Source organism: Helianthus annuus, chromosome 11 (genome assembly GCF_002127325.2).
Source record: "Helianthus annuus cultivar XRQ/B chromosome 11, HanXRQr2.0-SUNRISE, whole genome shotgun sequence".
Taxonomy (NCBI): domain Eukaryota; kingdom Viridiplantae; phylum Streptophyta; class Magnoliopsida; order Asterales; family Asteraceae; genus Helianthus; species Helianthus annuus.
Genome location: NC_035443.2, coordinates 88,763,270 through 88,835,358, shown reverse-complemented (window position 1 = coordinate 88,835,358; position 72,089 = coordinate 88,763,270). Strand labels below are relative to the sequence as shown.

Genomic DNA, 72,089 nt, shown 5'->3' with positions numbered 1-72,089 from the left:
GAGAAATCTTTAATGAATCGTCTGTAATAACCTGCCAAACCCAAGAATTGGCGTATTTCCGTTGGTGTACGTGGTGCAGGCCAGTTCCTGATCGAATCTACCTTGGATGGATCAACATGGATCCCATCCTTGTTTACCACGTGGCCTAGAAAATGGACTTCACGAAGCCAGAAGTCGCATTTTGAAAACTTGGCGTACAGCTGTTCCGATCGAAGAAGTTCTAAGATAATTCGTAAATGCTGCTCGTGTACCTCCTGACTCTTAGAGTAGATCAGGATGTCGTCAATGAATACAATCACAAACTTGTCTAAGTAGGGTTTGCACACCCTGTTCATAAGGTCCATAAAGACTGCCGGTGCGTTTGTCAACCCGAATGGCATAACTAGAAACTCGTAGTGGCCGTAGCGAGTTCTGAATGCGGTTTTGGAGACGTCCTCATCCCGGACTCTCAGCTGATGATAACCTGACCTCAGGTCTATCTTGGAGTAGTAGCTCGACCCTTGCAACTGGTCGAATAAGCCATCAATACGTGGAAGAGGATAGCGGTTCTTCACTGTCACCTTGTTCAGTTCACGGTAGTCAATGCACATGCGGAAGGTACCATCCTTCTTTTTCACAAATAATACTGGAGCTCCCCAGGGCGAAGAGCTAGGTCGGATAAATCCCTTATCCAAGAGTTCTTGTAGCTGTGTCGATAGTACTTCCAATTCTGATAGAGCTAAGCGATACGGTGCACGTGCTATCGGTGCTGCTCCTGGTGCTAGCTCGATTTGAAACTCGACCTGGCGATGAGACGGTAGACCAGGTAAATCTTCAAGGAACACCTGAGGAAAGTCGCGTATCACTGGAATATCTTCCAATCTCTTCTCTTTCGTTGACGCGTCAGTAACAAGTGCCAAGATGGCAGTGTGGCCCTTTCATAAACACTTTTGAGCCTTCAGGAAGGAGATGATGCCAACCACTGCACCACTCTTGTTGCCTTGAACTTCAAGAGGTTCTCGACCGAAACGAGGGATACGAACAATCTTCTCTTAGCACAAGATCTCTGCTTTCTGTTGGGATAACCAGTCCATACCAATGACGATGTCGAAACTACCCAGAACTATAGGGATAAGATCGATAGAGAAAGTCTGACCAGCGAGGATAAGATTACAACCCTGAACTATGTGCATGGCCTCTAGACTCTTACCATTAGCTAATTCTACAACATTCTTGGTGTTTAAGGGAGTTGGTGCACGCTTTAACATTCGACTAACTTTCAAAGACATATAACTGGTGTCCGCACCCGAATCAAACAAAACAGTAACGTAAAAGTCGTCAAGAAGAAACTTATCCATAACTACGTTGGGATCATTCCTTGCTTCTCCCTGCCCCAGCACAAATGCACGTCCCCTAGCTTCGTTGCCATTGTTGTTTCCACCGCTGTTGTTTCCGTTGCCCTAATTGTTATTGTTGTTGCGATTCTGGTTCAACTGGGGGCAATCTCGCTTGAAATGACCTTCAGCACCACACTGAAAGCATCCCCTGTTGCCTCGCTGTTGCTGCTGCTGGTTTTGAGGAGCTAGTGGTTGTTGTTGGTTCTGATTCGCAGGTTGTGAGCTCCTGCAATCTTTAGCTTCGTGCCCTATCTTGAGACATCTCTGACGGCGGCCCTTGCGCCACTGACCACCGTGGTGTCTGTTGCACCTGTTACATAGTGGTTGAATTCCCCGATATCCACCCTGCCCCTGACCACCAGAAGTTTGCTGACCCGGGCTCTGGTAATCATTATTCCTACGCTGCTGCTGTGCTTGAGACTGAACGGTAGCTGAACCTTTGCTGGAATCCCCATCCCATTTCCGCTTGTTGTTACTAGGAGTAGCAGGAGTAGCAGAAGTGGTAGCGGTAGCAGTAGTGCTGATACGTTTTGGCAGCCTGTTCTGTTCCACCGCCTGATCCGTGAGGCGATGAGCAAGACGCTGAATGTCTTGGATATTGTCGAGGTTAGCCGATGTCACATGGCTCTGAATTTCTGATGCTAGACCCTTGAGGTACAACTCAATGCGCTTGATTGGAGGGTTCACCATGGTTGGACACAAGATGGCCAGTTCGTTTGACCGTTTCGTATAAGCCTCAATTTCTGGTCGTGTCATTTTCAGATGGTAAAGCTCCACTTCCAACTTGTGGATGTCATCACGCGTGCAGTATTATCGCTTGATCAGTTCCTTAAAATCGTTCCAAGGGATGGCGTTAGCAGCTGCCAGCCCTAGAATCTGAACTTGCGCGTTCCACCAAGTCAGCGCAATTCCTTCTAAAGTACCAGTGGTGTATTTCACCCTGCGAGCCTCAGGGCATTCACACATTTCAAACACCGACTCAAGCTTCTCAAACCAATGGAGGAGTCCCACTGCTCCTTCAGTGCCACTAAACGTGCTTGGACGACAGTCCATGAAGTTCTTGAAAGTGCAAACAGGTTGCTGTGCGTGTGGACCTATTGTGTATAAGAATAGGACAAGGTTAAACACAAGAGTTGGTCTAGTAATGTAGGATCTAGAGATCCTAGTGTGAGTTACAGCTGCAGGGTATACCTCCTACTTGGGCGGCTGCAAGTGCCGCAGCAACTAGTTCATTAATGAGAGCCGTCAACTGGGCTTGAGTCATGTTAATACGTCCAGACATGATCTTCATAGCAAAGATAACATAGGTTAGAGAGAGGTTCGCGAAAAGTGCGATGACAGAAGAGAGTAAGCACACAAGTGTTCTCAAGCAATAGTGGTTATGTGTATCTAAGCATACCCTGAGCAAAGTTCTATGTCTAGCAAGTAGGCAATATAAACATAAACCATATTACCTAGGATGTTGAGTCTTGCACGTGGAGCGAAGCGTCGTTGTGGATCGTTGAGAGCACTATTCTGGTTATAGTCTGGTTTTAATAAAAATGTTTTCCCCTTATTAAAACCAAGTTCTCTATAACCAATGGCTCTGATACCAATCTGTCACACCCCCAAAAATCCACACGCAGAGTACCACCGCATGGGGGCGTGACATGACCAGGATCAAGCCACCAATCATATCGAACATAATAAGTAATAATAAACGTAAGTGTATATCAACCCACAATATGAAAGGTGTTCAAATAACATAGTTTAAGTAGCGGAAGCATAGTATAAAAATCCAACGGAATTATTAAGTTTTCAACTATCATAAGTGTTTAGCAAAACATCCACGATCCGTGTCCACAACGACTGCGCCTCCCGTGCAAGCTCCATGTAAACCTAAGGTCCTGCAAGGCATGTAACAGAGAGTCAACAACTAGTTGAGCGAGTTCACAGTGTTTTGTTCAGTTATAGTAATCGTATTGTAAATCGTATGTTCGTTTAGTAATCCATGTATCGTATGCTTTTGTATCGCAGCCCTCTAGGCATGTGTGCGAAGATTAGTGGGAGTTTCCCAAGTATTCTAGACTAGGTATATTTGTATCGCAGCCCACCCGGCATGTGTGCGAAGTTTAGTGTATGGTTCGCAGCCATTCCAGGCATGTGTGCGAAGATTAGTTCTATTATCGCAGCCATTCCCGGCGTGTGTGCGAAGAGAAGTATTTGTATCACTAGTCTAGCAGTATTTATCAATAACCTTCCTCTCCCGAGGCCTAAAGTACGAAATCCCGATAATGCCTTAAGTATAAGAAATCTTCCAAACCCATTCCCGACCCTGGGAGCCCCATGCCTTGGTAAGAGTGTGAACTCACCTTGGTTTGCTCGGCAGATACACAAAAGGTTACTTGAACTAAGAGTGGTCAACCTCGTCCTAACAGGGTTACCATACAAGTCAGGTCTAGGTTCAAGTAATGCACGTATGCTCACACATAAGTTAACAGGTTACGAACATGGCAAACACATAACAGTCATGTAACAACTTCAACTTGTGCGATTTATCAAAGAAGTCCAATTAGTACCCAGCCCAACATGTTGTGCGATCCATAACATGTTGTGCGATCCAACATAAACCCGGCCCAAATATCATAAACAGTCCAACAGTATACTCGGTCCAAATAACAAGTAGGGATCTTGTGCGATCCGGGTAGCTTGTGCGATTGACCAATCCTTGTGCGATTGGGATTGGGCTGTGAGGCCCAATCAGTATAACAGTTTTAAGTAGTTTGTGTGTGGCCCAAGACTTGTGCGATCGGCCCCACCTTGTGCGATCCACTTGTCTTGTGCGATCATGCATAGCTGATTTGTACACTGCACTTAACGTGATGTACCTAACTTGTGCGACTGCACTTGTGCGTCTGGCACTTGTGCGATCAGTCACTTGAACGATCGGTTATATATCTCCTTAAATCATGCAAGCAATTACTCTATTATTGATAATTTCCATATTTGTAGTTTATCAATCAACAGTTTCTAACTAAACCGTATCGATCAAAACAAGGTTTTTCCCACAAAATTCATATGAACCCTAATCATAACCAAATCATGAACAATACTCATAACACTTAAACATATTAACATGATTCATATCCTTGATTACTAGCATACATACTAACCTAACAATTATACATATCATCCGCATATGAACACATATCAGCCGATTAACAAACATTGGGTTTTAGATCCGTAATATGTACACCCGATTAGTATGAACATACTCGATGCACATATGTGAGCCGATTATTATGAACATCAACATTAACAATTTACCTCTCCAACAATCATATATCATCCTAAATCCTCATGTAAAGCATACATGCCACAACATCATGCAACAAACAATCAATAATCATAACGCTAACCGGTTAGAGATGAGGGCAAGGATTGATATGAACACAAAAGCTTCGAGAGAGAGAGGTGTGTTGCCGTCGGCTTCGAGAGAAGAGAAGGAGGGAATAGAGTTTTGTTTGTGTCCTTGCTTTGCAACGAATGAGAAACAAAACCCTAAGGGTGGTTGCTTGTATGCGTATAAGAAGGGAGTGGGCCGAACCCATACATGGGCTGCCCTTATGGTCCGATTACAAGAGTGTGTGAGCCGTGAGTGATAAGGAGCCGAAGCCTAAAGGCTTGTGCGATTGGCCAAGTGTTGTGCGTTTACATAATACATACACTCACATAACATATAACACATATCACCTCATTAAATTAACATATCAAATAATTACACCAATTTCACATACGTTGCATTAAGCACATGTATAAGTTCGGAAATACGAGTTGTCACAGCTATCCCATTTAAAAATAGAAAATATCTAAGCTAACAAACATTCCGCAAATGGTGCAAGTCCTCCACGATCTCCATAACGTCTATTTCAGTCATGCACGTGCGGAATAAACATGGAATATGCTCCAGGAATATCGCCAAGACCAAGTCCAAGCTCGTACTCCTGCAAAACAACATCATATTCAAAGTAGACAATCGTTAGAATAAGGATCCTTACTATGATCCATGATCCTGGTCCTGCAACACTTCTGAGGATCACTAGCTGAAACAGAAGCAAGGATCACTAAACCCAACAGTAACTGAGGATCACTGATCATTGGTAAATCCACCCCTAACAGCTTCTACTACAAGAAAACTGACTATTAAACAACTTAACTAAATGAGCGAATGATGTAATTGAATGAGGTGGAACATTTAGAAGCCATTTCAAGGCTGATCCTGTTAAAGTAGAGTCGAAGCCCTTGCACAAGCATGCTTCCTTAAGATCTGGCGGGATAGGGTTAATCTCCATCCTCTCCCTATACTGGGCAATATGCTCCCCAGGATCCGTCGTCCCATCATACAACTTCATGTTAGGAGTCTGGAATCTCTTTGGGATTTCTGCATCACAAATGGGGTGAGCAAAGCGGGATATGTTGTGACTATCCCGGGATACTTCCGGTATAGGCTGCACTATCCCAGGCACACTTGATATCATATCCTTCAGCTTTTGAAGCTCTCTAGTTATAGCTGATGTCACACCTGCATCCTGCAATGATCCAAGATTATTAGTAACAGGGATACCGGTGTTAACAGACAAGTTACTAGCTTGGTGATTCTGGCCATATCCTGGAACGCATCCTGGAGCATATCCTGGATTTCTCACATTTGACACCCTAATCGAAGAGGGTATCTCAGGAATATGACTCTGGGAATGGCTAGGCACAATATTCCCCCTGTTATCCTCAGTATATACTGTCGAACTGAAGTTCAAAGATCTAGGCTGCAAGGGAGTGACAGTATCCTCAGTGGGCCTGCTTGAACTAGATTTCAAGAGTTGTATCTTTCTCATCAGCATTTGGTTGGTCTCCTGTTGTTGCCTCATCTGTTCCTGTACACTACCAAACAAAGTTAGAATTTCTTCATTAGAGGCCAAAACAGGACCGGATCCCTGAATATTGCGAGCGGGGATAACATCCCGAGCCACATGAATTTCAGTTCCTTGAGAAGAGGCTTGCGATCTCGGAGGAGGTGGTGGAAGCACCGAACCAATTGTTGCAGAGGTTATAGCAGACATGGTGGAAGAGCTCATGTTTGATCTCGAGGCCATTGAAAATAGTGTAACAAAAAGTTTTGAAAATAGAAAACCAAGTAATGATTTTGCAATGTATAGTTCTTCTCGTGGATTTCGAGCTGTCGAGAAGCGTAAGCTATAACCTTGTCTCGTTGCATGAGAACACAGCCAAGACCAAGGTTGGAAGCTTCACAGTAGACAATGAAGTCCTTGAAAAGAGGCTTGCGATCTCGGAGGAGGTGGTGGAAGCACCGAACCAATTGTTGCAGAGGTTGTAGCAGACACGGTGGAAGAGCTCATGTTTGATCTCGAGGCCATTGAAAATAGTGTAGCAAAAAGTTTTGAAAATAGAAAACTAAGTAATGGTCATGGGTTGTATAGTTCTTCTCGTGGATTTTGAGCTGTCGAGAAGCATAGGCTATAACCTTGTCTCGTTGCATGAGAACACAGCCAAAACCAAGGTTGGAAGCTTCATAGTAGACAATGAAGTCGTTGTTCCCGTCGGGCAATGAGAGAACAGGAGCATTGCAAAGCTTATGCTTGAGGGTTTGGAAAGCAGACTCTTGTTCAGTTCCCCAAACAAAAGACCTGTCTTTATAAGTAAGAGCGGTAAGCGGCACAGCCATCTTGGAGAATCCTTTGATAAATCGTCGGTAATAGCCCGCTAATCCGAGAAAAGAACGGACTTCTGACGAGTTCTTTGGCGTAATCCAGCTCTTAACTGCTTCAATCTTCGCAGGATCGACATGGATACCTTGACTATTCACGATGTGACCCAGAAACTGAACCTCTTCTAACCAGAATTCGCACTTGGAGAACTTGGCATAGAGTTGGTTCCCCTGGAGTAACTCGAGAACCAAACGTAGATGTTACGCGTGTTCGGCCTTCGACTTGGAATAGATCAAGACATCGTCGATGAACACGATGATGAAACGGTCCAGATAGGGCTTACACACGCGATTCATCAGATCCATAAAAACCGCGGGTGCGTTGGTTAAACCAAAAGGCATAACAACGAACTCATAGTGCCCGTAAGAGTGCGAAAAGCGGTTTTGGGTATACCTTCTTCCTGAATGCGTAGCTGGTGATAGCTTGAGCGTAGATCGATCTTCGAGAAACACGTAGCACCTTGCAGTTGGTCAAACAAATCGTCAATGCGGGGTAGCGGATAGCGGTTCTTGATGGTTAACTTATTCAATTCCCGGTAGTCGATGCACATCCTGAACGACCCATTCTTCTTTTTAACGAAGAGGACTGGTGTGCCCCAAGGAGAGGTGCTCGGGCGAATAAAACTTTTTTCAAGTAATTCCTGGAGTTGGTTCGAGAGTTCCTGCATTTCGGATGGCGCGAGTCGATAAGGGGCTTTGGCTACGGGGTTAGCTCCAGGAGTGAGATCGATACGGAAGTCGATATCACGACTTGACGGTAGTCCAGGAAGATCATCAGGGAACACCTGAGGAAATTCACGGACCACGGGTACGTCTTTAACTTCTGTCTTCCTTTTCTTTTCCTTCTCCGCTACTACAATGTTGGCCAAGAAAGCTCTGTATTCCTTGCGGAGATACTTGCTAGTTTGGACACATGACATGAGCTTGAGGCCTTTCGAAGCAGTTTCGCCATAGACACATAATAAATCACCATTCGCGAGCGAGAATCGAATCATCTTGTCAAAGCACACAACTTCAGCATGGTTTTCGCGAAGAAAGTCCATGCCTACTATGACGTCAAAACTTCCGAGCTGCATCGGAATAAGGTCGATTGGGAAGATGTGATTGTTGAGCTCGAGAGTACAATCACGAAGAACAGAATTAACGGCGACAGTTCTTCCAGTAGCGACTTCAACTTCGAATGACGACGGGAGATAAGAGCGTTTACGACTAAGGAGCTTCTCGAATTCAAACGACACAAAGTAGTTATCGGCTCCAGTATCAAAAAGACACGATGCATAAATACCATTTACAAGGAACATACCATTAACCACGTTGTTGTCAGCCTGGGCTTGACGAGCATTGATGTTGAAGGTTTTGGCGCGTGCTGCTTGTTGTTGCTGCTGCTGCTAGGCCTCTTGCTTCACAACCCTGTTCGGGCACAGGTTTGCAAAGTGGTTAGGGTCACCACATGCAAAGCAGACTCGAGCATTGATCGCGGGTGCCTGAGCCGCTTGTTGGCCTTGCGGGGCTGGGAGTAGAGCTTGATGAGCAGTGGCAGGAGCTGCGGTGTTACGGGGACCATAGCGACAGTTGGCAGTGAAATGACCGTATAAGTTGCAATGAGCGCAGAAACGACATGCAAGACCCACCGGATGATGATATGAGCATGTCGGGCAGAGCCGGTATGGCTTGCAGAGGGGCAGCAGTGGTAGTGACAGCATAGTTCTTGTTGCTGGAGCTGTGGTTGTTGTTGTGCTTCTTCTTGCGGTGTGATGACTTGGATGGTTGAGCAGTGTCGGTTTCGGCGGTCGGTGCAGTGGTGGCTTGATGAAGAGACTTGGAGGGCTTATCCCAGAAACCAGCTTTTACTCGCTTATCGTTGATCTCGGCGGCAAGCAAGTAAGTCTCTTCAATTGATGATGTCTTCGCGGTGTGAACAAAATCGGCAATACAATCGGGTAGAGGTCGAATGTACTTCTTGATGGCCATGCCTGACGTCTTGACTTGATCGGGAAAGATGATGCTGAGTTGTTTAAAGCGAGCAGTCAGGGCAGCGTTGTCTCCATCCTTCTGCTTAATGTTCCAAAACTCGTCCTCCAGCTTTTGGCGTTCATGGGGAGGGCAGAATTCGTCCATCATAATGGCTTTCAGCTCTTTCCAAGTCAGCTCATAAGCTGCATCATTTCCGCGCGTGTTTCGCTCGGCCGTCCACCAGTCTAGAGCTCGGGACTGGAAGACGCCGGTTGCGTTTAGGGTATGGAGATTTTCTGGACAGCCGCTTTGGCGCAGAGTGACTTCGATGGAATCAAACCATTGAAACATAGCTGTTGGGCCATCTTCTCCGGTGAATTCCTTTGGTCCGTGTGACAACCCTCAATTTACATGTATTCCGTACAATTCATTGATGATAATTAAAGTGCTTGACAACTGTGTGGAAATATTTAACTGCTCTCTGATTTCTGTGTTATATTCACATGTGCGTGTTAACATACTAGTAGTATGCAGAAAACCTGACTAAATGATCCTGAATATTTTCCTATATGTTAGAAATTTATTTCATTACAAAAATATATAAATAAGACACTTTACGGTACAATTAAACACTTTAACGGAACAGTATCCGACCGAACAACCGGACATTACCCGGGACACCAAATTTTTGTCAAACACAATGTGTAATTATTTTTAGCTAGTCGTGGTCCCCGTTTGACATAATACCCACTATAAATCAAATAACCGACATATATTATTAAGTTACTTACATGATAACTTACAATTCCATTCTAGTTACAATTTTTGCAAACATACCCCCCCCCCAACGATTTTAGTTTTCTTGTGGACCCACCAAATGATCTTCACCATGCTTCATATATTCTACTTGATTTTATTTCATTTCTATAATGGATCCTTGCTTGTAGACATCACCATAAAATATGAAGCAATCTTATATGTAAGGAACTCTAAGATTCATCATCATTCACTTAGATCACTCTCTCTCATCACACCTCCCTCTCTCTCATTCGGTCACCCCCACAACCGAATCCACTCCCCACCCTTTTCATCTTCATCTTCTTCCATTACAAATCCATTCAAAGCTTACAAGGTGAATCTATGGAGGTGGCAACTTGAAGGACGTTCTAAGGAGCTTGTTCTAGTCTTTTTCACCATCATATTCCCAATAGATTCTACCCTAGCTATAAGCTAGTAGTAAGTCTCTTGTTACACTCTTGTTAATCTTGTTTCATCTCGTTTCTATGATCAAAAGGTGTAGTATGTTTTAAATCACTAAAGTGACAAGAACTAGTAGATGAACATAAAAGTTTATATGAAATTTTACATATAAAAAGTTTACTTATGATTGATGCATAAAGATGAAAACTTGTTGGTTTAAGGTTGGTAATACATATATGATGTTTGTTAGTCAAGCTTTTGATAAACCCGTTGTTCGGACACTTGTTAATACGTTTAGTAACATTTAAACCACAAAACAGCAAGCTGAGTAATGATTTCCAGCCGACGTCATCAGGCTGTAAACAGGTCATAAACTCAACGAAGAACTAATATTTCGAGTCTAAAATGTGATATTAGGAAATACGGTTCTAATGGCACCGGAATCATAATTTTTGGACTCCGTTTACTATTTTTAAAGTGTCATTTCGTAACAGCAGCTAGAGCTGCATTTTTACTGCAGAAAATGGGCGATATGTATTCAGTCATAACTTGAGTTCTGTGTCGAATCAACCTATGAAATCTGTACAGTAGATGGACACTGATGTCGTAGTAATTGTCCCACTGGAATTTCGTCAATCCGACTTACAACGAATTTTTAAAGAAATATTCCGTAGACTGCAGTTAGAAGAAGATAAATCTGATTGCAGTCCGGAAAATGATTTCTAATAAAATATTGGTGATGAATTAGATCCCGAGATTTTTACACAATAATATTTGGGTCATTTAGCATCTTCTGTAAAAATTTGGGAATTTTTGGAACAAGTTAACTATTTTATTAAAATCCCCGAAAACAGCCCGCTTTTGAATATTTAAGCTGAAACTACATAAGTAGTGATTTGCGTGTCTAAATGTCGAATATGTTATCTGTGAATGATCTAACATGTTATGTGTCGATAAAAGTGTTATGTGCAATATCATATGTTTAATTGTGAATGGGAATAGATGGGGAGGTTACATGGGCATAAACCGTCAAAGTAATGCATGTTATGTGATAGATACGTGTAGGAACTTTGTGATCTATTTGAAAACCACTAAATGATTAACTGGTAATTATATTAGGACGTGATTGACCGACCTCGACTGTTAGCTATATTTGAGAATCTAACCGAGCAAACCGTGGTGAGTTCACACACTTTCTAAGGCATGGGATTCCCGGTGATTTGGGAATGGGTTAAAGAACTTAAAATTGAATCTACATATCCTCCTTGGGTAGGATATGTACGGCCATCCTCCTTGGGTAGGATGCCAATATTATTCCTGCGTATTCTCCTTGGGTAGAACTATGTACGTACGTCCTCCTTGGGTAGGACAACAACTTTAAAACTTACTAGACAAAACCCTATCATAAGTCCCTCATTTTATATCGACTTAATCGCTGAGGCTAATGGCGAGCGGGTCATTAGTTAATAGCGCTATTAGGTTTAACAAACCTCACACCGTGCCAGTCGGACGGGCGTGTACTTATGGACTATGGCAAACCATCAGTGATGATAGACACTGATGTAGGGCACAACTTACTTGCGTAGTAGTCGATATCATACGGTCTAGTGGTTCACATGGGGAAGCCCCCACTAATCATGGAAATGGTTTGGGTAATAAAGAATGAACTGGTTAATCTTACTTTCAACTACGGGGTAACCCCCACGGCAATTACGCCAACGAAAGACAAACCACGTTTTCAGAAACAACTTAAAACTAAACAACTAAACGTGAACTCACTCAACTTTGTTGTTGACTCGTTGTTACATGCCTTACAGGTCGTTAAATGCTTGGAGCTTGCACGAGGAAGGAGTCGTTGTGGGATACGGACTGTCATGTTCCGTAATAAACACTTAATCCTTATGAACTTATTAAATCTACGTTTTGGATTTTAAACTTATGGACAATGAACTTATATTTGGTATCACGTATTATGCTTCCGCTGTTTAATTTAAAACTTGGTTAACTGGCTTTTGGTCACCAATTGTATTGTGGTTGGTTTTATTTACTTAAATATGTTGTTCAATATGATTGGTGGCTCGATCCTGGTCACGTCACGCCTCCAAGCGGTGGTACTCCGCATGGTGGATTTTGGGGGTGTGACAGTCCGCATGCCTTTAACTGTTTGAAGCTAAAAACAGTCTTGGTAGCATCTTTGGGAGCTTCTGTTCTCGACTCCTCGGATGATTTACTGACGTTTTCATAGACATCGCTCACAGCTTTTGCTACTTGTTTGGCGATGATAGCAGCAAGACACCTGTCTCTCTTTTCTTGGCGAGTAAGTGGGGTTCGGTGTCCAGATGACGACATGGTCTGCAACAGACATCATCGTAGGTCTCAGACACAACGAAATCGAATCTCACCTCACACGTCTACTACTTACTAAAGCTCAGGAACACGTTGAAGCACGTATCACATAAACACATAGGCACATAACTACAGATTCACGTAGTCAAAGAAGCACATAAACATGTAAGCACGTAGGGCACAGAAACACAGAAACACATACGTATTCAATCACAGAGGCCGTCAGAATACAGAAACCTATCATTCAAAGCTCGCGAGTTGTTCGAGTATAGCGATCGCGTATAATATATCGAACAGTATAGCATATCATATGGCATGTCGAGTATAGTATAAGCATATATCGTAGCATAATGTCGTCCATGTTGCAGCGACTTGTTAGCGTTTTGAGATAGAAGAGCAATGCGGGTTGTGTGTGTCGATCGGAATGAGAGCAAAAATCTAGTAAATATCAAAATTAAACACATAAACAGTCAAACTCATATAAACACATAAACGAGTCATCAGAGTCAGCAGTTGCAGGCTCAGAATCGAAACACGTAAAAATCGAGAAATAGATTGTCTGCGGCTATTAGACATTGACTACCCAAAGTGATTCGACTATTTTCAAGAACTTGTCGTCACATTCCGATTTTCGGAATCGGCCTCTGCCTCGATTCTTGGGCATTCGGCGCGTATCCCTCGAGTTATACTCATGAGTTCAGGTCGTTGGAGTCCGTCAAGGCTTTGGTGAGAGTTTAGGTAAAGTCACGGGCAAGCCGGCAAGGTTAGGGTTTCACCCCTGGCTTGACAACTTTCCCCTGATTTTAGTAAAATAGAGGAGATTATTCATCAAAATATGGATTTCACTCCTGATTTGGCATAATCTCTCGTTGAACAAGCGTTCGTTATTGAAAAACAAAATGAAGAGATCATTGATAAGTTGATAAAACAACATTTATCAAGCGATTTAGTCCAGAGTTTGCGGTTTTCACACCTAATCTTGGCTAAATCGCTTTCTCATCATTGAAAATTCGAGTGCGATGATAGTGTAGTGTAGGCGAGAAATAGCAGGATATACAGCACATAAGCTTGGTCTGTTGGTTCCTAACTATAGTCTAGGTCTCTAAGACATCGACCGGACTAGGTCGAGTCTTGCCTAATTCCCTATAGTTATGGCTCTGATACCAATCTGTCACACCCCAACCGATGGCGGAATCATCGGGGCATGGCACTGAGCGAAACAGATTGTCCAGAAGTTTCCATAACAATTATCATTACTATTTAATTTATATAATACGTCCCATACCGTACCTCAAATAGCAAACAAATTATTACAGACAAAATCCAGGCAAATATTCTGTTCCGACAACTCAGATTTAAATATAAATATTGTTTATCTATGTCTAGAGACTCAAGCTGCAAGATCTACAGACAACTATGCTCTAAACTTTTATTCTAGCCTCGCCTTCCTAGCAGATAAGCATCTTAAACACCTGTCACATACGTTAAAATAAACTCAATACATAAAATGTAAAGGTGAGTATACAAGTTTGATAATAGCATATAGAGTTCGAATTAGTTTACGCATAACCAGCACGTACACAGAGGAAAACGAAGCATGTTAATTATCGACATGGATCTATCGATACCAATGACTGCGGGTTGACTGCCCGAGGCAGTTCGCAATACATGATTACCACCGTAATCCATGCAAGTAATTGTCCTTAACAACCCCCGTGTGAACGGGTGCTGAGTCCAAACTATAGTACTATCGTCGTTAAGGCAGGTAGACAGCATTCCACGTGTAAACATAACAACAAGCATTCATTTAGTCACGTAATACATGCGGTAACGGTTAGTATTTAAAGTAATTGAGTAGTGTGTTCGATTGTGATTTAGAATAAGTAACGTATGTAACACCCAAAAGTGCTAAAGCAAAAAGGGTTCGAGTATACTCATAGCGATTGATGGATTGAAGGGAGTGCTTGAGAGTAGGGTTAGCCTGAATAGTTTGATAGCATAACGATAAGCAACGCGTAAAACGGAAAACAAGTGTTGGAGGGTCGGACAGCTGGTCGATCGGACGGTAGTCCGATCGGACGGCTGACCATTCGGTTTGCAGTCCGTTCGGACAGCTGTCCGGTCAGTCGGTAGGCTGATCGGATGGCTGTTCGAGTGGATTGTTTCTTCCTTTGAGAATGATGTGTTTGTGTATGATGGTTTGACTTTTGAAGTTTTCGTTGTAGCATTTGAAAACATTAAAGTATCTTTACCTTTCAGGTTGGTCGATCAGACAGGTGTTCGATCGGTCGGCAGCCCGATCGGTTAGGTACTTTTAACAAGACAATTTCTCAACAGGGTGTCATCTGATCGGACGGCTGTTCGATCGGGTGGCACTCCTAGTGCATTGAACATGTTGAAAATTGACTAAGGGTTGAAGTATAGTATCTCATGATCCGAAGAGTAATCCGATCGGATGGTAGTCCGATCGAATAGCAGTTCGTTCAATACTCTACTTCAAAAGAATAAATTGATTAAGTGTGGAACCATGTGCTAGCCGATCGGCTGGCCAGTCGATCGGCTGACTGTCTGTTCGGCTGGCTGTCCGTTCGGACAGCAGTCCGATCAGTCAGTCATCCTGACCTGATCAGCCTGTTCGTCTAACACTTGGCTGTTCTGATTGTTTTGTCGTTATATCGAGGTGTTTTGACAACGAGTCGAACCATAGAACCCTTGTTCTTACTTGTTTCTCCTGATCGGACAGGAATCACCCAAATCCGGATGGTGAACTGTTCGGAACGGAGTTTAACGTTTAACCCGAAATCGATGAACCTCGTGGATAGAATCCGGATCTTGAGTCATGCAACCACCGGAATGATTAGCAAATTGGTACAAGCTCCGTTTCTATCGGTTTGAAGGCATTGAGTGTAAAAGAGTTGAAAGAAAGTTGGAAACCATCTTTCAATCCTTTTTACCGTGTAAAAGTTTAGATCTATAACAGATCTTTGTTTGTTTCTGTGGAAATCGGCTAGATCTAAGTTATTCTTGGTGGATTGAGGCAAAAACATGAAGTTCTTCAAGAACACCATGATGACATCATCCTAGAACACTTGAATCTTGATGATTTCACGGTTAGAAATCAAGATTTGAAAGATAGAAAGGTGTAGGAGTGCGTGTAGATCAAGAAAGTACAAGGTTTACGATGAAATCTTACCGGAATCGAGAGGAATCTGAGAGAAAGAGGGGAGCACGAGCTGGTCGGTCAGAGGTTTCCAAAAGTAGAAAGTTTAAGAGTGACAAGGGGTATTTATAGGATGCCAAATGAGGAAAGGGTTGGCCGATCGGTCAGGCAGCTCGATCGGACAACCTGTCTGATGGAACAGCAGTCCGATCGGCTGACTGTTCGATCGGCTGGTAGCCTGATCGTTCAGCTGCACGATTCGAGTGTTCGGTGCGATGATTTTTGATATTTCGATCTCGATTGCGATTGATGAGAATACGATAGAGTTTCCTATTCAATTTACTTTTAATCCCAACCACTATATCTAACATACAATCATCTATATCTCGCGCTATCTCTTCTCCACCAATTATCATGATTCGATTTCGATTGAGTTTCGATTGCGATTCGATTGATTACCATACATAACATAAAGTAGACATGCACAAGTAACACATAAGGCACACGCACACGTATATTAATCCAAAATTCACGTAATTCGAGTCTCGAGTTCGATGATGATTAGATTAGTTCGATTACTGATTAATTGACTTTATCGCATTGTTACTTCCTATCATTCAAAGTCGTAAAGCGGTTCACATCGATAAATAAACTTCGATTAATTCGATTGTAATTAATTACTCCACATAATACAACTAACGTAAACATAAAATAGACTAACTACCGTCAAAGAAGTCAAACAGGGACTGAGCAAGGAGAGACAGATCACAATTAGCGATCTTTTCTTCCTTTGACTTCAATCTTGACTTTGACTTTGACTTTCGAAAACACGGGGTGTTACACTCTATGGCTGCCACATAAGCTTTTCTTTTGTCATTGAGGTTTCTCCTTTTATTGAAAGTATAGATAGAAGATTACTATATGCATATCTGCGTGAGATTTTATTTGTATTCATATTCATATATACTTTATGATAATTATCATTATAGAATATTAATTATTGTGAGAAAAAAAGAATAATTCTAAATTACTAAATTTTGGAATTTAAGATTTATAATTTTTAAGTTTTATGTTTCTTATATTCATATGTGTATTATCTATACATAAAAAAATCATATATTTACACTTACACATAGCCTACATACATATAGGTAAATTTACCTACACATAACCTACAATGTGTAGGTTATACAAAAACTAAAATTTTTCATATTTTTTTTGAATTCTGATGTAAGAAACCGTAAATCATACATTTTAAACATTTTCATTTATTTTTTACCTTTTTAGGATTGAGAAAATAGATGATTCATTTTGTTCTGCGTATTCTCTGTATATAACATTCCTCCTATACTTCATAAGCATCTATATTCACATATGTGTTATTTTTTGCACGTGTATGAATTTGTTAAGTAGAACAAGAAAAGAAGAGAAACTGTGAAACTGATCAACGGAAAAAACAAATCATTTATGGTTTAAGAAAAGTATTTAATTCCTTATAGTCATTACTTCTCATTAAGTTTTAACAATAAATAAATAAATGATTCTAATTGGTTCCTATAGTTGAAATACTTATAAAGAACTCTTTCATATAAGAGTTTGCGCCTTCAAGTACATGTTTAGAATTAAAAAACTTACGTATTACACGTACTTATATACATATACACAGGCGCGGCGCGGTTCTTAGAAGGCCAATGGCAAGGCCATGGCCCGGGCAAGTTTTTCGGCCGTAGTGTTAATTTTCCGTATTTCGATCGAAATTTTCTATATAAACTATGTTTGGCCCGGGCTTACCCAGTCTTTTTTTAGTGTCCGTGTCTTTCGGTCCTGACACGTTCACAGGCAAGATCCGCCACTGCATATACATACACATACAATATAATACACATACAATGTCTATAAAATATGTTCAAATATAAACGTTCGGTATATAACGAAATAAATGGTGTCATTTCGAATCATCGACTCACTGAACCCAATATAATAAAATTTTTTGAAAGGCAAACCCAATATAATAATACATGTTTCATGTTATCAATTATATAATATACATATATGATTGATGGTTGGTTTTGTTGTCGAATAGTTAATTAAGGGCGGTGCACCGACAGTTATATAATGTCGAGCCTACTTCGTACGGTACACCAGCCAAGACACCATATCAACCATAACATGTGATGTCGCTCGTTTCAATTAATGCTACAACCAGATTTTGTTCATACTATTACAATATTCACCTACTTATGATATTTTATAACTATTTCAAGTAACTTCAATATAATAATTGAGATCGTATAGATGAAGTTATAGGGGAGGGGTGCTCCACTTTCCATCACTCATCACATCCAATCATGTTCTGTCACGTCATCAAACTTGATTCCATCACTAGTGATGGATTTTAGTGGGGGTGCCCATCACTCACCACATGTGAAGGAGAAGGATGCAATGAGTGTTTGGGAAGAAATCTTCACGCTTTATGGCCAGCACGCATTATGACCATCACGCGTGGTCAGTCTTAGCGGCGGCGGTGTTCCACTGGTTTCCACGCCTGGTCACCCAACCACAACGTAGCGCCCCGTCTCCCCTTAGTTTAGTGTTATATAGGTAAGAGGGCAGATCTAGGGTTGTTTATGATACTCCTCAACTTTCTAGACGAGTTGCACAAATTTCTTTTTTCTTTTGTAGATCCGCCATTGTACACTGATTTTTTTTTCTAAATCAGTCATAGTAAACAATGAAATTTTGTGGAATACCTTTGAATGTTTGTTTTAAATCCGCCACTGACACCTACATATAGTTCATTAATAATACACAATACTATTCAGTTATTACTTTCTTCTTTTCTCTCTACTTTTGTCACTTTCCCATTACCATCACTAGATCTTGAGCGTTCTCTATCGTTTATCTTTATTTCTCTTATTCTTTATCTTTTCATGCATCGAGGACGCCACCACCAAAGTCGTAGCTAGAAACTCGCCAGCACGTTTGACACCACGGAGTTCTTGTTATCTAAGCTTTTTTTACACGACCATGTTGTTTAAATTTTCCTCTTGTCCACTAAATTCCGGTCTCTTCGTCGTAAAAGTAGTTGATATAAATCTTCTCACTCGTATTTCCTTTTGATTTGCATCCGTGAAGAATATATATGTGTTCATCACGGAATAACATTGACTTTTAGGAAGGATTTAATGAACCTTTTTGTTACAATCTTTAAGGCAAACTAGGCAACACAAATTTTTGTTCTCTCTTTTAAAAGAAGTTTTTTTTTTAATTGTTGCATGTAAAGCCCATTCATTTATTTTTCGAGTGCTAAAACTACAAATCATAGTTATAAAGCCAAAAGTCATTTGAATACGTATTCAAGTTTGATGCATGAGTAAATTACGTTTTTGGCCCCTGTGGTTATATCACTTTTACTATATTAGCCTAAAAAAAGAATTTTTAACATATCTGCCCCTATGGTCTATATAACTAACCATTTTGGCCCCTAAGTCTAACCATTTTAGCCCTCATGGTCTCTATAACTAACCATTTTGGCCCCAATGATCTCTAGACTTAGGGCCAAAATGGTTAGTTATAGAAACTATGGGAATAGATATGTTAAAAATTCTTATTTTTTGCTAATATGGTAAAAGTGATATAACCACAGGGGCCAAAAACGTAATTTACTCTTGATGCAATGTTACATTGTCTTCGATCGGAAACTATTATAAACATGTACATTAGAACTCATTATATCACTTACTATTACTTATAACTGATTAAAATACATTTCATTATCTATATGCTTCTAACCACATTATTACTTTTGAATAATAAAAAAAGGTATCAAAATCATATAATCATGAAAACAAGAATGGGGCCATTAACACACTACACATATCCCATCAAAACTCTAATTATTCAAGAAGAAACAGGATTAGAGGTAGTTGAGGAAGATGAAGAAGAAGAGTTAATGAAATCTATACAATCCTTAACAGCTTCTGCTCTTTGAGAATCCAACGGTGAAACCGGAAGCCGTTTCGGTGTTCCCGAGGAAGATACCTTAGTGGAACCCCATTTTCTTGGAGAAACATTACAAAAAACAGCCACCATCCAATTGCCCACATGTTTAAGGTATTTCACAGGCAACAAAAGACCTGCAATCTTTGTTCCACCATTAACCCTTTTACTCGAACTCAGTTTGCTGGACACGGTAGCTCTCATGTTAACTGTGTGTGTGTGTGTGTTTACACCGCTACTGTGTGTGCCTTGATGGGGAGAGAAAGTATGAAGATTAGATATACATACAAATGTAGAATGTTATAGAATGGTCGCAGCCAGCAGGAGGAGGTATTTATTTATGTGTAAAACAACAATAGGATCGATAGTAATATGCATGATTGAGTTGTACGGTACAAGGGTTACTTGTATGACAACGAAACCAGTTCTTGAATTGGGCCCACTACGAAACCAGTTCTTGAATTGGGCCCACTAGCAGGCTTAATAGGATTAGTGCATCTACAATGAGATCTATTGAGTTTTACGGACTCCGACGTGGACCGGCAAAGGCTGATGTGAATGAGGTAGGTTGAAAAACGTCTTTGGTTTTTTGAGGTCAAGGTTCGTGTGCAAGCAGTGGCGGACCCAGGAATTTTTCCTTGGGGGTGCGGAACATTTATAAAAATTTTAGGCCCCTAGGTATATGAGTAAAAAATCGGTTTGTATCGGGTCGGGTCGGGTCATGTATAACAAACGAGCATCAAACTAAATTTATATAATAATCAAAAAACATGTAAACTTTGTTACAAACATAATTAAAACGTCGACGCCCTACGGGTTTTCATTTTTTGAAATCTATCCAAAAACATCATTTAAAACTAAATTTTTAAACAATTCTTTCTCTATATAACATAAGTTCATCGCTCCATAACATAATGTTTCAATTTTAATTTTCAACTATTCAAGCCTAGAAATCATAACGTTAGTTGTAATCACCCTAAAAATATATAAACAACATAATCACCCTAAAAATCATCTAAAAAACCATAAACAACGTCAAAACACACAAAATTTCAAGCCTATTTAACAACTTTATTACCTTTTTTTCTCCTATAATATCAACCAAAATCATCAAAATAACAAAGAAACTTACCCGTGTTCGGATTGCGGTTAGATTTGGTGTCAAACGACGGTGGTATGGTGGTTGATTACGGTGGTCGCCGGCTGCTGGACTGTTGTCGCTGGGTGATGTTGTTCGTTGGCAGTGCAGGGACGCAAGAGAGGGAGAGAGCGGGAGAGAATTTCTAAAGGTTTTGGGCTTTAATTATTTTATTATAGTTTGAAATATTGTTGGGTTTGGTTAATGGGCTAAGGCTTAGTGGGCTAGCTAGTTAGGAACTATAAGTGGGTAAATGTATGGGTATTTGGGTTTAGTTAGTTAGGTATTAAAAGTTATATAATTTAGGTAGTATTTTTTTTAAATAAGAGTTTAGCAAAAAAATTAAAATATAAATTGATAACACTTTTTACCTAAGGGGTGCGTTCAAGGGTGCGGTCGAAAAATCCAAGGGGTGCGGACGAAAAATTCCAAGGGATGCGGACGGGATTTTCGACGTAATTTAACACTAAATTTTTTTTTCCTCGGGGATGCGCCCGCCCACCTTGAAGTGGGCTTGGGTCCGCCCTTGTGTGCAAGGGCGTTGACGAACGCTTTCTTTAAGAGGAGGGATGAGAAAGAGGACCAGTTTGTCTTGGTTTTTTGCCGGAAAGATTCGAAACAAGGTTCTTGATCTTTTGATGCGTTGTTGATGCTCTAATTTACAGTTCAAATAATACGATAACAAATCAAGATTAACGATTTCTACTTTTCCAATTATGCATGATAGAAAAGAGAGAATCATGTATGCCACTAGTTACCAAAGGGCTTGTTGTCTAGTGTTGGTATCAATATGTACGCAAAAGAATTTAACCAACCTTTTTTTGTAACATATTATTCAGATAAAGAGAATACTGAAGAGATCACTAACCAAATCCATCTCCATGAGGTTAAGGGTTCAAGCCCTTAAGTGGAAAATTTGAGTAAGCTTAGAGAGTGTGAGTTGATTGGTAAAAAAAAATTGAATGTCATTATTTATAACATTAATTATATTTGTTTTATAGTATGGTATTATATGATGCACGTTAGATTACCCTAAATTGATCTCAGATTTGTCTTAATATATTAATATATTATGTTATCTTATAATTATTTATTACTAGGGTTGTTAAATATCTTAACGCATGGTCATTTTGTCACAAACTAGATTTGAATAAACCATAAATGATATTTTGATAACATTGATTGTTTTGTATTGTTTACAAAAGTGCAAAATTATACAACCAACATCTTAAACTACTAATACATCTAAGCCTAATTTTTAAATCAACATCATTAGCCCTAGCATAACGCGCGATAAGCGCATCTATTGCAAGTTACAACTTGGCATGGGTTTCACGTATTACTCTCTCATTTAGCCCCTTAAGTTTCTCAAAGATCAAGTATGAGTTATATACGCATAGAACCTATAAAGAGGGCTCGTAAAACAAGTAATTTTTGCTAGGCTATTATCCTTTTTTTAGGTTTATTAGGATTCTTGTTGGTTGGAACCCCGAGTTATCTTGGTAGACATTTGATATCTTTATCTCCGTAAGGAATTTTTTTTTTTTCACTAGGAATTGTGATGTTTTTCTATGGATGTAACCATGTTGGTAGTGGTTATGATCGATTTGATATAAAAGATGGAATAGTGTGTATCTTTCGTTGGGGATTTCATGGAAAAAATCATCGGTTCTTCCTCCGATTTCTTCTAAACGATATTCAATTCATCACAATAAAAGTTAAAGAGGGTATATATGCTCGCCATATATGGATATTAGAAGCTAGCCAACCCATTCCATTGACTCATATTGATGAAAATTTTATGAGTTTACAACATCTTTAAGAATCCCAGCAAGCCATTCAAAGACGTCCACGTCATCGTTAGAAGTTGACATGCTAATGCAAAAAAATTGCATATTAGTTACGCTATACTACAATCAAGTAACAACAATAATATAAACAAATGGGAAGTTATTAGTATGTTGTTACAAAGAGGCTCGAACACATAATTTTACCCGTTTGTTTTGTTAATGCCACTGATGTGTGCGAATGGTATATACAAAATATATCAATTACACAAGTTTTAAATTTATAAAAATGGAAATTACCTAACACCAAACTACACACATAACAGGCCAGTGTACCTATTGTATACGTTGTATAGTAGTGGTAAGAACCAAGTAACGATCCTAAGGACAAAGTGGCTCCTAATAATCTATCGTTTGTCAATATCTAATCGATGTAAGAGTGATTTGTGAATAAACTAATGATTGCAAGAAAACACAAGTTGTGGGTTTAGAGAATTCAAATTAGAGAATTAACCATTTAGACTTTGACTCATCTTGACTGGAATGACTATTGGTCTTAATTGGTTATGAAGACTATTTTACTATAGCTCAAATAACGTGTGAAGTGCTAAAATTGATTAGGGCCAACAAAGGTTAATCACACAAAACTAGGGAATCAACGATATAGACACACACCAAGACCTAATCTTGTGAAACAAGTTTTAGTTACCATCCTTTATGATTTAAGAGTTTCTTATATTTTTCTAGTAACAGTAGATTAACGAACTGAGCGAATTACTATCTATGTTACTCATTTTAAAGCAAACCCTTAACTAGTTTCCAGATCCTTTTATATAGACCATTCTCGTAGGTAGCTCTCTAATTTTACCGGTTATATCACTAATTTGTCTATTACCGGTTAAGGATTCAAGCCTCAGATTATAAGTGCACTTTTATAACCTAAAGATAATACATACTGAATCAAGCAGGCAAAACTTCATAGAAAGATTAACAAGACCACATAAATCAGATCTAAAGTCATTACTAACAAGTAATTATACACATCAAAAGATCAAAATAACCAACTTTACTAAAATCACACAATCATATGTAAAAACCAATGTATCAATCAAACCAGAACAAGAATCATCTTAGCCTAAATGGCTTATAGAAGTTTAGCCTAGCATAGTAATGCAAAATAAACAAAAGTAGATCTAAAAGAAGTCATGGTTGTAATAGAAATTGAAAGCGAAAGCAAACCAAATCGATATACGCAATTAGATGTGAACCGAATGGTAGGATCTTGAATTCTCCCCCTTGGATGTTGTCGTAGTCTCGACCGGTATTCAAAATCTTCAAAACTTCAAAAACGTTAACGCCCGATGAAATACTTTCTAACACATTCACGTTTTAGCTCAAATTATGTTTTACGTCCAAAAACCCATAAATCATGAACGTAGGTGATTCAATCAACTGTTAGATCGATTGAATCGGTATCGTAGCTCTGATACCAATTGAAAGTTTCGGATCCGGCGGGTTTAGACGGAAGTTTGGATAGGATAGAACTAATTCGGTAGAAATCTCGTCATAATAGTCATAAGTCGAATGATTCCATTCATACCGAAAGAGTATACATCATTTACAAGCTGTATTTCTCCATCATTTCCCCTCTGAAATCTCCAAAACTTAACAACTATGAAAACATGAACCTACTTATACATGACATGTTGGTGAGGATGAACACATCCGTGCGAATATGTTACATCCGTGTGGATGTGTTACATCCGTACGAATGTGCTCTCGTCCTGTCCAAGGTCTCATGTGTTCGTTTCTAACTCGTAATTATACAATATTCAACACACGCTCTATCTAGTCTATTCGCACAGTGGCGGACATACATATGTGCACTGACATTTTTAAGTGGGCAGGTCCCTCAAGGCCTAAAAAATAGGGTGTTTATGTATAGAAGGATTCAGGTATTATTAGCATCTACATCAATAGTTCTCATCTACTCATGTATATTAATTATATTAATTAGCACGCTATATCTTTTAGATTTCACTAAATCCTTTCAAGTTAATGAATTGTTTTATTTTCTCATATATATTTATGTCAAATCGAAATAAAAATCAAAAGAGTGAATTTGGACATTTAAAAATGTTAAACTTTTTTTTTTTTGGAAAAGGCCTCATTTTTATTTTATTTTTTGCTTTGGGCCTCTAAATAGGTTGGGTCGGCCCTGAAAAGCATCATCATCGCCACTTTATAGACGCGTTGCAACCTTGTGTATTATTATAATAAGGTTCGATCCTGTACAAGACCTTATTCACAAACGAAGTATACGCGAGAAGGAGAGGAGGACAAGTGTCATTGGATTAAAGGGTAATTTAGTCCATGCTCACTTAAACAACTCCCCCCATTGATTTTCAAACGGCTATAACTTTTTCATACGTTAATTTTTTTTAAAGGGTTGTAATAGTAACAAAACTTATTTACACATGGTGTATACGGGCCGTATACTGTTATACGGCCCGTATAGAATTAAAAAAACTAACAAAGTTTGTGCCAGCAGACTTTGTCAGTTTTTTAATTCCATACGGGTCGTATAACAGTATACGAAATATTTTTCCTGATCGTATATAATGTATAGGAACGCGTATACGGGCCGTATACTGTTATACGGCTCGTATTCTTCGAAAATTGGATTTTTCTCAAAGTATTTAAGGGATTTAAGGTGTCAATCACATGAGATATTTGACAGTCGTGAGGTGCTTAAACCTTTCTAAAAGTAGAAAAAAATAAAACATTAACAAGTAACAAAGATTGAAGAACAAAAAAACATGTCGTATGACTGTAATAAAACGGAAGCTATCAAGGCGGGATTACGGGCATGGTGTTATTCTTTATTTAATATTTACAGAATAAAAGGAAGGGTGAGACATTTGATGAGAGTTGTAAGGAGTCTGAGTCTTCGGTTTCATCGGCCTGTACCGAAGAAACCAAATTCGCAACAATGAGTCTGAGTCCATTGTTGTTCGTGAATGTTTCGAATCATCATAGAAGACGTGTCGGGTTCTTCTGCTAGTGGTCGGGCTTCCAATGCTCACACAGGGTGATAAACAACGCTGATATGAACACAAACCAACTGCTTTATCTTGAGTCATCGGGAAAACTTTTCCTCAGGGGAGGGTGAGTAGTATAAGTTTGAGTCCATTGTGGTTCGTGAATGTTTCGAATCACCATAGAAGACTATCAGGATTTTGTTGGTTTGTTTCCAACTCTTCTGAAAGACAAGAATACAACGTTCATGTATCACAAGGAATGACCGATCTAAGGCAGAGAACCTGATTCAGATACACAAATTCATCACCGGTTTCTACAGCACAAGCACATACACAGTTAGGGTTTAGAATGTTTGAACTATTCGGATTTTGTTGGTTTGTCGGGTTCTATAACTACAATCCTTCCAACATTATTGAAAATTAACGTAAACAAATCTTTCAAGGTCTTAAGTGATGGGCAATTGGTTAAAAGATGTAGAAGAGTTTGTGTAGAGATCTTTACGTAAATCAAGCATGGTTTCTCAATAAATGAAGTATTATCTGACAAAACTCAAAACAATTGTAATCTTTCCAGTAATCATCCACTTGTACCTCCATTCCCTAGAGAGAATACTTGTCCTTACTGCCTCTTCGATTGGTAAAAGACATAGGATAGTTTCTAATACAGGATCTTTTAGAGAAGCGTTAGGATTCAAGGGTTTATGAGTCAAAGTTAACATTCAGATTCAGATTCAGAAAGCAGATGATTCTAAACTTGGTTTATTCTCTTTACTCTATTAGAACGATCCTTGCTTTGTCACGTACATGCGTTTAATTCCCAACATCCTTGTTTTGTCACGTACATTTCGTAAGAAACTTTTCGTGCACTGAACCGTCAGTTGTGTACGCAATTTCACCACCGGTTTCTATAGCACAAGCACATACACCGGTTTCCAAGTAGGGTTTAGAATGTTTGAAGGAAATGTTGGTTCAATATCAACTCATCTTTAGTAATGTTTGTTTGAGAACCTGATTCAGATAAACAACGGTTCTCCAATTCCAGAGTAAGCAAATACACAACGGTTCTCCAATTCCAGAACAGTAATGAACGTTCAGTTGTGTATACAAATTCATCACCGGTTTCTACAACACAAGCACATACACAGGGAGAATGTTCTCGAAATTGAAGGAAAAGAAAAAATGGTTGCTGATGTTTTTCACTATCAGGATTTTGTTGGTTTGTTTCCAGGTAGGGTTTAGAATGTTTGAAGTATTTGTGGATTAACAGAAATAACTGAAATAACAGCTTTGGAATCTATTAACCCACAATTGGTTTGAATCTGTAGATCAACAAATGATTGGTTTAATACCAACTGCTCGAAACCCCTTTCGCTTTTTGGATCGTTCTAATAGATTAAAGAGAATAAACCATTATCACTTCTAGATTTGCTAATTTCACTGTTGATCTATTAGAACGATCCTTGCATTGGGTACAATTTGTTGGAATTTGTGGATCAACAGAAATAACTGAAATAACTCGCCATTCTCTTGCACCTTCAACTATGTTGGTTCGGTTGAGTTATTTTTCGACTGTTTCAGTTATGATTCAATAAATAATATCTGATTGAGAAGCACTAAAACGGTTGATGTTGTCCAATTGAGGGTTACTCTGTTATATACATCAACAAATCATTGGTTTAACACCAACTGCTCGAAATCCCTTTCGTTTTTTGGATCGTTCTAATAGATTAAAGAGAATAAACCAATTTTTACCATTTTTTACCATAAGAATACGGGCCGTATACAATTATACAGCCCGTATACACAAAGTTAAAAAAAATTACCGGATCGTATACAATGTATCGATTTGTGTATACGGGCCGTAGTAAAAAACGGTTGCGATTTGCACATTCAATCTTCAATACTTCATTAAAATACCACTAGTAGAAGAACCCGACACGTCTTCATGTTACGAAGAATGTTCTAGAAATTGAAGGAAAAGGAAAAGATTTGTTGAAATCGAATTTGACAACTATGACAGCTTATTAAAAGTAGCAATCACCTCCAATCATTTCCTGGTCAAATCACACACTATAAAGTTTAAAGTTATCGTGTGTTGTAGTTTGGAAAGATGACCGAATAGAGATCTGAATAACAAACTGTGGAGAACTTGTTTGTGTCAGGTTCTTCTGCTAGTTATTCGGAATCGATAAATAACCAACACGAAGATCTCTGCGATCGCTAAGGTTTCCATCAACGGACTGACCGGTAACGTTACTCCACCTGTGCTCCGATTTAAGCGGCGTGTTCCGATCAACGTTTATCGACATTGTTAAAGTTGATGAAGAGTTTAGAAACCCTAGAATGATTGTGTTTTTACCGGAAAAAACGTGATACTTGAAAAAAAACACCATTATATACGGCTCGTATACAGTTATACGGCCCGTATAAATGTGGTAACATCACAAACCTCCCAAAATAAATCCATTGAGTTGTATACGTTTTACAAATCGTATATCGATGTATACGGCTCGTATAACTATATACGGGCCGTATAAATAAATTCAAAAAAACATTCTCTGCGCATTTTCCTATTCAAAAACATTCTATACGGGCCGTATAAGTTTATACGGCCCGTATACACTAAGGGATGTGAAAATAAGATATAGGGGTGTGGGAACAAGACACCCCTTTTTAAATTACACCGTATTAACAAACATTTTATTTTTTTTAATTCTAGCAGGCTTTTGCTATAGTTTTCTTAAAAAAATTAATGGATTTTGAATACCAATTAGTCCATTATATGATTACGTGATTTTGAATACCCAACACATGACTACGCGATTTTGAATACCCAACCATTACGTGATTAAACATTCAATATAAATTCGTTACTTTGATTACACATTCAATATGATATGTTATAATTGATGTTATTACAATTATGCTTATTATGTCACACACATCAATAATAAAACTTGATTGTTTATGCTTTATGATGTGATTAAATCTCTAATATATGACATTATATGGTTATTATAGGTTGATTTGGCTAATGTTTTGTATATAATTTATCCTTAATACGTGATTAGACCTAAAATTTTAGGTATTCCATATGAAATATTATGTATTACATGTTTTTGTTTTTACATAATTACGTAATCACTCAGTGTGGTTTCATATAAAATACTATAATAAAATCAAGTAATCACAAAATGTGTATTCAAACTCACGTAGTCACGTAATAATAAATATTCATCTATTGTTACTTAATTATGTATTCACTTATTGTGGTTTCACATACTATAATGAAATCACGTAATGGGTATTCAAAATCACGTAATCATGTGCTGGGTATTTGAAATCACATAATCACGTAATGGGTAATCAAAATCATGTAATTTTTTTAAAGAAACTATAGCAATAAGCTGAAGAGAATGAAATGCTCGTTAATACCGTGTAACTTTTTTTAAAGTACTAATGTATGAAAAAGTTATTGTCATTTGAAAATCAGGGGGGAGAAGTTCAAGTGAGAAAAGACTAGAATACCCTTTCTCTATTTGTTTCTTCAATTGTTTTAACTTGAGATTTACAAAAAATGTCATCGCCTAGTTTTAAACCATTGATCTTGGGAGATCAATGTGAGTGTCACGTATCCTTCATACAAGTAAAATCTCTTATACGTGATCTGTGATCATCATAATAATAGTCTATAGCACCTTTCTTCACACATAAGCATGTTGTTACTGGCGTATTACGCCTAAGAACTCCATTCACACATATAACATAGTTGTTTACTCACAGAGTCGAATAAGACATTATATATATCAATTGAAAGTGATTATGAACAGTGTTTCAATATTTTATTTTAGATTGTTGATTTATTTTTTTAATTCTATTTTCAAGTATTTATTTATTTATTTTATTCAATCATTTAGTTTAATTTTCTTTTAATAACTTGCGTTTATTAATTCAAAAAAAAAAAATTCCGCAACAATGTTCTTTTAACATTGGAGTATAACTTTTATTGAAAATGGATCTTGTGCTGCAGGTGTACAAACCGAACTGAAAGCGACTATGAATGGTAATTATTATTTTGAAGTATTTATTTATTTTTTTAAAAATTATTATTTATCATTTATTTCAATTTTTTTTCTAATAAACTGTGTTTATTTTTTCCAATGTTGTGATAAAGGTTTTTTTTTTTTTTTTTTGAAATAGATAATGTGCCGCTAACGTACCAAAACGTACCGAATCGATTGAACAACATGTATATCAATACCGCTATTAATTATTATTGTTTTTACTTTTGATAAACTTGCACCATATCGTTATTATACCATAACAAACCAAACGAACAACATTGGTACAGGCACTTATATTCTTTTTTATGGTTTTCGGTTTCGATAATTTTTAGTTTATACCACTTTGTCTGCAACGATATAAGAATAATGATATCAATACTGTGACGATCTGAATCAATCAATACCGTTTGAACATTGGTGTCCGTACCCATGTTCATTTTTGTCGTTTTCAGTCGATTGATTTCTATACGGAGTGCATGTATCATACTAGTATTGTAATGAACCAAACCGATACAAATCCAATGCTCGCTATAATGTACCGCCGCAACGCGCGATCAAATCACCTAGTTTTATAAGAAACTTGGTGTATTACACCTAAGAACTCCATTCACGCATGTAACAGTTGTTTATTGTCAAAGTCGAATAAGACATTTTATATAAAGTTTAAAATAGTGTAAATTAACATCAACCCCAATTTGAGTTGTTGTTGTTGTTTTTTTTTTTTTTTTGATGATTTTCTATTTGTCTCCATTGTACAATCCAAAACTAATTCATTCATGTTCAGATAAAGTTAGTATAACTGATTTGATGAACAAACTAAAAGTTGTTATTTGATAGACAAAATTATTATTGTGTTTACATTTTCATAAATCTACAAAAAGACAATGCTAAAAGTAAATAGAAAATTAAAGTAGATTCATAATATATTAGCTAAAATGTATTATTCCCATCAGAAATGATAAATTTACCCCTGAACATGGATCATATTTAACACCAGTTAATATAGGAACAAAAAAAAACACCCTTATTTACACTTGATAGAATTGAACCAAGAATAACTCATACAATGCATCTACGATTCACCTATACAATGCTAGATCATAATCTATATGTACAACTATTCAAGCACCATTGCATTCCCATGTGTGCATTTTCTAACTGTTTACAACTTTCTGAAGATAATCTAAAGTTTAGAGTTGTCTATCAGGCGCCAGCTCATCCAATGACTCGACTACAATGATGCGATCACCTGACCACTGAACCTTATCGACAACTTCCTGAACCCCATATCCTGACGACCCAAGCTCTAAAACAGATATGACAGAAGTTGAGTGAGTGGAAATAACATATAATTTAATTTCTTGGTTCATGAATAAGTTGGAAAAAATGTATATCTTATGCATAAAACATTCATTTTATTCAAAAATAAGAATATCATTGAATTAACGTAGGGGTGTAAACTAGTCGAGCGGAGCCTAAATGAAATCGGCTCGCTAAAAGCTGATAACGAGCTGAGCTTAAACAAGCTCGAGTTGGAGCTTGAGCCTTGTTTAATAAATGAGTCCAACCTTCATTTATCAAGCTCGAGCTGGCTAGCATACCTAATGGAGCTTATTATTTAAATATTTTTTTTATCTAATATACTATATGTATAGAGAGAGATATAAAATAATTATTATTATTATTGTACATAAAATTATGATAAATACAATTAAAAAACTATGCTATATATAAAAAGTATTATTAATATATGTATAAAAAGCAATTATAAATATATACAAACTAATTAAGAAATAATATACGAGTCGAGCAGGTAGCTGAAAAACTACCCATGAGCCAATCTTGGGCATTAGAAATAGAATTTGAATCGAGGGGGACTGAGCCCGAGCTCAAGCTCTTGTAAGTTAAATGAGCGTAGTCCAGCTTGGGCTCGACTCGGCTCATTTACACCCCTAAAATAATATAATTTTTGTAATGATATCTAACATGTTAAATTTAATAAAAAATAACATTCTTGATAGAAAGCGTCTCTTGTCAACCCACCCGATTTCCAATTCTTAAATGAAACCAACCTCAAGATTTGAGTAACTATCCTTGTGAGTTTATCTATCTTCTGTAAGATAATGTGCATCTTGTTCTTTGCTTTTTTCTGGCTTCATGGTTGATTCAAAACGGTCTGGATCAAGTGCTCGTTGTGAAAACTCGGGTTGCGTTGAAGAATCTTGCTCACTCACCTCATCTATATCTCTCAATATTGCTTCATTCAAATCCAATTCAGATGGGTTTGTCGAATTTACCAAACTACGCTTACAATCTTCATCTATAGATGACATGTTTGTTGATCGTGGTGAATCAACTTCCACCTGCATATCGGAAGCAACTGAGCTTGTTGAACCATAATGAATCCGTTTAATGGAACCGTCGGTTTTCGACTTGTCAAACAGTGCAGAGGGGCCACAGTCGAATGATTCAGCATTTCTACGGAAACTATTACCTTGTGAGAGTACTCTCATCCGAGACATACTTAAACAATGCAAGATCGCTTCTTTGTTTGGCCTTAAAATAGGTTCGTCTTCACTTGAAGAAGTTGATTGATCACTTGAGACTACATCATGGTTAACCTCAGGTTCTTTTGTGTGGTCAACCTCGTGTTCTTTCGTATGGTCAACCACATTAACCACTTTCTCAGAGGATTCACCTTCTATGGCACGGCTATCATCAGTGACGACGTTCGGTACCAAACGTTTCACTTGCGGCTGTCTGTTGTCATCCTCCTTGTTTGCTTTGAAAAATAAAATTAACCATCAGACACCCGTATTCGGTTTATGTTTTATCTCTAACAGGCCAAAAGTTGCCCAAAATACATCTCCTAAATCATTTATTTTTCAAAAACTAAATTATTATTGAAATAATACAGTCGTTAACTTGTTGTAACCATATTTGACACGCCAATTGATCATGATTGGACAAAAGTGTTTCTAAACAACCAGAGCCTGCTTCAACCCATAAAAAAGCTGCAGGTGTAAACGAGCCAAGCCAAGCTAAGCTCGACTTGCTTCGAGTTCTATTTTTCAAAGCTCAAGCTTGGCTCGTTTATTATTTATTAACTAATTTATATACATTTTCAATTATTTTTGTAACATATATTTATAATTAAAGATCTTATATATAACATATTAGATATTAGAGTAAACTGCAATTTTACCCCCTGTGGTTTGGGGTGATTGGCACCCTTACCGCTCCCTCCTAACGAAATAATTGCAATTTTACCCCCCAACGTTTGCTGTTATGTCGCACCCTTACCCCCCGGCCTCAAATTTGTTGACTGATCTGTTGACTTGGTGGTGAAATGACTATTTTACCCTTTTTATTTTACCCCCCAACATTCCTGTTATGTTGCATAATTACCCCCCACAGGTAAATTACTATAATGCTCTTTCATATTACCCCCTATGTTTTGTTCTACTCTGTAATATTACCCCCTGCCACCACTGCCACCGCCATTCACCACCACTGCCACCTCCAACCACCACCTCCAGCCACCACCCTCCAACACTTCTCTCTCCCTCCGCTATCCATTTAACTCAAATCACACCCAACCCTCTGCATGCAGACCCAAAACCAAAACAAAAAAGGAAATTGACATGCTAAAAAGAAACGTAGTGATCAGATAGGTAAGGGAGATTGCCATGACAGAAAATAAAGATTGCTTGAAAAGTTGCAGGCTCTGATGGTTTTGCATCAACTTTGGTCTCAAATCTCAATCACATACTTATTCTACTGAGCCAACTATAACTTTAAAAGAAAAGTAATGGATTTTAGTCAATTGAAAAAGCAGCCATATTTGATTTTTATTCTGCAGATTTTTAGAATTCAAAACGTGTTATTATAAAGTTAAATTCACCTATAAGAGGTCTTGACGTAATGTGTGTTAGCATTTGAATTTTCTTCAGGAGATTTTTAGAATTCAAAACTTGATATTGAGAAACACAAGGCACTGAAAGACCCAATTCATTTTCAGCAGCAAATTGCTTCCAACCATTAAAAGACCCAAGGCACTATGTAAGCCTATTAATTCGACATTCAAGATAGATTTCTTCAGTCTCTGTACCAACTTTTAACCTTTTCTTGTTACCAAACAGAAGTATGTCTCCGATTCATACTGATTCAACAATACATGTCCACCGTGCACAAATCAATTGTTATATCAACAAGCACAATCGATCGGATCTCTGATGATGACCACTCCACTGCTGCTGACTTTTGGTGAATCAAAAGTGACTACGGTTCTCCGACGCCGCCGATGGTTAACTTCTCCGGAGACCAATCGGAGTGTTAATATTTCTCCGGCTAGCGATTTGGTTAAGTAACGCCGATGGAGGTTCAGATCTGTTCTTGTGGGTTGAAGGAAGAAGGGGGTGGGTGGTTGCGGTGGGGGAGGAGCGGTAAAACGCAGATGGAGGTTCAGATCTGTTACTTGAAGATGATGATGATGGAGGATCAGATCTCTCATTTGAAGATGATGATGATGATAATTTGATTTTATAAATAATAATAATAATAATAATAATAATAATAATAATAATAATAATAATAATAATAAATATAGGGTAAGATTACCAAAATACCCTTACCTATAAGGGTCAAACTACCGTTGACTGAGGCCAGGGGGTAATTATGCGACATAACAGCAAATGTTGGGGGGTAAAATTGCAATTATTTCGTTAGGGGGGTAAGGGTGCCAATCACCCCAAACCACAAGGGGTAAAATTGCAGTTTACTCTAGATATTATTTAGATATTTTTATCATAATCTTACATATATAACAATTATATAAATATATATTATTTAGATATTTTTATTAAACAAGCTTATTTTTATGCTAAAGCTTATGTAAGCTCAGCTTGATTCCAGCTTTTAGTGAGCCAGTCCCGAGTACCTCACAAATGGCTTGGCACATTTACACCTCTACGAGATGCTACCCTTTTTGACCCGTCATCCCTCGTAATGCTAAAACAATATGAAAAATGGTACCTACCTAGTTTTGAAGTTCCCAATCTTCTTAACTGCTTGATAGCAAACTCAGTATCGTAATGCGTTTCGTGTGTGTCATTTATGAATTCTGGAGTTCCAAAGTCCCCTAAACTGGAGCTTTCACGCCTGCACGGTTCTTTCCGGCATGCAGCCATGAACTCGTCTTCAAAACTATCCCCTGTAAGAATCAGCTTTTCCTCATGCGGGTCATAAGGAAGGTCAAACGGGTTGTTTTTTATCATGTAAGTTGGAGCCGAACCCGGAAGAGGTGAACTCAGATCACCTGAACTTTTATAAAGAAATGGATTCTTCTTCGGGATATGCAGCGAAGAAATTTGACCGCAACTGTTATTTCCTACCCCTACCCCAACTCCGATTGCGTTTCTTATAATTTGAAATTTCGATAGCGTTTTTGATCTTCTTCGTTCCATCAAATTCTCTAACCTTTTGGTCCGTTCAACCTCTGATATCCCAAGATCCATTAGACTCTTTTCATTATCATCCAACCATCCGACGACCTTTTTTCCACGATCATATCGTTTCTCCTTGTCCGTAACACCATCCAAACTTTCTTGTACTTTATGTTTACAATCATCAAGGCTACATTTTCGGTACTTTTCATCTAGCGTGTCGCGATCTACAGGCATCACATCGCGTATCTCTTTCGGGTCTTCTTCAATCGAGGCGATCTTATCAACAAAATTATCATTTTGGCCCGCTGCATTCATATCCTTAAACATTTTGTTACTGGTCTGTTGGGCATTTTGTCGAACACCTAGCGGGTCCTGCACGAAACCACTTTCGTTACATTGTTTGGGAACACAAACACGATACACAGACCTATAACTCCTACGTGACCGCACTTCGTTTTTAACCGTTCGAGGACGACGCATACCTATAAACATTCTACGACCAACAAACCCAAACCCAACAACAGGGAAACAACATGCTAACATGATCACCGCTAAAGGCGAAAAGATATACAAAACACATAACAAAATTATAAGACAAAAACAATATGGGTATTTCCTAGCACAATATGCACAATTTTGACCCAACATTTTAACAACTCCGATCACAAAATTTGGAATCTCATTTGTGCCCATGCTAATGCTTCATAGCCTCTCAAAATGCATGTAGGAATATTCATATATTAGTAGATAAAGGAACAAAAGTTGTGAAAGAAGAGGAAAATAATGAAATGAATGAATGTTTTACCTAGGATTGAAACATGAGGGAATGTCTGATTGAAAAAGTGAGAGATTGTTTTCGTTGAGATTGCTAATATGGGGCATGTTTGTTTGGTTGTGAGGTTTGTTGGATCCTGAAATTCAGGGGTCCGGACTTGTCGATCCATGTTTTTCATAAAGACATTCACGTTTTGGAGATAAAACTTTTGGGGTAGGCTAAATATAATCTGTTTAAAATACATTTTCTCTAAAAACTATTCAAAAATCGTTTTTGAAAACACTTTCTCACAATAGTACTTTATCGTTTCACTAGTATTAAGTCCATGCGTTGCAGCGGTTGTCATAAAACTATATCATTGTCAGCGACGACCAACATCGGAAAAGCTCGTAAAAGCAAAATAAATAAAAATAGAAAAAAAATAACGCCGAGCGAAAAGCATACGTAAAATCTTTGAATCACGTACGCTCGTTGCTGAAAAATTAAACAGAAAGGTAAAACATAGAAAAAAATAACTAAGTCCATCCAGGACCCGCGTATTGGATGAACTTGTCAAACGCAGAAAAATAGATAAAACATCTTTAAAATATAGGGATTTTTACATATTTCCCTCTCCTAAGCTGGCTTATTACGTATTTCCCCAAATAAAAAAACAATTATATATTTCCCCTCTCTAACCCATATATATTACATATTTCTCCTTTTCATTAAAAATTTTTATTAAATGACTATTTTACCCTTAAGGAACTATTAAATGAATATTTACATATTTCCTATTTCTAATATCATTAATCAATTATATATCTCCCCAATTCATGTAGTATTTTACCAATTCTTCTACTTGCTACTCTTCTCAAACAATACCATAATAATCATAATAAAAATACACACTTTCAAAAATATAATCCTTACTTCTTCAAATAAAGTTTGTATTTTTGAAAGTTTGTGTTATGATCTAAACGATAGTGAGCACCGAATATCATACCAAATATTATGGTACGGTACCATGCATCATAAATTCCATATTGTTTTGTAATGAAAATTGGCAGAACCTATAATTCGGTTAAAAAAGCTATGGAAAATTGGCAGAACCTATAATGTAATGAAACTGAGAGATCGAAGCAATTGCGGCACGAATCCATGCATCATAAATTCCATATTCTTTCACTCTTCACAGAAGCAACAAGATCATAATCAAACTTTCAAAAATACAAACTTTTTTTTGAAGAAGTAAGGATTATATTTTTTAAAAATTGTATTTTTTATTATGATTATTATGGTATTGTTTGAGAAGAGTAGCAAGTAGAAGAATTGGTAAAATACTACATGAATTGGGGAGATATGTAATTGATTAATGATATTAGAAATGAGAAATATGTAAATATTCATTTAATAGTTCATTAAGGGTAAAATAATCATTTAATAAGAGTTTTTAATGAAAAGGGGAAATACGTAATAAGTATCGTAAAAATCCCTAAAAAATAATCATATTGTTTCATATAAAACATCTTTAAAATATAATAATCATATGATATATTTATAAGAAACGACAAAAAAATTATCAATTTTATGAAAAAAAGAAGAAGTTGATTTTATGTATTCACATAAAAAAGCTTTTCAAAAATGCTTTAGATCAAAGTTTTAAATTTTAATAAACCCTCTTTAGTTAAAATTTCATTAAAACGTCTATGAAAGTTTTTCAAAATGCCTTAGATCAAAGTTTTAATAAACCTTCTTTAGTTAAAACTTCATTAAAAACCCTTCAACAATTCTATTATGTGTCCATTGCATTTCGATTTTATATCTTCTTTTTTTTACCAGAGATCATCTTTCAGGGCCGGGCCAAGCCTTTTGGAGGCCCAAAGCGAATGAGAAATTTGGGGCCCTTGCCGTAAAATACATATCAACGAAAATTTACGTATAAAGTAAAAAGAAAAACAAAAGAAAAAGAGAATAACTTACTTGGCGGAAAAGCACCGACTTAGTTCTAGTTTTTCGACTTCTTTTTAAAACAGATAAATGAACTCATACCTAATTAGTAATTATGCAATACATCTAGAATAAGTCATAATCTACAACTTAGAAACATAAATGAGAGATCCTAAAAAAACCACACACCTCCTTTTTATTAATATGTAATCTTAAGATGATTGTCATTGTTGTCTAGATAAATAAGGATCGCATAGACCTCATGTTTCCATTGAGTTATTACCACAAAATGTCCGGTGCAAACTATAACATTACAAAGAAATTCATTAATACAAAATAATCTAAAAAGAAACTGGTTAGTTCAAAATTAAAAACAAAATAATCGAAACATCTATCTATCTACTATAATAAAATAAACCAAGTTTTGAACACGTGTCATTCATATAAGGTATCCTCAAATCTATACTTATCTTATATTAACTAAATAAATAAATAAATAATTAACATTAAATCTTATCATACTTTAATAAAATATTATCCTCAAATCTTAATTGTTAATTTAATATATTTTTAAAACAAATACATCTCTTTCCTAATTATTTTATATTAAATATATAAATAATAAATTAATATTAAATGTTATCCTAATTTATTAAAAATATAACTTTTTTTATTAATTGGTATACAAAATTGTATTTATTCAACTCGTGTAAAACGCGAGGTTTTTAAAAATATAACTTTTTTTGTTATTTACTATACAAAGTTACATTTATATAACACGTGTAATACACGAAGTTTTAAAGATATAACTTTTTATTATTTGGTAGATTTTTCAACCCGACTATACATGGGTTTTTTAAAGATACGACGTTTCTAGTATTTAATATACAAAATTACATTTATTTAATATGTGTAATACACGTGGTTTTTAAAGATATAACTTTTTTAGATCTATTCAACACGTGTAACATACGGGGTTTTTAAGGATGTAATATTTTTATTATTTGGTAGATTTATTCAACCCAATTATACACGGGTTTTTTAAAATACGACGTTTTTAGTATTTAGTATACAAAATTACATTTATTTAATCTGTGTAATACACATGGGTTTTAAAGATATAAATATTTTTATTATTTGATATATAAAATTACATTTATTTAACCCGTACAATATACGAAGTTCATAAAGATATAGCTTTTTTTTATTTAATATATAAAATTACATTTATTCAACCCGTGTAATACACGAGGTTTTAACCTAGTTATTTATATGTTAAAACGAAATTCATATGTTTAAAAGATATATGATAAAATAATGACCAAAGGGCTTTTCTTGGGCCATGGAAACAACAAAATACAAAAAATACAAAAAACACTACAAGTGGATTTGATCCTAGTGGTGTACAAAAAATCCGAACCTCGACCCGGAAAAAAAACCCGGAACCGGGTATTATAAAACCTGGGTTTTTTATACACGAACCCGACCCTACCCATAGGGTAGGGACCGGGTATTCATATATGATCTAAAACCCGAACCCGAACCCGGAACCGGGTTTTTTTATATCCGGTTTTTCGTAGTACCCGGTTTTATAAATACCCGGAACCGGTTTTTATAAATACCCAGAACCGGGTTTTATAAATACCTGGTTATTTTTTTTATCTATGTTATTTTATCTATGTTTTCAAGAATTAAGACATCTAGTTCATATGATTTAACAAAATTATGTATGCAACTTAATGTAATCTTGTTTAATTATTGGGTTTCTAAAAATTATGTATGCACTTTGATGTAATCTTGTTTAAAAATGTTATTGAATTTGAATAAGCTAAACCATCCACTAAAACATATAAAGAAGCATTTAATACCCAGTCGGGTTTTTTTTAATACCCGGTGTGGGTTTTTTGCCAACCCGATGCATACGCGAACCCTACCCGAACCCGGAAATAGGGTATTATAATACCCGGGTTTTATAAAACCCGACCCGGACCCTACCCGGACCCAGGTATATAGGGTATACATTTTTTTGTAGAAAACCCGGACCCGACCCGGATTTTAAAAAAACCCGATTTTGTAAAGCCCGATCCTACCCGAACCCAGTTCCATACCCGGAACCGGTTTTTAAAAAAAAAAAACCTGATTTGTGCACCACTATTTGATCCTAGGAATGGAAAGCAGCAAATGGAGAAGTTTGCCGCTAAACTACAGAGACAATATGTGGTCAATTAGTTACATTAGGGTGGAGGGTATGGTTCAATCACTTTAGGGTGTTTGAGTTATTCCCTATCCAATAATAGCATGCCATGTCAAGTCCCCATTCACTCCCCATTTTACACTCAATCAGAGGGTATGGTTCAATCACTTTAGGGTGTTTGAGTTATAATGGGTAACGGTCAAAAATTATATCACCGTTTCATCAACCATCATCGATGACTATACACCGAAATATGCTATCACCATACCCCGAATCATCATCACCGAATCAACGGCAATCATTCACCGATCGGTGAATGGCATACCCTGATCATTTCACCGAACCATACTGAGTGCCCTTATGCTTAATATGCACATTACACTGCGTAATATATATTGATTTTTTAAGGGTCCTAATATTAACACATGGCAAAAACTTATTTACACATGGTGTATACGGGCCGGGCCGTATACAGTTATACGACCCGTATAGAATGAAATAAAACTAACAAAGTCTGTGCCACAGACTTTGTTAGTTTTATTTCATTCTATACGGGCCGTATAACTGCATACGGCCCGTATACACCATGTGTAAAGAATTTGCCTGGACGTATACAATGGATACGAACGATGTATACGGGTCGTATGAAAAGAAAATTAGATTTTACCCAAAGTATTTAATGGATTTAAGGTGTCAATCACACGAGACATTTTACAGTCGTTAGGTGGTCAAATCTTTCTAAAAGTAGAAAAAAATAAAACTTTAACAAGTAACAAAGATTGAAGAACAAAAAAACGTGTCATATGACTGTAATAAAAAGGAAGGGTGAGGCATTTGATGAGAGTTGTAAGGAGAATCGTTTTAATCACTTGTTTTCAACGGGGATGTAATGCAATGATTCTGCTAGTGGTCAGGCTTCCAATGCTTACACGGGGTGATAAACAACGCTGATATGAACACAAACCAACTGCTTTGTCTTGAGTCATCGGGAAAACTTTTCCTCAGGGTAGGGTGAGTAGTATGAGTCTGAGTCCATTGTGGTTTGTGAATGTTTCGAATCATCATAGAAGACGTGTCGGGTTCTGCTAGAAGAGTATCAAGATTTTGTTGGTTTGTTTCCAAGTAGGGTTTAGAATGTTTGAAGTATTCTTGGTTCAATACCAACTCTTCTGAAAGACAAGAATACAACGTTCATGTATCACAAGGAATGACCGATCTAAGGCAGAGAACCTGATTTAGATACACAAATTCATCACCGGTTTCTACAGCACAAGCACATACACAGTTTGTTGGAAGAACCCGACACGTCTTCTGCTAGTTACTCTTTTCTTCGATTTCAACAAATCTTTCAAGGTCTTAAGTGATGGACAATTGGTTAAAAGATGTAGAAGAGTTTGTGTAGAGATCTTTACGTACAAATTTGCATCATCCTTACAGTTACAAATGAAGTATTAAAAGATGTTAGTTTCTTGACAATATGGTTTCTCGACAAATGAAGTATTATCTGTCCTTGTTGCCTCTTCGGTTGGTAAAAGACATAGGATGGTTTCTAATACAGGCTCTTTTAGAGAAGCGTTGGGATTCAAGGGTTTATGAGTAAAAGATGGTAGTTTCTTGATATTATGGTTTCTCGACAAATGAAGTATTATCTGTCCTTGCTGCCTCTTCGGTTGGTAAAAGACATAAGATGGTTTCTAATACAGGCTCTTTTAGAGAAGCGTTGGGATTCAAGGGTTTATGAGTAAAAGATGGTAGTTTCTTAAGAGTATGGTTTATCGACAAATGAAGTATTATCTGTCCTTGTTGCATCTTCGGTTGGTAAAAGACATAGGATGGTTTCTAATATAGGCTCTTTGTCAGTTGTGGTTGATTTATAGGAGGAGGTTATGAAAACGAATATATGTTTATGCGAATTCACAACATCCTTGCTTTATTCTCTTTAATCTATTAGAACGATCCTTGTTTTGTCACGTACATGCGTTTAATTCCCAACATCCTTATTGTATCAGACTATCTCACCTCCTTTTCTCTCTCTGACAACCTAGACCCAAACCACTGCAATCCACCACGTTCTGCGAAAAAAAACATCATCTGTTCATCATTGTTCTTGAAGATGAAGATGAAGATGAAGAAACGAGGGTTTATTCTCTTTAATCTATTAGAACGATCCTTGACTTGAATTTGTGGATTTCGGTTGGGTCAGAAAAACTTAACAAGAGAAGCAACTAAAAAAATACAATTGATTACTCGGTCGAATAACGGGTCCGTTAAAGTTGAGCTTCCTGATGCAATTTTCACAGTGGTACCAATGTCCTACTACTACAATCCTTCCAACGCCTGATTCCGATATAACCTTTGATGTTGAAACCGGTTTTACCTCATGAAAAGGAAAGAAAGAAATTTTTTTAGAGAAGCGTTGGGATTAACGGTTTTTGAGTGAAAGAGTTAACATTCTGATTCAGATTCAGGAAGCAGATGTTTAGTAGTGTTTGAGAAACTAACAAGGTAAACCTGAATTTTCAAAATTTTAGACACTTACTTGAACCGTTGGTAATGCTAGATGTCATTTTGGCTGAACCACAACCTATTACAGCACTGTATGAACCTGTGTTTTAAAAATAGGCTTTGTTCTTTGTTTATTGGATCCTTCTAATAGATTAAGGAGGTTTTTACCATTTTTTACCATGCGTATACGGGTTGTATACCGTTTATACGGCCGTATACAATTGGTTAAAAATATTTTTACCGATCGTATACTATGTATACGATGATTGTATACGGGCCGTATATTGTTATACGGCCCGTATACTATGGGTAAAAAATGGTAAAATTGGTTTATTCTCTTTATCTATTAGAACGATCATTGTCTTGAGAACCTGATTCTGATTTAAACAATGGAATTTGTGGATCAACAGAAATAACTGAAAATAACTCGCCATTCTCTTGCATCCGTATACGTTGATTGTGGATTTAACTTGCAAGAATTGTGTCCGTCGCATGGACTCAGACTCATACTACTAGCAGAACCCGACACGTCTTCTGTGATGATTCGAAACATTCACGAACCACAATGGACTCGGACTCATACTACTAGCAGAAGAACCGACACATCTTCTGTGATGATTAGAACGATCCTTGTTTTGTCACATACATGGAAAAACAAGGACCATTCACCTCTTTCAACCTACCAAAACACCAAAATCCGTACCGGTGATTGTTTATCCATAATATTCTTCGTAGCCATATTCCCGTTCACAAGTTGTTGATACATATCGTCCGTTCAAGTTGAGCTTCCTGATACATATCGTTTGTAAGAAACTTTTCGTGCACTAAACCTTCAGTTGTGTACCCTTCAATCTTCTTGAGTATTTTTCTAACTTTATGCTTGCATCCACCACAGTGAATATTAACTTTGAGTGAAAGAGTTTGGAAACCGGACGGAAACTACGAAGAAACTGTTGGAATTTGTGGATTTCGGTTGGTTCAGAAACTTAGCAAGAGAAACAACTAAAAAAATACAATTGATTTCTCTTCCGGTTACCAGGCCTGTCATCTCCGTCTACGTTTGGTTTCCTCAACGAAAAACCATCAGCCATTATCACATGTCGATTGTTGACAGTTTGAACTGATTATTTGTTATCGGGTGAGTTTCTGCTTATAGTTCTTTCTCGGCACTTTTATCAGCCCTTTTTCCTTTGGTTTCTGGTTGATTTTGAGGGTGAGGGTTTTGAATTGATTCCTGCGCTCAAGTTTCAACTACTGGAGTGAAATATTTGTTGGAATTTGTAGATCAATAGAAATAACTGAATACAACCGGTCAAATCACACACTATATAAAGTGTAAAGTTATCGTGTGTTGTAGCTTGGAAAGATGACTGAATAGAGATCTGAATCAAGATTTACGTCAGCTGTCCAAGTTTGATCACATTTGACTTTGTTCTTCGTTTTTTTGGATCGTTGTAATAGATTAAACAGAGTAAACCAATTTTTACCCTGTTTATACGGGCCGTATACTATTATACGGCCCGTATACACCATGTGAAAAAAATTTACTGGGTCATTTTTTACCCTTTAAACACAGGCCGTATACTATTATACGACCGTATACAGCATGTGAAAATTTTTTTACCGATCGTATACTATGTATACGATGATAGTATACGGGTCGTATATTGTTATATGGCCCGTATACTATTATACGACCGTATACAGCATGTGAAATTTTTTTTACCGATCGTATACTATGTATACGATGATAGTATACGGGTCGTATATTGTTATACGGCCCGTATACTATGGGTAAAAAATGGTAAAAATTGGTTTATTCTCTTTAATCTATTAGAACGATCCTTGTAATCATCAACCGGCTTTGAACGACTGTACAACACTCGTAATCCTCAATCGGCTTTGAAACCGGACGGAATCTACAAAGAAATTGTTGGAATATGTGGATTTCGGGAGAATAGTTTTTAGTAGATACCTTTGGCTGCTTTCATTTGAATATGAAAATGAAGATGAAGAAACGAGGGTTTATTATCTTTAATATATTAGAACGATCCTGATTCTGATTTAAACAATAAAATTTGTGGATCAACAGAAATAACTCGCCATTCTCTTGCACTTGTATACGTTGATTGTGGATTTAACTTGCAAGAATTGGGTCCGTCACATGATAGAAGATACATATCGTCCGTTCAAGTTGAGCTTCCTGATGCAATTTGTTGGAATTTGTGGATTTCGGTTGGATCAGATCTCGGAAGTACTGAACAACAGAAATAACAGCTTCGGTTTCATCAACCGGTTTTTTTACAAATCATCTGTTTCCTGAATCTGAATCTGAAAGTTAACTAGACTCCTCAAGTTGTCATTCATAACAACTAAGCGTCTGGAGAAGAGTATGTTAATATAGGAGAGTTGATGCAATTTTACAAGCATTTTATCGTGTGTTGTAATTTTAATGAAGCAGTGAAGATTGAATATGCAAACCGCATCCGTCTGCTGTGATGATTTGAAACATTCCGAATAACTAGCAGAACCCGACACGTCTTCTATGATGATTCAAAACATTCCGAATAACTAGCAGAACCCGACATGTCTTCATAACCAATTGTCCATCACTTAAGACCTTGAAAAGATTTGTTGAAATCGAAGAAAAAAGTAACTTGCAGAAGACGTGTCGGGTTCTTCCAACAAATTGTGTATGTGCTTGTGCTGTAGAAACCGGTCGGGTTCTTCCAAAGTTGTTGATCTTTGAGTGGTGATTTACTCCCGAACAAACCATGCCCACCTTGACCAAATAGATAAGCGTATCACTCGATCCACTTACATTCGAATAACGCTGAGAATCCACAACGCTTATAGCCAGATTCTTTCATTCAATCTTTTCAAAATCAATGCCTGCTTGTTTTATTATCACGAAAGTACTGAACAACCGAGATAACAGCTCCGGTATTTATCACCAACTCAACTTTAGTAGTGTTTGTTTGAGAACCTGATTCAGATACACAACGGTCTCTTTGTGTCACACCCCAACCGATGGCGGAAACATCGGGATGAGACGAACAAATTGCTCAAAACAACATAACACTAAGTGTGACAATATAGATTAAATCATTTTATTAAATTCAAATAAAAGGTACATTGTCTTAAATAAACAAACATAGTTCAACATTAACTAAAATGCTAAAATGGGTTTCTAATGCCATCCTAGCTTGTTTCTTGATTCTTGAATATTCAACCTGCAATATGTTATAAAATCAACAAAAGCATGTTGGCGAGTATACAAGTTTGATACATAGCATAATATAAGTTTAATTTGCTCATATCCAATGTGAATAACATGATATCATATTAACAGTATACTCGAAACGATGTTACTCTATGTGTCCAAACCAAAGTTTAACGCAATTAACGTGCCTATCCCAAAGTTTAACGGGAGGTTTTAACATAGATTAATGTCACACCCCAACCAATGGCGGAAACATCGGGATGAGACGAAGTGTGAAGATTGCTAGAGACATCATAACGCTATTTGTGACAATATTTAGAAAATCCAAATTTCATTTCATTTCATAACTTCAAATAGTCAACATTACAAGAAATTCAAATACAACAAGTTTAACGAAACAACATGATAACATAACAAAATTTGATACAACATATTAAACCCTAACGTCTATATGTGTATCTAGGCATCAACGCTATTTCTTTTCTTAGCATCGTCCTCATCAACCTGTAACATGTTTAAAATAATTCAATGCAAAAGCAAAGGCGAGTATACAAGTTTGGTACATACATAGCATAAGATAAAAGTGTGAACAATTCCTCATAGCAAGCATGCGATTCAAGATAAACATTAAATATGGCATGTGTATAACATATCAAACCAAGAAAACGCAACTTGCTCATGACATAACCAAAGTTTCAGTAGAGGCGGGTCGTTAATCCTATAGCTCTAAAATTGGCAAATGTTACAGTCTCCCCTACTTTAGGAGATTTCGTCCTCGAAATCTAATATTAACGTATTTTCATAAAAATTTAGAACAATCCACATGCCATACTTAGTTAACAAGATTAACGTATCCCTGGCATGTGAATACACAGGTCAACCCATCGTGTATGTTAAGGTGTGGCTTCTTACGAAGTTAATGACAAGTTTATCACATAAAGTTTCACCCAAGTAACACGAATCCAGTATAACATATTAGCATGCACGTGAAATAAATTCCAAATTTTTTTTTGAAAAGGGACGTTCAATCATTTGAGAACGAAGAAAAGTTGGTAACTACCTCCGAGGTAAGGGAATCACCCCTAGCTCATTGGCGAAGTTGGAAAGTGAGCGGAGCTAATCATCAAGGTTAGGGAATCACCCCTATCTTGATGATAAGTTTCCATTTTTTTGGGAATATAAGTATTAACAAGCATCAAGATGTATCAAAGTATTCATATATAATGTATTATTTTGTGCATTGCATAAGAATATGTTCATGTGTAAGTTTTTGATAAGTAAACATGTTACACCCAAAAGTGGTAAAAGTAAAAGAGGGGAATACGAGTATACTCACAAAGTTTGCATATGTTTTCCGATTATCCAATTGTTGACGAGTAGAGATTTAGAGTCCGAATGTATAAGGGTTAAGGTTCAAGTATGTTTAGAGTCGAGATTCAGTGTTTAAAACAACATAAAAATAAGATATGAGAATAACACGGAAAATAATCATTTAGTACATATGATGCTTGTTCTTGACACTAGGAAACTCAAAGGAGTTTAGATGTTTTCATGGAACAAGGTTCCATTAGAATCGTGACAAGTTATCATAGTCTAGGATGATGTAATCTAGTACCCCGACATATGAACACTAGTTCATCATCAAAGATTCGATTATTCGAATAATATATTTAGGTTATATAATATATGTCCAATAGTTCAAGCATGAGGTAGAAGATTAAAATCTTCATTTTGGTACCTCTAAATGTCATAGAAGTCATGTAGGAGGTAGGAAGATCAAGTCTTCCATTTAGGCACCTCTATGTGTTCACCACTACACTTGATGTAAAAAGACAACCAAGGAGGGTCATGAACATACAATAAAGAATAAGAAATATACACACTAACTAAGAGAAATCATCAAATCATGTGAGGATTGTATGTTTGGACAACCCAAGTTGTTCCATAATCACTCATGTATCAAAGACAAAGTTTGACATGACTTGTGGGTTAAAAACCCTAAACAAAACACCAAGTTTATGAGGTTTAATCCTCTGATTTTAAATGTCTCAACCTTGTTTTTAAGCTTAACCAACCATGGGATAAGTTGTAAGTATTAGGACATAGGTATGAGATGTGTTAGACACAAGTTGCATAGGTTTAAACAAGTTTTTGATGAACATAAAAACAAACAGAAAGTTTATGGACTATTTCGGGGCATTTCCAGGTCTGATTTCTCCAAGGAGAAGTCTAGGAATCTAACCCCATGATTATACAAGCAAGTAGGAAAAAGAATCGAGTGAATCGGATAAGAATTGAGTGAGTTATGCTCATTTTCGTGAAGGGGTGTCAATCTACTCGAACCCTTGCTTTCAGCTACGGTTTGGTGGATGTTTTGTGAGTTTTTAGGGTTGCAAAAGTGGTAGGGAGGCTGGTTATAAGTGGTATTTATAGGGGGAAGGATTAGGGTTTCAATGGGTTGGGCTTTGGAAGTGTTTAGAAGGGGTTACACCTTGAAACTAGCCCACAAAACCCAACTATATGGGGCTGAATTTTGCTGAATTGGGCTGCCATATTTCTTTATTTATTTTTTTTAAAACATTATAATGAGTAATTTTGTTAATTAAGTTGTGTAATAATATGCAACAATGCTTCCCCTAACTTGTAACAAGGTGAAATATGAAATAAAACATGATTTAACTAGGTAAAAAGTGTAATGCACAAGTATGTAACATGTTTGTAAGTGACAAGTATATGTCACATATTTACAAGTTCAACATATGTTTGTAAGTATCACAAAGAAGTATCAAATGATCTCATGATTAATCGTATTATGGTGTATGTATAGTATGTAACAAGGAAATGCAAGTTTTCATTCATGATTCAAGTCTCGGGTTTACAATGATTACAAGGAAAGAACGATCACAAGAATACAAAGTTTCCAAAAATAGTTTTACAAACGATGGTTTCTAAATATTGAAAGTATGAAAACGCGGGGCGTTACAGTCTCCCCACCTTTAGGAAATTTCGTCCCGAAATTTATTCAAGAGGTAGACTTGAAGAGTTCTAGTAAAAATTTGAGACTTGAAAATTTTGAAATGTTTCGAAAGGCACAAAACTTTGGGTGGTGACAAGGTAACTTTGTGAGTGAGTTCACTGTCTAAAATAATTTGAGGTATCTGATATACTTGAAAACAGGTAGGTGTGTATATAGGTGAAGTTAGTTTAAACAAGTTCGAATAACTTAAATTGGTGACGTATTTTAAAATGCGACGAAATAAATAAAAATGATGTATTAAGAAAGGAAATATTGACAAACGATTTGTATCTTGATGGGACGTGGTAATCAACTCACATCGGTAGAAGATATTGAGTGAAACGAGAGGGTTTGGTACTTTAAATAAAGCAATAAAGGTATACTAAGTATAGTTACACAAGAATCAAGAATAGGGAGGCTATTTTATAGGTAACGAGGTAAGTTAGGACTCAAATGTTTAATCAAGTTGGATTGCGAACGAGTTTTGTATAAAATAATACGAGTATAGAATGAACGAATGACTCTTAAAGAGTACAAGTATGTGAATAGCATAGGTGTTGGATAGATGAACGTAGTGTGTTAAGGATGAAGTCTCGTCATGAATAATCGGATATAATGCGTTTGTGAGTTGCGTGAAGTTGTATTAGGTCCAAAAGGTCTGCAACACACTGAATTTCTCATGGCACGTTTTACGAAAGTTTGGTAACATGGTGAAAACACTTATATATAGGAAGTACCAGCGGCGTATCCACCATGTTTTAACCACATTACGTCCGTTTCGTTACTCGGGGTCATGTTACGTTCCGTGTCTTACCATACACAGTAGTACACTCTATGGTTCTCATACGCCTATCACTATAATCCCGTGTGCACCCGCGATTATACTGATTGTCGCATGATCCACATAGCTTGTACTAGTTATGTATGAATCAAGGTATACATGAATTTGAAAATAAGAATGTGTACGTAGAAGAATGTCGTATGTAAGCATGTTTATGTTTAAGCATGTATGGGACCCACGTAAGCGAATCCCTCGGATTACGCTCGCGTATAGGTACGAATGTACGAATCATGAGTAAGGATGAAAGTATGAGCATAAGTTTAAGTATGAATACGCATGTATGTATGAGCATAAACATAAAACGTGTAAGTAGTATGTGTACAAGCAGAAGCGTAAAACGTATAAGTAGTATGTGTATGAGTACAAGCATAAAACGTATGAACATAGGTGTAGGTATGAAAAATAAATATTGCGTATATGGTGTACGTTGAGACATTGCGGAGAAAAAAAAAGGTTAAGTATGTAGATACGAACGATATAAATGATGTTATCGCGAGATATCGACTAAAATGTGTATGATGATGTGCATGTATAGTTGTTTAAACAAAACGTTGAGTTTGTCGAATCAAAATTAGATTGAGCTTGGTTTGAAAGGTAGAATATAGTTTGTATATGTAAAGGAACATAAAGTACTCATTGGTCATGCTTAACGTATTTTGTAATGATTGAAATGCTACTTTTGTTTAAAAAAAGGAGTTCACGTATGTTGAAAATTGTCGGTCCCCATGAAGTCTTCTAGCCCACGTGTTTTGAAATTTGGATGACGAGTTAAGCGTTGTAGAGAAGGTTTTTTTTTTTTTTTTTTTTTTTTTTAAATAACGGGTTTGTTTCATTTGCATCAAAACATGAAAATTTTGGACTTTGAAAGTTCTTGTGAAAACGTCGACCCTTAGAAAAGAAATTTAGTAAAAGGACTTAGTGATTGTTTAAAAAAAAATAAATTTAACAAATGATTTATTGATGTTGAAAAGAGTATTTGGTAAAACGATCATATAACATCCATGAGATCTTATAAGTAATTGAGAAAGGTTAGGTTGATTTCGATTAAGAATGGAAGTCTCTAGTATGATGATATAATGTGAGCGTATTTTAGTTAATAAGTCGGATATGAAGTTCATGGGCAAGAGATTCATTAGACCGATTAATTGATAGGTAGCATTTCATAAGGTTTTGAAATTCGTGAAATAAAATGTTTTAAGACCTGATTAAGAATCTCGTGTATATGATTTGAGTGAAAATGGATGGTAGAATAAGAAGTACGTTTGATAAACAATGTATTTTGAAATCAGTATAAGTAGGTATTTTGAATAATGATAAATGATTTAGGTATAAAACATGATCGGGTTTGCATAATAAAATATTTTGAAAGAGGAGTTTTGGTAACGGTCACCTAAGTAAGGGAATCACCCCTAACTCGTTGGTGAGGTCATTTTAGGGGAAGAGGGGTGGAGTCAATCGTCAAGGTAAGGAAGTCACTCCAATCTCGATGATACATCTCCACTAGTTGTTACAAGGAATATGAATTTAAATTATATGAAAATCATGCATATATAAGTGTATCGAAAAGGTTCGATATGTTGTGCGCGTGAAAAGAGAAATCAAAGGTAAACTCGAGGTTGAAAGATTGCATCGTATAAAATGAACAATAGAAACACATGTTTGACCAAAGTTTGGAGTGTTCCAAACGGAACTTTGACTAACCAAAGTGGTCGAAAAGTCTTTTGAATTTGAGGAGCATGCTTTGGCCTAATAGGTAAAATACTCTCGCCGACAAGTCGGTTAACGGTATTTACCCTTCCGGTTACTACATGTCCCAAATCAATCGAAATTTCGAGACTTGGCGGGATTTATGAAAAAAAATGCCAAGGAGTGGAACTAGTCGACAAGGTGCGGGTTTCACCCCTAACTTGACGATTTCGTATCCTAAGTGTGGTTGGTACTCGTCGGGTCAAAATTTAATTTCGACGTGTCGACGAGGGTCCACTAGAACTTGAAATTTGAGATTTACCATTAAGATGTGGATTTCACTCCTAGCTTAATCGCGATATCTCGTGTAAAAAAAAAAGAATAGGTAGATTGAGAGTCGTTCACCAAATTGTGGGTTTCACGCCTATTTTGGTGAATTCGTCTCATTTGTACAATATGAGTGTTGTCGAATTTAGAATAATCGAGTAAAATGCATGAGGGAAGTGTATGTCGAATGAGATACACAAACAAGTATAAACACATAAGAAAGCATATCAAGGATGATACTTAAATAATGAAATAAAACAAGTATTAACACATAGAGAAATATGTCAAGAATAACACATAAAGAATCGAGCAACGAAACAAGTGTTAACACATAATAAAACAAGCATTAATGCGTAAGAATAACATGTCGAATATTACACATGAGTAACATACATGTTTAAAAGAGCATAAATAAGTAACAAATAAAGTATCATGTAGTAGTCCAAGCAAAGCATACGAATAAGGTTCTAAAACTATAGACTAGGCTAAAGCATTCCTACTTTTCCTAATTCCCTATAGTTATGGCTCTGATACCAATCTGTCACACCCCAACCAATGGCGGAAACATCGGGATGAGACGAAGTGTGAAGATTGCTAGAGACATCATAACGCTATTTGTGACAATATTTAGAAAATCCAAATTTCATTTCATTTCATAACTTCAAATAGTCAACATTACAAGAAATTCAAATACAACAAGTTTAACGAAACAACATGATAACATAACAAAATTTGATACAACATATTAAACCCTAACGTCTATATGTGTATCTAGGCATCAACGCTATTTCTTTTCTTAGCATCGTCCTCATCAACCTGTAACATGTTTAAAATAATTCAATGCAAAAGCAAAGGCGAGTATACAAGTTTGGTACATACATAGCATAAGATAAAAGTGTGAACAATTCCTCATAGCAAGCATGCGATTCAAGATAAACATTAAATATGGCATGTGTATAACATATCAAACCAAGAAAACGCAACTTGCTCATGACATAACCAAAGTTTCAGTAGAGGCGGGTCGTTAATCCTATAGCTCTAAAATTGGCAAATGTTACAATTAACCTAACAATACCCGCGAGAATAACGGGAGGGGCGTTTCTCAACCTATAGCGCTATCATTGTTAGGGGAGGCTTGCAAAGTTAATAAACACATAGTCATGAGAGTTTACAATAGCATAACATGTATAACATGAATCAAATGTATCACGTGCAATTTGGATAGAGTGTGCATAAAGATGTTTGAAGTGAATAATGTGATTGATATATAATACATATTGCACCCAAAAGTGTTAAAATGGAAAATGGGTTATGTATACTCACCTTTGATTGCGTTGTGTTTCTTGTAAATAAGGAAGAGTAAAGAGTTGAGATTACCCAAGAGGTTGCAAGCGATTACCCTATTAAGATATGAGGTACTTGTTAATATTGCATGACCTTGGTTTGGGCTAGCGTGATCATTTGTTCTATCATTTTGGTTTTAAGCAACAATATCATTAATAATGGTGACGTTATCGTATAACTTTTACTATGGACATAGTATAATAATACTAGGTTTTATAATAATATTGATGATGTTAATAATAGGAGTATTATTAATAATAATATTAGTAATAATGATGATGATATCAATAAAAATAACATGCCATTAAATATAGGAATGATATTACTAATACTAATAATAATATTAGTAATTACACTTAATAATAATAATAGTGGTGTTAATAATACTAATCCACATAATAATACTAATACTAATAATAATGATAATTTTTTATTAAAATGATAATAATAATAATAATAATAATAATAATAATAAGGATAGTAATAATACTAATATGGTATTAATAATAATAATAATAATAATTGAGAATAATAATAATATTATGATTAATGTAAATAATAATAATAATTATAATAATAATAATAATATTAATAATAATAGTAATAATACTGAATAAATAATAATAATAATAATAATAATAATAATAATAATAATAATAATAATGTAAAGGGGGCGGATCATACAAGAGATCCCCCTTTTTGCCGGTTTGATACGATATTTACACTTACGGTCCCTGAGGTTTAGGCAGAGTGACTAACGTGACTAACTGAGTTTACAAACTCAGTTAGATGGGTCCTTCACTAACTATCTAACCTAGTTTAATTATTTAGAACTTTATTTAGGATTTAACTAACTAGGTTAGGTTTAAACTAACCTTATTAACTAAAAACCAATTTTTATAATTATTTAATTTATTAAAATATTAATTTATTAAAAAATTATTTATTTAATTAATTAAAATATTTATTTATTTAATTAATATTAATAAATATTATGATTATTTGTTTTAACCCAAATTTTGGGTAATTTACCGAATTAACGTACGAATTTCTGATTTTTGTACGGATTAGGGTAATCTCTTGATAATACTTGTTTCGAGAGTTGAGATTAGGATATCTTTCCACTGTTTTAACATGTTTGAAATAGTTTAACGTGTTTTCAAGTGTGATCACATAACATAGAATTATAACAAGAATATGATTAAAACGAATGCATTTTCATTATGATTTCAAGTCTCGGATTACAAATTGGAAACGAATAGAATGCAACGAGAGTACAACTGTCTAAAATGGGAAAGTTCAACACATCTTGCCAAAAATGGAAAGTACAGAAATAAGAAACGTTACACTTTGCTTCGTCCACTAGAACTATTTGTGTATGCATTCTTTTGGTAGTTAACAACGTTAATTAGAAAAAAATCTGAAAAAAATTAATCATATCGATTGCTATAACAGGATGGATGTGATACACACAGATAGATAAGCTGTCACAGTTGTCAAGACTGTTTGTCGGGTTTCCAATGCTCACACAGGATGATAAACAACGCTGATACAAACGCATGTGTTTCGAAATAGGCTTTGTTCTTGGTTTAATGAAGTTACACGTAACATCTAGTTATATTCAGATTTAAACAATGCCCGCCTAAACTGAGATAACGGACATCCATTAAGCTCAAAAAGAAAACTTGTGTTTCCCATAGTCACAAAAGATTGCGGTTTGTATTTCTCATAGCCACCGTTTCCATAGTAAAAAACGGTTGCGGTTTGTATTTCGCATAGCCACCGACACGTCTTCATTTTACGGAGAATGTTCCAGAAATTGAAGGAAAAGGAAAAGATTTCTTAAAATCGAATTTGACAACTATGACAGCTTATTAAAAGTAACAATCACCTCCAATCATTTTCCTGGTCAAATCACACACTATAAAGTTTAAAGTTATCGTGTGTTGTAGTTTGGAAAGATGACCGAATAGATATCTGAATAACAAACTATGGAGAACTTGTTTGTGTCGGGTTCTTCTGCTAGTTACTCGATCAACGGACTGATCGGTAACGTTACTCTACTTGTGCTCCGATTTAAGCGGCGTGTTCCGATCAACGTTGTTTAAAAGTGATGAAGAGTTTAGAAACCCTGGAATGATGGTGTTTTTACAGGAAAAAACACCATACTTGAAAAACATTCATATATACGGCCCGTATACATTTGGTAAACAAAAAAAACCTCCCAAATAAATCCATTGAGCCGTATAGTTTTTATAAATCGTATACACATGTATACGGCTCGTATAACTATATACGGGCCGTATATAGTCAAATCAAAAAAGCCATTTTCTGTGCAATTTTCTATTAAAAAACATTCTATACGAACCGTATATTTTATATACGGTCCGTATACACTAGGGATGTGAAAATAAAATATAAAGGGTGTGGGAACAAGACACCCCAAAAACTGGAGGCCATAAACCGTAGCCTTGGTATAATATAAGGTGGGGCCGACCCTGTCGTCTTTCATAATATTCAGTAAAAACCAATCACTAAAAAATTCTAAGCACAAGGTAAAATTGGTTAATAAATAAATATATTTAGTTCTTCAAGAATTTTGTCTTTTGTGATTCTTGAATAATGCAAAAACTGATGAGTAATTGTTATGAATTATTATGTATTAATTGTATGACTATCCACTTTACTTATGACTCTCCATATACTTAACCCCCTATTCTTGTAAGCCTATAAATAGAGGCATGTGTAGTCCATTTTCATATCAATGATATACATTCATCTCCCCAATCTCTCTTTCTCATCTCTAATAGGCTAGTTGTTTAAAACACGTTATCAGCACGATTTGTTTTTAGAGTTCGATCGTATTATCACAAGCGCCATTGCTTTGGATCACACCACCGTAAGGTATAATATATTTTCTAACCATTTTATCATTATTCATTATTTTCTCATACATAATCCATATTGTAATTCATACTATTTTGGGTTGTGTTAAAGACTTGTTCATACTACTCATCGTAAAGTCTACAAAAAAAATGTTTTATTTTTATTTTTTTTTTCATTTCTAGAATCATAAAATGCTCTCAAAAGTTTAGTAGGGATAAGCTTGTATTTTATTATTCCATATTAAAAGGATTAGTCTCAAACAAGCAAAACAAAACGTCATTATGAAACCATATTTTTTTTGTATTATTTGCTTTATTTAATTGCACATAGTTTCAAAACCCATATTTATTTTATACTATTTAAGATCTAGTAATCTATATCTTTTGTTTTAATTTATTTATACTTACATCAAAATTATCTTAATTTAATTAGGTTGTTTCATTTACTTGATATACGCTAATTATAACTGTTGTGATAATTGACAATAGTTCCCAACAGAAAACACAAACCAATAAAATAGAGTTTTAATGAAAAACCTTAATCATATAATTAATACTTTGTATATCAGTAATGGTATCCACATTATGTAATACATATACTATAAGTCGTAATTAATCTATTTTCAATATACTCCATGATCCTATCATATACTAAGTATATGCACTAGATATATTGACAGCTGGCAAATACATTTTACACACCTTTGTTTTACACATGTAATTGTATCTTCATATACATAAAAGAGTTGATATTATAGTCAATTGTGTATATCTATGTTGTATACTCATTGCACGGTTACAGTATTAACACAACACGAGAACTTTTGTATTCTGTTTTCTTTTCACACAGAAATCATGCTTATAGAACTATGGTACATATAATTTGTAGTTTTGATTAATTATATCGTAATAGGTTAATATAAATTATATATGTTTGCATATATGCATGGATATATGTAAATAAACTTTAATTGATAATGACTAAATACATTATTATTTTGTTAGGCCTGTTTTATTTTATAGTCAATAATGGTCACTAAATCTTATTTGATTATAATTTGAATAACATGCATTAATCCATGTGTATTTCTTTAATATAGTTAATCATGTCGAATCTTGCAAAGCTTGAGTTTATGGCTTTAGACATCACTGGAAAAAATTATTTATCATGGGCTTTGGATGTTGAAATCCATCTAAATGCCAATAACCTTGGGGATACAATTAAAGAAGGAAATAAAACAAGTACCCAAGAAAAAGCAAAGGCAATGATTTTCTTATGCCACCATATTCATGAGTCATTGAAAAATGAATATCTTACTATCAAAGATCCACTCGTTCTATGGACCAATTTAAAAGAAAGGTATGACCATCAGAAAACAGTAATATTACCAAGAGCTCGTTATGAATGGATTAATTTAAGGTTGCAAGACTTTAAGTCTATAAGTGAGTATAACTCAGCAATGTTTAGAATCACGTCACAATTGATTCTATGTGGTGAAAATATTACCGATAAGGAGATGTTGGAAAAAACATTCTCCACCTTTCACGCCTCAAACATTGTCTTGCAACAACAATATCGTGAAAGGGGCTTCACCAAATACAGTGACTTAATATCATGTTTGCTTGTGGCTGAGCAAAATAATGAGCTACTAATGAAAAACCATGAAACTCGTCCGGTTGGTACAACCCCATTCCCAGAAGTGAATGTGGCAACATATAATGACCAAAGTGGAAGTCACGAACGTGGTCGTGGCTATCAACGTGGGCGTGGTCATGGTCGTAGTCGTGGTCGTGGTCATGGACGTGGTCGTGGACGTGCATATGGTCGGGGGAATTATCATGGTGTTCAATTCAAAAATAGAAGAACCCACCAGAAGTTGCATGATAATGAAAAGAAATCCAATGATGAAAGAGGTAAAAAGAAAAGTGGAACATCATCTAATGCATGCTATCGATGTGGTGGTAACAACCACTGGGCTGGTACATGTCGTACAGCCAGACACTTAGTAGAGCTTTACCAACAATCTATAAAAGACAAACAAAAAGGAATAGAGACAAATTTCACATATGAAGATGGAAATGTTGATGTCCCAAGTGGTGAAAAGGACCATAATAATGCAACTAATCTGGATTATGATGATTTCCTTATCGAGCAAGCTAATTTGGATTCTGGTGATATCATGGCTGATACAAACCAGTTGGATGCTTGCAATTTTCCCTATGCATGAATGATTATATTTAAAATTATGTTATTTCCTTGCTGTTTTATTAAGACATTTTGTTTGGGATTTTGTTAAGTTTTGTTTTTGGGGCACTTTATGAAATTGTTATGTTTGAACCATATTATACTTTTATTTATGAAGCTTTATTTTGTTTTGAAGCATATGGAGTATTCAACTAAACTTCATATTAATGGTGAAGATGTATGTCTAATAGACAGTGCTACTACACATACAATCTTAAAGAAAAGGGATTATTTCTCTAGTTTAACAATGAAAGAAGCAAGCGTTGGTACTATATCTGGTAAAACAAAGTTAATTGAAGGCTTTGGAGAAGCATATGTAGTTCTACAAAGTGGAACTTTGCTCAAAATTAACAATGCCTTATTTTCCCCACTATCTCAAAGAAATCTGATAAGCTTTAAAGATATTCGTCTAAATGGATATCATCTTGAGACTACATGTGAAGGACATGATGAGTACCTTCAAATCACAAATATTATTTTGGGAAAAAAACACATATTAGAGAAGTTACACACATTTGCCTCTGGTTTGTATTGTACCAAAATTGGTGCAGTTGAATCAAATGAAATCATAAACCAAAAGTTTATGGATCGAGAAAATTTTATCATTTGGCATGACCGGTTAGGCCATCCCGGATCAATAATGATGCGAAAAATTATAGAAAATTCATGTGGTCATCCTTTGAAGAACCAGAAGATTCTTCAATCTAAGGATATTACATGTGTTGCATGCTCACAAGGGAAGTTAATCACTCGCCCATCACCAGTTAAGGTAGGGACAGAATACTTGAGTTTTTTAGAAAGAATACATGGGGATATATGTGGACCTATACACCCTCCCAGTGGACCATTTAGATACTTTATGGTGTTAATTGATGCATCAACTAGATGGTCACATGTGAGTTTACTATCAAGTCGTAATATGACATTTGCACGACTACTTGCTCAATTAATAAGGTTAAGAGCACATTTTCCAGATTATCCCATAAAGAAAATTCGGTTGGATAATGCTGGGGAATTTACATCCCAAACCTTCAATGATTACTGCATGTCTATTGGCATAAGTGTAGAGCATCCAGTACCTCATGTACATATGCAAAATGGACTTGCTGAATCGCTTATCAAGCGACTTCAAATGGTTGCAAGACCAATGATTATGAAATCAAAACTACCAACATCTGCTTGGGGGCATGCAATTTTACATGGAGCAACACTAATTCGCATCAGGCCAACGAGTTATCACACTTCCTCCCCATTAAAGTTGGTTTTTGGTCAGGAACCAGATATTTCCCATCTAAGGATTTTTGGTTGTGCCGTATATGTTCCTGTCGCTCCCCCAAAACGAACAAAGATGGGACCTCAAAGGAGGTTAGGAATATATGTTGGGTATGAATCACCATCGATCATTAAGTATTTAGAGCCATCAACAGGTGATTTATTTATAGCTCGATTTGGTGATTGTCATTTTGTTGAAACAACATTCCCAACATTAGGGGGAGACGAAAAGTAGCTGAAAAATAATAATATAATTTGGAATGAATTATCACTATCTCATCTTGATCCACGAACTAAAGAGTGTGAACAAGAAGTTCAAAGAATAATTCATTTACAAACATTAGCAAATCAAGTACCAGACGCATTTACTGACCCAAAAAGAGTGACTAAGTCACACATACCAGCTGCTAATGCTCCAGTAAAAATAAGTGTCCCAGAAGGACAACCACATGTTGGAAATGAGTCTAATGCACGTCTCAAACGTGGTAGACCAATCGGTTCTAAAGATAAAAATCCTCGAAAGAAAAAAGGAGCAAATAATGATGGCCCAATCGAGGTAATGATAATGCCAAGAAAAGAGTCTCCTGAAGAGACACTAGACATGATGGTTCCAGAAGAACCTCAGGTACCTGAAAACGAAGAGATCTCAATAAATTATATCATGTCTAGAAAGGTATTGAACCGAAATGAAATCGACGTCGATGACAGTTTTTCATATAACATAGCGCTAGAAGTAATGGAAAATAATGAGGATCAAGAACCAAAATCTGTTGAGGAATGTAAACAAAGAAATGATTGGCCAAATTGGAAAGACGCAATTAAGGCAGAATTAGATTCCCTCAATAAACGAGAAGTTTTTGGACAAGTAGTCCCTATACCTAAAGGTGTAAAGCCTGTCGGATATAAGTGGGTCTTTGTGCGAAAACGCAATGAGAAAAATGAAATCGTACGATACAAGGCACGATTAGTAGCACAAGGTTTTTCGCAAAGACCTGGGATTGATTATGAGGAGACATATTCTCCGGTAATGGATGCGACAACTTTTCGTTATCTTGTTAGTCTGGTAATACAAGAAGGGATTGATCTGCGCCTAATGGATGTTGTGACAACCTACCTTTATGGCTCACTTGATACTGATATTTACATGAAACTCCCTGAAGAAACTCATGTACATCTAGTTCTCGAGAACATCTTTCAATTAAATTAAACAAATCATTGTATAGGCTAAAACAATCTGGGCGTATGTGGTATAATCGCCTTAGTGAGTATTTGTTGAAAGAAGGTTACAAAAATAATTCAATATGCCCGTGTATCTTCATAAAAAGGTCAGAATCTTAATATGTTATAATTGTTGTATACGTTGACGACTTGAATATAATTGGAACTCCAAGGGAGCTCCAAAAGGCGGTTGAATGCTTGAAAAGAGAATTTGAAATGAAAGACCTTGGAAAGACAAAATTTTATCTCGGGTTACAAATCGAACACCTTAAGGGTGGAATTCTTGTACATCAACAAAACTACATAGAAAAGTTACTTAGAAGGTTTTATATGGAAAAATCACATCCATTGAGTACCCCAATGGTTGTAAGATCTCTTGATGTCGAGAAAGACCCATTCCGACCTCCGAATGATGGAAAGGAAATTCTTGGTCCAGAAGTACCATATTTAAGTGCAATTGGTGCACTAATGTTTCTTGCTAGTCATACACGACCAGATATATCATTTTCTGTAAATTTATTGGCAAGATATAGTTCATGCCCTACGAAGAGGCATTGGAATGGGGTAAAACAAATATTTCGATACATTCAAGGTACAAAAGATATGGGGTTGTATTTTACTAACCAATCAACAACAAGTTTGGTTGGTTTTGCAGATGCAAGGTATTTGTCTGATCCTCACACTGGACGATCTCAAACTGGATATTTATTCACAAGTGGAGGCACTGCTATCTCATGGCGTTCTGTAAAGCAAACCATCATAGCCACATCATCTAATCATGCAGAAATATTGGCGATTCATGAAGCTAGTCGAGAATGTGTTTGGTTAAGAAGTGTAATACAACACATTCGTGGGTCTTGTGGTATTTCTATGAGAGATAAGGGACCGACAATTTTGCATGAAGACAACGCAGCATGCATTGCTCAACTTAAGGAAGGATACATCAAAGGTGACAGAACGAAGCACATTTTACCAAAGTTCTTTTTCACACATGATTTGCAAAAGAATGGAGATATTACTGTCCAACAAGTTCGTTCTAGCGATAATTTGGCAGACTTGTTTACTAAATCACTTCCGACCTCTACATTCAAGAAACTGGTTCATGGCATCGGGATGCGTCAACTCAAAGAGCTTAAATCATCAGGGGGAGAATAATACGCGCTGCACTCTTTTTCCCTTAGCTATGGTTTTATCCCACTGGGTTTTCCTGGCAAGGTTTTTAATGAGGCAGTATCACCAAGCGTATTATTAGAATAATATATTATTTTGTCACGTGGATAGTCAAGGGGGAGTGTTATGAATTATTATGTATTAATTGTATGGCTATCCACTTTACTTATGACTCTCCATATACTTAACCCCCTATTCTTGTAAGCCTATAAATAGAGGCATGTGTAGTCCATTTTCATATCAATGATATACATTCATCTCCCCAATCTCTCTTTCTCATCTCTAATAGGCTAGTTGTTTAAAACAGTAATCTCTTATTTTATACGGTTGCTTTTATATTATTAACTACATATACATTTTCAACTTGAGGGAATAGTAGTTTTTGTTTCATCAACCTATTTTTAATTTAGTTTTTTTCTCAGTTTAAAATTATGGTTTAAACCTTTATTTAAAATTACGTTTTTGCCCACAGTTTAAAACAAAATTATATTTTTGCCCCTTGCTAAAAATTACGATTTTGCCCTCACTTCAAAAACTCATTTTTAATTTTATTCCCAATTTAAAATTACGGTTCACCATCCGTTTAAAATTACATTTTTGCCCCCAGCTCAAAATAAAAATATGTTTTCCCCCTAGCTCAAAATTACGATTTTGCACCCAGCTCAAAATTACGTTTTTGCCGACAGTTCAAAATAAAATAATGCTTTCCCCCATAGCTCAAAATTATGATTTTGCGCTCAGTTTAAAATTATGATTTCGCACCCACTTAAAAATATAATTACGATTTTGCCCTCTGTTCACAATTATGCTTTTGTTCCCATTTCAAAAATTACGATTTTTTCCCACAGCTGCGTGGCACTTCCCTATTGGTCCAGCCAATTTACGATTTTGCCCCGTTTAAATTTACAGTTTTGCCATTGGTTTTGTTTTTTTCTCTCCATCCTAATTACGATTTTACCATCGGTTTCAAATTTACAGGTTTGCCATTGTTTTTGTTTTTTTTCTGTCAAATTACGATTTTGCCCCAGTTTAAAATTACAGTCATGATTTCGTTTTAGTTTTTTCTTATAAATCTATGGTAGTGTTTTGTTTTAATTATTGACTCGGTGTAATTTTTATTCGTGTCAGGCGGTTGCGTGGCACGCGCTCATTTGTCCTGAAAAATTACAATTTTGCCCCAGTTAAAAATTATAGTCTTTCCATCGTTTTAGTTTTTTTTTTTTTTTTTTTTTTGCAAAAGTATTGATAGTGTTTTATTTTAATTGGTTTTCTCGATGTAATGTTTTTTGAGATCGTGTTATGAGTAGTATGTACAAGTAACCGAAACACAGACGTATATAAAAGAGAAATATTTGGCTTAGTGCCCCCACAACGTGGGCGGGGCAACACCTAGTTATTATACATTATACATATTAATATAAAGTGGGCATGAACAGTGTTTAATTTTTTCAAATAATTCTTTTAATTTCTAAATATTATATTATTAATCAGTAATAGTAATCTGATTATTTTTTCTAATAACTTACGTTCTATATTTGTGTTTTTTCAACATTGTGATATAATTTTATTGAAAAACAGATATTATGCCGCGATCATACCTAACCGAACAATATATGTAATGGTACCGGTATTTATTTATATTGTTTAGTATACCAAACAATATTGGTACTTGTACCTGTATTCATTTTCATTGTATTCTGTTTGGTAACGGATTTGTGCCCTTGCCATAATGAACCAAATCCAAACTAACCAAACAACATCGGCATTTATTTTTATTGGTTTTGCTTTCGATAAGCTGACACCGTATCACTATCATACCCTACTAAACACCGATACCTATATTCATTTTTATGCTTCCGGTTTTGATAATTTTTCATTTATACAACTCTGTTTGCGATGAACAATTAATATTGGTACCAATATGTGGTGATTTGAACCAATAGATGTCATTCAAACAATATTGGTGCTAGTACCGGTGTTCATTTTTTATAGTTCCCGGTCGATATAAAACACGTGTTTATTTCTATAACGAGTGCATGTGTTGTACCAGTATTGTCACGAACCATATTAATACCAATCGAATGCCCATGAGAATGTACTGCCGCAACGCGCATGCAAATAATCTAGTTTAAATTTAATGACAATAGTAATAAACATTTTTAAATACTAATTAAAGATAACAAAATGACAAAAAAAACCAAAAAGGTTTAATTTGTATTAACGTGAAACTTGAGAGGAGGGGTACGTTTAGTTAAACTAAGGGCAAAGGGGTACTTTAGCAGCCTCTAAACTTTTTTATCTTTGTGTTTTTTAAGGGCTGTTTGACAACATCTGAATGGTTAAGTGTTGAACCAGTAAGAGGTTTGAACCATTAAGTGCTGAACCAGTAAGAGACCTGAACCATTAAAAGCCTGTATAATGCTTAACCGTTCAGAGGCAAATGTTTGACCAATTCAGATTAGAGGTCTTAACCATTCAGACTCTGTATAATGCTTAACTATTCAGAGGCAAATGTCTAAGTCATTCAGACATCTGCTCGTGAAATAAACAATCTGAACCATTAAGTGCCGAATCAGTAAGAGGTCAGAGGTCTGAACCATTAAGAGCCTCGTTAAGAGGTAAACAAACAACCCTTTAGGCTTCCAAAATATACACATTTGTTGGAGCAGAGTAGAGTAAGAGTGAGTTTTTTGGACAAGATCTGTCTTCGTAGAGTAGAGTAAGAGTGTGAGTTTTTCGGACAAGATCTGTCTTCGTTGTAACTTTAGACGTCTTCGTTGAAAATCAGGCCGAGTTCTAGAATCTTAAAAAATCCTGGGCAGCCCTCGTGGCCAACGTTGCACCTCCTTTGAGCGGGTTAGGCTCCAAGAAAGCAAAGATGAGACAAATAACTTTTTTTTTGAACGGCCGATAAAAATCTTATTTATAAATAGCGAGAAAAATAACTTTTATCTAATTTTTCTTCTATTTCAGAATGCAGAACTTCAAAGCAAACATAGGAATACAAAAATTAAAATCCTAAATTAATGCAAATCACATGGATAGCTTGATTCTGTGGATGCTACAAGACCAACTGGCCACGAGGTCGTGATAAAACCCACTTCTAGTATTGTAATAAAACGGTGGGTAGAAATCCCATTGATAGGAATCTTCTGGTATGGTCGAAGGATGAGGGCAGGGCAAATAAAACCACTAGAATGACTCCAAAGAACCAACAGAACAAAGACAAATAATTTTGATCCAGTTTTTCTCCATTTCAAAATGAAGACATATAGAAGGTTCATTATGCAAACTAATTAATTACACGTCATAACTTCTAGATGAGAATGGAAACATGCAACATTGGGAATATAAAAATTAAAATCCTAAATTGTTGTTGATAACGAGAATAGATTCACTTTGGGTTTTTTTTTCTTTTTGAAAAGTTCATTAGAAAGGCTGGCCTGACCAAAGGATAGCTTCATTTTTGTTACCGGTCATGCTAAAAATCTTGTTGAATGGTCCCTGGGCTTTAAACCCCATGCACTCCTACACTTCTTTTATCTTTATACTTTAGGTTTAGGTTATAAGGGATGCATGCCTAATGAGATAAGACAAACTTTCCACCCACCTAAATATATTGTGTCATGTTATTTCCCTTCTCATTCTCGCTTCTTGCCTAAAAAACAAAAGAGGTGCATGCCTAATGAGATAGAGCAAACAAACTTTTTTTAAATACTTATTTAATAAAAGTACAATAAATTAAATAAAACCATTACATTAAATTAAAAATAAAAAAACATTTCATTAATTAAAAATACTTAAAATAAACTAGATTAAACTAACTAAATTTACTACTCTTCGTCGGATTCCACCAATAGGTGGGGTAAATCCATTCTTCCGAGATGCTCAACGAGATCATGTTTTAGTCTCCAATGCGTATCATCATTCATAAGCTCATCTAACACACTTTCATCGAGTGCGGGCTCGACTGGAGGATCCTGAAAGTATCGGTGCTATCGCGTTTCCGTCGTCTTTTAAAATCATGTTATGTAAAATAATACACGTATACACCACGTACCTAATTTTTTCACACTCTTAGCACACATTGGCCGATTCATTATACTAGGTGTTGATGCATTTATTGTCTATCGCCTTCGTCAATTCGTGTCGTAGTGAAAAGCCGGAAGAAATCAAGCTCATAATGTCACAAGTAGATAAAATTAGCAAGGTGTCATTTTGGTAATTAATGAGAAATCTCATTAATTCAATGACATATAAATAGAAGAGTTATGTCATAAGTTGTAAGGCTTGGAAGATTTTTTGAAGACTTTGGCTCTCACATTTGTACTTTTGGTGATTCAAGTTTAGAGAGAGAAAGTCTAGAGAGAGAAAGTCATCGTAAACGTGATTCTTGTACCGAACTTGTCATATCTTGCAATGGATTCACGTTTCTAGTACGTTATTGTGTGTTCGGTCACGCACGTTCACGGATTCCGCACGTTGAACGTTCGTTACACAATCGAACGGCGTCAAAACCGGTCCTACAAGTGGTATCAGAGCCAGGAGCTCGATTGCACGATCAAACACATCGTTTTCGTACCAGATTTCAGCCGATTCAGATCCAATTTCATCAATTTCTTCATCTTTTACATATTTCTCACGTTTTTACGGAAATTCATCAAATTGAACGTGATTTCACGGTCCGATTCGTCTGAATTTCTAACATGTGCGAAAATACTTGAATTGCAACCCTACCAAGTTTCAGATCAAATCTCCTAGCCGTTTAGGAGAAATCGCAGTTTTTCGGTCCGTTTTTGCGTCAAATTTCAGCACAGGTTCGCTCAAAAAAACAGGTCCGCTCGTACATGGTTCGCTCATAGGGTTTGTTGTGTTATGGTTCGCTTATTCGGTTAAAATTCAGGTTCGTTCATAGGGTAAATATTTGAAGTGGTTCGCTCATAGATCAACACAATTGGTTCGCTCATAATGTCATAGCTTGTAAGGTTCGCTCATAGGACGTTATTCAGGTCCGCTCATATTGTTCGATTATGGTTCGCTTTTGTGTCATCGTTGTCGGCAGGTTGATTGTTAGACCCATGTTCACCGCCCACCGTATACAAAGAACCAATCACAGTTGAGATCAATTAAAGTTGACTGCTTGTGTGTTTTGATTCTGGCCTACAAGTCACCGCCCCACTTATGAAATTGTAAATGTTGTCATGGTGAACTTTCGGTCCAATTAAAGCATAAAACAATTATCTCTACAAACTGATTTGATAAATAGGCACCGCCCCACTTATACAAAGGCCCAATCCCAGACCTTATTACACCGACCCACTAACCCAAAAGGCCCAATCACTGTTAACCACTTGCATGTGATGGTGGTTGTTGTTGTCGGCTGCATGTAAAGATTGTCGGCTCAGTGGGATTTGCGGTTCATTCAGATTCTAGTGTTATTAATGATTGACAGCATATATTGTTTGAACATCAAGTTCAGGTCACGTGTAATCTGACTTGAAATTGATTGTCGTTTATCAATTAAAATCCAAGGATCAAAGAATTGGTTAAAGTTGTTGTAGGCAATTATTTGAAGTAAGATTTTTGATTTGCTGTTGTTATTATAAGTGGCATACATCATCGGCCCAATCATCCGATAAAGCCCATATATCGTGGTTCAGCCGATTTGGCCCATTCATTCAGCAATCTCACGTCATCAACATTGAAACGAATCAACGAATCTTCGACAACGAGTCTTAGATTGATTTCACACACTCACTTTTACGCATTCAGTTCGTTTAAACTGATAGTGTGTTTGATTGTTTGTTTGCAGGTGATTCGAGGTGATTAGTGAAGCATCGGACATTTGCCTGAGCGAATTCACACTCGATCCGTTGTCGCCTAATCTTTGATAGTTATTTATTGTGTGAATTTCAGAATTATTTGAAAATCCGTTTTTGTGAATCTTTTCATTACCGAATCATGGATACAAATTTCTTTAATATGACTCAAGAGACATTTGATAGAATAAATGTATTAAATTAAGAATGTGATTCGTTTTCAGGTTATCCAGGAGAAAACACAAAGACTATCATTGAGAGGTATAACCATCTTGTTCGCTCAATGTCTGAGAAGGGTATTCAGAAAAGTCCAAATGAATGGGTTGAAAGATTAGCCAATTCCATACCTCAACAAGAATGGGGTACATATCTTTTGGACTTAAAAAGGACTGGAGAATACTCTAGATTAACAATTTGTCAATTCATTGAGAGACTTGAAGAACAGATGGAGAGAAATGCTGAGAAGAAGAAAAGTCAAATACTAAAGAAAAGCAAGAATGTTCAAGTGGGAGAGGAACAAACGGAAGAAATTTCTGTTTTGAAAAAGGAAAAGAAAGCTGATGAGAAACAAATTCTTGTGTTGAAGACAAATTGTGAGAGGTTGAAATCAGAAAATGACAAACTGTTAAGTAATTTGAACAGTTTGACATTAGAAAACAAGAGTTTGACATCAGAAAAGAAAAGTTTTGAAAGCAAACAGAAATCTTTAGAAGATGAAGATTTCTGGATAAAGCTTGAAAACAAAAAGTTGAAAGAAAATGTAAAAATTGTTGAAGATAAACTGAAAAATTTTGAAAATGAAAAATTAAAAATGGAAAAAGAATTTCAAAGTCAAATAAAAATTCTTCAAGATGGGAGAGATGGGTTTAGTAAAAACAATATCGAAAAGCAAAAAATGATCAATTCTCATCTTGAAAAGATTATTCGACTTGAAAAAGAAGGTGAGCAAGCTCGAAAGAAGATCAACGAGCTTGAAACGAAATTGAAAGGTTTTGTGACTTCTTCAGAGTATGTGAAAATTCCATGTCCAAAACCGATCAATTCTGTTCCAATAAGTGACGATGTCACAAACTTTGACAATGTCGAAGTTGAAGATTGTGATGAGAAATCTGATGATGAAAAAGAAAAAATTGAAAAACAAAAATTGTTTTTGAAGTTAAAAGAAAAATTCAGAAAACTGTTCTGCAATCGACTGAAAAGGGAGAATGCTCTAAGCAAAAACCTTTGAAGAAGAAAGTGGAACAGAAACAAAAAGGTAAAAATTTGAAAAATGTTCAAAAAGAAAATAACAGCTCATCAGATCAATCATCCAATCGCAATCAAAAATTACAAAAAGTAAAAAATGAAAACTCAAAAATTGTTGGTAATAAGTGGTGCAGGTCGGACCACAGTGCTCAAAAGTCAAATCCAACAATCAAGAGGAGGAAAGAGTATCACCAAGCCAAACAGTGCTTTGATTTGAGCATTTGGACTGAAAATGGTGATTGGTACGATAACAGAGTGTGCTACAAATGTGGTTTTCAAGGACACATTGCTGTTAACTGCCAGAGTTGGAGTGATGAGACAAGAAGATGTTATAACTGTCAAATTAGAGGTCACATTGCCAGAGATTGCCCAATGAGATCAAATGAAAGATCGAGGGCTATATCTCAGAAAAGGGTAATGAAGTCAGTCAAAGTCAAAGAAAAGCCCAAGGAACTAAAAGTTTCAGAACAGAAAGTCAAAGAACCTAAAGTTCAAGAAAAGAAAGTGAAGCTTTCTCAAGGGCAAAAAGACAGACTGAGAAAGAAGAGGAAGAAAGCAAGAGAATATCTGGAGAAGATCTTGTCCTCGGGTTCACCGGACAGATCGAATAAGAGTTCTGATGAATCAACTCCCTCTACTGCAAAGTCAAGCAAGACGAATTCATCAGATACAAATCTGAGGACGAAAAAGGACAAGAAGAAGGTAACATTTGGTGGCAATGAATCTGTTTCTTCGGAAACAAAGGAGCCACATGTCGGCGATGAATCTGGCTCGTCAAAGTCAGACAAGCCACATTCAGGCAATGATTCCGGTACGGTAAAGCCAGAAGAGCCAGTTGTTGAGGTAAAAACTGAGAATTCAGGTTTAACAATGGATGATGCAAACTTTCCACCATTGTTGAACAAGAATTCAAAATCACCCAAGGACAGTCATTCTTGGGTGAAACTGTTCAAATGAAAAACCTGACTTGCCGGAGTTCCCAGGTTGGTAAGCGTGGAACATGAATCGGCACATTTCTTGAGAAATTCACCTCGGTGATATTTCGACTTTCAAAAGATAAATTAAGGACATTAAGTTGTACTTGATTCATCTTTCCTACAAGTGATAATTTGAAAAACAAGGTGATGAAACCCCGAGTTTATGAAATGACACACAAAACTAATTTTCCGGAAAAACCATTTTGATTAAAACAAACTTAAGTGTTTTGAAATCATAATGGGAAAATAGTTTATTGTCAGGGGAGTTCTGATTGTTTACGCCAAGTGGATAGAGAATTGAAGTGATTCTCATCAAGTTGTCAAGTTTGTACAGTTTATTTTCAAATTTTCCCAGAAAATCAAAATTGAAACATATTTTGATTTTAGGGGGAGAAAAATTTTAAAAAAATTAGAAAATTTGAAAATGTCAAAAACATCGAAAAAATCAAAATGAGTTTTTGTTGCATAAAAGAGGAAATGATAGTACATCAGTGCTCTATCACAACATGCTAAAGATATGTAATGTTTAAAAGTGATAAACAATCTTACTACGGATGTGTCGGTAGATTTTTGCACACATAGTAAATTGAAATGAGATATAAACCTAAATTCAAACTTGCTTAATTCGTGGGTAACTATTCTTGGATATATGGGTAACCCCCGAAATCTTGTTTGAAAGGCCCCGTATTCTGAGATACTAGGTCTTTATGCTCAGTGATATCTGGGGTATTATCCCGGGACTTCTGCTGTATGGAAATACTGACCTAGTCCCCGGATAATGCTTTCTGCAAAAAGCTTTGAAATATAAGCTCGCTCTCAGCATGCTGATGAAACAATAAAATTGATAGTCGCTGCTGTTGTAATTAAAAGATCCTCTAAAGGGGACCCACCGAAAGTCGAAGCCGTCATCTCTCTGCGTATACGGAAGTATCGACCTGAGCTCTCATGGCCCTCGCAATTTACCCCTTAACAGATATCATCTGTGGTATACTCACCTGTAAGACTGAACATTGGGATCTGGATACGGGAGTATATTCAAGTGGAGTGATACACATTTAAGTCCAAGTTTCTAAAACATTAATATTGTATCTCAAATCAATTGAAATTTGTGTGAAAATTTAAAGTGGACCAATATACTGACAATCTAGGTAAATTGTTTAGAACTTAAAATGAAATTAAGCTTAAAGGTGTTGGTGATATGTCTCAAAAACTGATATGATCCTCTTGCACAAACTCACAAAAATATGTTTGTACATATTTCATTTCTGCATTTAATTTCTGCTGTTGCATTTATGTTTCATAGTATGAAAAATCCAAAAAGATTTTCGACAACTGATGGTGAAAAGCTGATATTCAAAATCTCAAAGGCTAAACAAGATGAACAGTTGGATTGGTTAATTGGTTTGAAATGTTGAATCAGAATTTGAAATGTTTCAAATTTTTTTAAATTTTAAATGTGAAAGATTCTCAAATGTTTAGCTGATTCAGTTAGTTGAATCACAATATTGTTTGTTCTTATTAGTGTTTGAGATTTGTGTAGGTGTTTGAGCTGAACAGAGAAAAAGCCAGGATATAATTTCAAAGGTGATAACGAATTCCAGACAGCGATCCCAGCTCGATGATAGGGGGAGTCTGACGAGAGTTAGATCCAGAGAAAGATCCAGGTACATGATTCCAGGAAGAAGTTCGTGAAGAAGACATGATTCCAGGAAGAGGTCCTGAAGAAGACCGATCGAGATTGAAGAGTGTCATGTTTGAAGACTCTCACTGAAGATTCCGTCAACATTCAAGGGGGAGTCTGTTGGTGCAGTTGTCTGTCGACTACATCCTCGTTCGAGTCTTAGTTAAAGAAAGACAAGCCACTACGAGTTTAACTACGAATTGACTGCGGCAATATCCAAGGGGGAGTTTGTTGATGCATTTATTGTCTATCGCCTTCGTCAATTCGTGTCGTAGTGAAAAGCCGGAAGAAATCAAGCTCATAATGTCACAAGTAGATAAAATTAGCAAGGTGTCATTTTGGTAATTAATGAGAAATCTCATTAATTCCAATGACATATAAATAGAAGAGTTATGTCATAAGTTGTAAGGCTTGGAAGATTTTTTGAAGACTTTGGCTCTCACATTTGTACTTTTGGTGATTCAA

General features: G+C 36.2%; 2 protein-coding genes across 3 annotated transcripts; one reads left to right on the top strand and one right to left on the bottom strand.

Annotated features, from left to right (window-relative positions):
* Positions 1–30,809: 30,809 nt before the first annotated feature.
* LOC110890342 lies at positions 30,810–36,219 on the bottom strand. 2 transcript variants are annotated; one of them, XM_022137940.2, is made up of 4 exons: positions 36,078–36,216; positions 34,864–35,644; positions 31,898–32,607; positions 30,810–31,131 (listed from the first exon to the last, which is right to left on the bottom strand). In XM_022137940.2, exons 2-3 carry the CDS (start codon positions 35,597–35,599, stop codon positions 31,928–31,930), a joined length of 1,416 nt encoding a protein of 471 aa, XP_021993632.1. In that variant the 5' UTR covers positions 35,600–35,644; positions 36,078–36,216; the 3' UTR covers positions 30,810–31,131; positions 31,898–31,927. The 2 variants fall into 2 exon arrangements, with proteins under 2 accessions (XP_021993632.1, XP_021993633.2); XM_022137941.2 differs by lacking the exon at positions 30,810–31,131 and having other exon boundaries at positions 32,049–32,188; positions 32,320–32,607; positions 36,078–36,219.
* A 20,884-nt stretch (positions 36,220–57,103) lies between these two features.
* On the top strand, positions 57,104–58,225 carry LOC110888293. Its single transcript, XM_022135824.1, has one exon. The coding sequence runs from the start codon at positions 57,104–57,106 to the stop codon at positions 58,223–58,225; it is 1,122 nt and encodes a 373-aa protein (XP_021991516.1).
* Positions 58,226–72,089: the final 13,864 nt, after the last annotated feature.

Bases quoted from the DNA above. Each gene is read 5' to 3' on its own strand.
- LOC110890342 (XM_022137940.2), bottom strand. From the start codon at position 35,599: ATGTTTAAGGATATGAATGCAGCGGGCCAAAATGATAATTTTGTTGAT. The intron at 32,608-34,863 runs GTAGGTACCATT...TATTTTTCAAAG, and splicing joins ATTGGGAACTTCAAAACTAG to CAAACAAGGAGGATGACAAC.
- LOC110888293 (XM_022135824.1), top strand. From the start codon at position 57,104: ATGTCGAATCTTGCAAAGCTTGAGTTTATGGCTTTAGACATCACTGGA.